The following is a 72,089-nucleotide window of genomic DNA, read 5'->3' as shown; positions in this document are numbered from 1 at the left end:
CTAGAGTACTCCCTCATCTCAGCTGCTTTCTCTGCATTGGCACGTTGCAATGAACTCAAACTCTTTCATATGCAAATCAGTAACCCTGGCTCCTACAGGAGCACAGGGAGGTTTTTTTAAAAGTGATTTTTAAATTAAGGAATATTATATAAAAAAGAGAATATAAATAATGTATATATTGAAAAGCACAATAACCGGGGCGCCTGGGTGGCTCAGTCAGTTAAGCGTCCGACTTCGACTCAGGTCATGATCTCGCAGTCCGTGAGTTTGAGCCCCGCATCGGGCTCTGGGCTGATGGCTCAGAGCCTGGAGCCTGCTTCCGATTCTGTGTCTCCCTCTCTCTCTGCCCCTCCCCCGTTCATGCTCTGTCTCTCTCTGTCTCAAAAATAAATAAATGTTTAAAAAAATTTAAAAAAAAAAGAAAAAAAAAAAAAGAAAAGCACAATAACCAAAGGAACACCTATGAGTTTGCTTAGTCCCAACCCAGGAACTAGATTATCGCCGGTACCTGGCCCACACTTGCCATCCCTCATCATCTCTGTGCTCTGCTGCCAGAGTCAGCAATATCCTCAGTATTGTTTGTAATTGTCTTCCCTTTTCAAAGGGAAAAAAAGGTTTGCTCAGGGCTTTATGGATTCCTAAATGATGCATTATTTGGGTTTGCTTATGTTTGAGCCGTGTTAGAGTGGTATCATGTTGTATGTAATCTTCTGTGACTTTTTTTTAAGTTTTTTTCCAGCTAAGGTTCATCTTTATGTCACCCAAGAGAAGTTCACTCATTTTCAGTGTTGGATAATATTCCATTCCATGTAACGATACACCATTTACTTACCCACATTACACTTAGGCGACATTTGTAGTGTTCCTACTTTTTGTTACTATAAACAATGCTGCAAACGTCGTCTTGCACGTCTCCTGCTATGGTACCCACTGGAGCAAGAGATTCTAAAGACCAGGGCTTCTCAAACTTTAAAAGGCATCTGGGTCATCTGAGAATCTTGTTAAAATGCAGATTCTGGTTCATTTACTCTGAGGGGAGGTCTCAAAGTAATAGCAGTGCTGTGAATCTAGGGACCACACTTCTAGTGACACAGCCCTGGTATGTGATTAGCTAACTTTATCGAAGGATGCCAGCCTTCTAAAGTGGTGGTGTCTGTTTACCTCCCCACGAGCAATGAATTTTGACACAGATCTTCTTCAGAATTTGCTATGGTTGGTCTTGAAGTCTGAATTTGCATTTCCTTGACTATTAAATAAATTGAGTGATCTTTTATATGTTTGTTGGCCATTCATGTATATCTCTTCTTCTGTGAAATGTCTACTTGTGTCTTTCACCCATTCATCTTTTCCATCTTTTGCCTTCATATTAATTTGTGGCTGCTCTTCTTACCCTTCTTATGCTCTGATTCAAATCCTTCATTGCTTAGATGTGTTGTGAATATTGACACCCTGTTTATATCTTCTCTTTTACCTTTCTTTCTTTGTGGTGTTCTTTGCTGAATGGAAAGTCTTAATTTTAATATGGTTGAATTTGTCAATCTATTATATTTAGAGTGTTTATGCCTTTTTAAAAAAATCCTTCTTTAATTCAAATAGTTTAGTTAGTCATATTGTACCAAGGTTATATAAGATGGTAACTTTAATTTTTTTTAATGTTTGTTTATTTTTTGAGAAAGAGAGAGAGACACAGAGCACAAGCGGGGTGGGGGGGGGGCGGGGTAGAGGTAGAGAGGGAGACACAGATCCAAAGCAGGCTCCAGGCTCTGAACTGTCAGCACAAAGCCTGACACAGGGCTTGAACTCACAAACCGGGAGATCATGACCTGAGCTGAAGTCGGACCCTTAACCCACTGAGCCACCCAGGCATGCTATAAGATGTTAACTTTAATAAAGAAGGCTGAGTGAAGAATATAATGGAACTTTTTGTACCATTTTGAAACTCCTCTATAAGTCTAAAATTATTTCAAAATCAAATTGTTTTTTCAAAGTCCATTGCTGTCCTAGGGTTATCAAGCTATTCTCCCGTATGTGATTCTAAAAGTTTAACCTTTTATAGTTAGGTCTTTGGTCCATCTAGAATTGATTTTGTGTTTAGCGTTGAGGTATGGATTTAATTCCATGATTCACCACATGGATCGGCAATTGTGCCCCATCATTTTTGAATAGCATCTTCTTTCCCCAGTGCTCGGCAACACCATCTTGGTCATATACCAACTGAGCACTGGAGAGTGGGTGTTTATAGACCTTTGAGCTACACAGAAAGCAAAGAACAACTTCTGTGCTCGTGGGAAGACTGTACCATACTCTCCCCAAACCCACACGTCCTTCTCCCCAGGGTGGTTTCTCTCTGTGCAGCGAGATCAAAGAGAACATCCACCCCTGGCTTGCAGCTCATGCCCTAATTAACTTCATGCTTTTGACTTTTAGACTTTGTCAGACCAAACTTGCTCATGTTCTATCTTTTAAATTGCACACTGTTCAAACTAGGAAGGAAGGTGGGGATGAAGTTTTCTAGCCTTTTCAGTTCATAGTTAAGAAAATTTAAGTGCATTAGCAATGTATCTAAAGTCAGATGCTGGGTTAATGGAAGAGATGAGATTAAACCCAATCTCACAACTCCTCGTGTTCATTCAGATTTTTTTTCCCTCCTGTGTTTCTCATCTCAATTCACAGCATGACTGTTTACTTCGACTTTCAAGCTAGGACACCGGAGTGCTCTTGGTTGGTCCCTCCTTGTCTCTCTGCATTTTCTGTCATGGCTACATTCTGGTAATTCTGCCTCTGAAATCTTTTTAAAATGTGTTCTCTCTCACTCATTCCACATCCATAGCCCTACTTCATGCCTTTCTCAGGGCTTGATTGGATTACAAGAGCCCCCTTCCTGGCCTTTTTCTTGTCATTTCACTCACTTGCTAGACTGCTCTTAAAATTCAAAAAAACCCACATACCTGGTTGTTTACCTGTCCTGCTGCTTTGTCCCTTGAAAAGGGATAAAATTATAACTTTTATCATCTGCTCCCAACTTATCTTCTCAAGTTATTTTTTATCCCCTATATTCTCCCCTTCAAGTACCAAGGTCCATATCCACAATGAACTATTGGATGCTCCTGAGAAATGCCACACATGTCTGGGCCTCTGATACTCAGCACATGCTCTCTCCACCCACAGTACCTTTACATCTTTTCTCTGCCTATTACAATTGCAATTCACCCTTCAAGACTCAAAAAAGGGCTATTTCCTCCATACAGCCGTCCTGAATGCCCTAGCTGCAGCTCATAACTCTTATAACATTTTTATTTATTTTTCATTGAAGTATAGTTGACAGAGAGTATTATATTAGTTTTAGAGGTACAACATAGTGATTTGACAATTGTAGATGTTATGAAATGCTTACCACAGTCAGTGTAGTTATCGTCTGTCACCATACGAAGTTACTACAATATTAACTATATTCCCTATGCTGTAATTTTCATCCCTGTGACTTATTTATTTTAGACCTGGAAGTTTTTACCTCTTAATTCCTTTCACCAATTTTGCCCACTCTACCCCTATGCTCTCTGGTAAGCACCCGTTTTTTTCCCTGTATTTAGATGTCAATGGCATTTTGTATGATCCTATTTATAACAATGGGCTTGCTCACATATCTGTATTCCTTACCAGTCCTTGAGCCACTTGAGATCTATAGCCATCTATATATGTATATTAAAATTTACTTATTTGTGAGAGAGAGACAGAGAGAGAGAGAGAGAATGAGCCAAGAAGGGGCAGACAGAGGGAGAGAGACTATCCCAACACCGGCCTTGATCTCACAAACCATGAGGTTGTGACTTGAGCTGAAATCAAGAGTGGGATGCTTAACCGACTGAGCCACCCAGGCTCAGGGTGAGCCATCCCACTCAGGCTGTAACCACATTTTAATCATCTTTGTACTTCAAGTGTCTGGCTCACAGTAGATACACAATATATCATTACTGATTGAATCAATAAATATTTAAGGAAAATACTTAGGAAATGTTCCTTAACATTATTAGATTCTTATTCTACTGACACATGCTTATATTTGTATCACTTATGTATTATTCAGGACTCTTGGGGTGGCAAGTGCAGAAATTCTATTTTCACAAACCTAAGTCAAAGAAGAAGCTAGTGTTGGGTCACATAATGGAAAGGGCAAGGTAAGAGCTGGCTTTCTGGGCAGCTGGAACCAGGGATTCAAATGTGTTCAGAGCCCTCTATGCTGGATTCTGGCCTGTGGGTTTCTCTGCATAATGGCTTTATTATCTCCCATGAGCTTTGTCTCAGGACCAATATTAATAGCAACACAACTGAGAGAAAATAGCTTCTCTCCTAAGTTTGGTACGAAGCATTCTGGAGAACTCTGACCAGCCAAGTTGTTTCTAGTACCTGCCCCTCAGCCATCTGGGGAAGTAGAGTCAGCTAAGGGAATGAATAAAATGGCTAAGGAAGAAGGAACAGGTCCTCCTGAAGATTGAAGGAATACCACTGACAGGTTATGATTGGCCAATCCCCTCCCCTTAAATTTCATCCAGTTAGTGGATAGAGACAGAAAATGACTTTGTTTTGTTCCATTGTAGCACTGGAACAAGAGCTAAGGATTTGCACACTCAGCTGAAATACTTGATGAAGTGAATATGTCTCCCCCTAATGAAGTTATTCCATCTTTTGGGCAATGTCTTCGTGTTTGACAAGTACCAGGGACTTTAATTGAAAATTACTTTGGGAATCTTGCCAGACATTACAAATTGAAAATATGAAAACCCTTCTCCTGGGTCAGGAGTATAACAAGCCCCATGTCAAATGTCATTACCCCACGTGCATTCTAAGACTGTGCAGGTGGGAAGCTAAGTGTTGATTGCATATTTTAGCCCAAGAATAATTTCCTGAATGGCAATTTGTTCCTTTATTTGATGAAACCGAGGTTTTCAACAGCAGTAAAATGCAATCTTTCCAGAGCGTATTTCCGTGGTTTATGAAGATTGATTATGCTGCTTAGTGAGAGATTCATTATTTGGTTATTTAGACCATGATTTATTAAAAAAAAAAAAAACAACTAAAAAGCTAATGATTTCCAGTTAGGAAGGTTTGCCCCGTGAGCAGTGGTATTTGGCTTAGTGTTGCTTCTAATTGATAGGGCTGGGGCGGGGGAAGGGGAGCCAAGGAGACAGGCCTGTTTTAAGCCCAGCCATTGGTACTTTTTTAGACCTCAAAGGGCCTCCTAATTTCTCTGGATCTCAGGACTGCATGGCCCCCACCTCCCTAAGGCTGCAGGGATTGGAATTTTCATTGTGCCCTACAATATGGGAATGGGGGGCAGGGCAAAGGCATGGATGGAAGCAAAACTGAGGCTCAGAGGAGACATAAGCCTAGGAAAGACCAAGGGAAAGTCAAAGGGGAAAGAGCTGTGAGCAAGAAAAGTGGGGCAAGAACCAAGCCAGTCAAGTGTGAGTGAATGAGTGTGAAGGATGGAAGAGGGAGCCAGGGAATCCTGTGGAAGATTCAGACCTGGATGGATGACTACAGACCTGGGGATAAAGGCAGAGGTAACAGAGAACGGTGTCTATCATCTGTAGTAGCCCTCAGCACCTGTCTGTCTATGCTCAGCTCTGCCTGCTCCCCAGGGCTTCCTGACTCCTTTAGAACTTTCCAGCCATGGCAACATCAACACTCTCTTTTCAGGAAAACAAATCTGTTCCCAGTTTTGAGGATCAAAAAAAAGCATAGTGTGGTAGGATGGCTCTGGTTCAGATCAAGGAGGAGACTCAGAGAAAGGAAGGAAACAAGGAAGAGTAGACAAATGAGTTCCCTAGCTACTCTTCTGTGCCCATAATTCTTGCCCTGTGCATGTTTCTCACACTCCAGACCCCTGTTTTCTACAAGCCTCCTCTTGGGAAGGAGTCCACAGTGATGAGACTGAAGTGGTAGACAGAAATTTTTTTGTTTCACGACAGGAACCAGCCCTAGATCCTAGAAAAACTGCCAGACAAATCCCAGAGCAAGAGCCAAGATGATGACAACCCTAACTACTCATTTTTGACTCCGATGTGGCCAAGACCTGACAGTCACAATCTCCTTCCAACCTTGTAAGGACCCCTCAGGGCAGGTTTTGTTACCGCCTCTCTCTGTTTTAAAGGCAGATGTTAAGATCTCTCTTCTGCAGAGAAGGAAACTGATGCTCCAGGGAGTTAGGTTCCCTGTCCAAGCCTTCCGCTCTGGGAGGCGATGAGCCAGGTTGGCTCTAAAGGCCCAGCTCCTTTCTTCACACCTGTCCATTCTCCAGCCAGTCCATGGGCCAATTGGAGACAATGACCAACCAAGTTGGTGCATGTGTGAACACAGCTTCTTTTATTAGTGCCAGACTTGATAGCCACCAAAGGCCATTTATATCCATCACTTCTGTTCACTCTATGGCCACACAAGAGACAGAACAGATCCCAGAGCAGACTAGTGAGAAGAGCTTTGGGTACAAAGAACTACCTAAACGGGGTCTCTGGAGTTTGGAAACCCAGCATAACTGGCCACTTTGTCTCACAGAGATGTAACTTTCACTTTAGAACTCAACCCCTATGCCTCTGACCCTGCCCCAGATCAAAGAAACAGGATACCATTTGAGGAGGGATGTCTTTCTTGCCAGGCTGGAGCAGGGCAAATAACCCTATCATTGTGTTCAGGGAGGGGGGAAAGTGGCACATTCAGTGGAGCCCTGCCAAGGACAACTTCCCAGTTTGAACCTCAAAGGAATCCAAATTGGGAGAAGCACAGTCATTGGGGGAACAGAACATCCTTTGTTGTTCCTTTGAGATGGTCCCAACCCAGTTTCCACAAAGTCATGCTTCAAATTCCTTCAGCATTCTTACATTTCCTTATTATTGTGTCCCTAGGGAAAATTCCAACCTCTCAACACCCAGGGATCTCATTTCTAAAGATACAACTGCAAAGTCCATTCAAGTGGTTCTTTAAGAAAATACTAATAATTTTTAAAAATTATTATACTGTGGTGACAAATTTCAAAATTAGCTGTTTTATCATAGGTCTTTCTTAAGATTTGCATTAACTAATTTCTTTTCAAGTTCACATGGGATGGGCAAAATTTTCCCGCTCTTTCTACCTGTCACAGTTTACCTTGGTGGAAAATAAATTTGATGAATGTTCCTTTGGATCTGAGAAATGTGGAAGGGATTTTTATGGTGCATTTCCAATGAGCAAAGGCAACTCTTGGCCCTGAATACCAAGAGGAGGCTGGGCAGTAGTCATGAGGCTTTGCTGTTTATTCACAGTCTAGTTGGGTTCCATTGATTGAACTGTCAATGAGAAACTCAAATCATGAGCCAGTAGGAAAAAAGGCACAGAGTGAAAGAGAGTACACTGGCCATGGTATCCAAAAATGTGTGGGTCTGTTCTTTATGACCTTTTTTTAGCTGAGGGACTAGAAACTTCTAAAGGCCAAGACTGTACCCTTTTTGGTGCATTGATGTGTCCCTAAGGCCTAGCACCAGGGTCTTCCTGTGTGGCTGTACAAGCTATGCCGTGCACAAAGCTGTCTGGCCAAGGGTGCGAGCGTGTCGAAAGTTAGCCTGCACTTGGCTTGCCAAACCAAGAAAATTGGGCCTTCCTTTTCTAACCTAGTCCACAAAGTCTGGCTCAGTAGGAGCTCTGCCTAGCACAGCACAGTGTCTGGCACTTCACTTATTAAAAAGAAAAGTCAATGGGCTGATCCTGTGTAAGCCACAAAATCTCTCTGTCTCTTCATCAGTGAAGTAGTGCTCCAAAAGCTTAGTTTATGGAACACTTACAAGGTTGGGATAAGAACAGAGAACACGTTCCAAAGTCCTATATTACAGTAGAATATTCTTCTTTTGGAGATGCAGACGTGCCAGGCATTTGTCACATCAATCAATGTCCCCCAAGTCAATCATCCACACATCCTCAAAATTTGCAGCACCATTTTTATCTGGCAGAATTTCTGGTTCTCAGCGAAAAAAGGATCATTCCCAGTGCACCTTTCAGTCTTGTTTACCAAATCTATGGGACATGGGTTATTATTTTCCTTCCTAAGTGGGAATCTTATGAGCAGCCTCTCTGAAAATAACTGCTCTTTTGCAATATTAGAAATATTTCAATAGTGACAGCTTGGAAATGCTTTAACTTTTAAATACTTAAACCAAATAATAAATAAACCCTTGTGATGAATGTTTCCAGAAGGGACGATTAACATTATCCTTACAGCTGTTCATGATATAATATCAAAATGAAAAACATGCACGAGAAAAACAGCAAGCCCATGCTGACTTCACATCGCTTTTTTTTTTTTTGTAAATAGCTCTAATGTGAAGACATCCTCAGTAAGACTTAACCAACGATATTTCATCTGATCATCATTTAGCCAGACCGCAACAATACTCCTGAGACCTCTTCAGTTTCACTGACAGCATCTGTCATTTCAGTTGCTGCAAAAGTGATCTCTTGTGATGGGGCTTTGTGGCCTGCAAGGAAAATGAAACTCTCTTTTTCCAATTTTTAATATTTTATTGTTAAGGTAGGACTCAATAGTAGCTCCGGAAGAGAGGTTGGTTGTCATCATTGCTGTTATTTTGTTTGTTTGGGGAGAGCTTTAAGAACAAGAAAAAAACATGGATCTGGACAAATGCATATGTTCCTGATTTAACTGTGTACCTGAGCTTCTAAATAGCAAGAATTCCTGTTTATATCAAAGGTGGTTTTAAAGAACAGAAGGTCACACTGTAACTTTAAAAATCTATAATCTTACTAGTCAATAATTTATTGGCAGAATTCCACAGCAACTTAATAATTTTATGTGAGTAATAATAATTACCATATGTGGTAGGCTTGCTATGTGCCAGAGGCTGGTCCAGGTGGCCTTGAATACCTTATCTGACTTAGTCTTCATGACAACACTCAGAGGTAGGTATGATCTCTCCCAGTTTGAAAGGGAGGAAACCGAGGCTCAGATTGGTTGCCAGCATGTTGGGCTCCAGCCCAGGCTTGCCTGACATATTGTTCTTGCCCACCCCAGAAATTCATCTCCACCTCTCGGCCATTGGAGGAACTGGTGAGGAGACTTGCAGGTCTGTCAAGAGCATTTGAGGTTGTAAATAAGAATTCCACTTCTCAGCTCCTTTTGCCCCTTTGTTTTCTTTTGAAATGGGTCCTTGTATGTGGTGGTGGGGGAGGGGAGATGCTCTCCTGAAAACCTGGCTGTAGTGTCTCAACTTCTGAGGTTCATCAAAATGGCATCTGTCCCCAGTTGACACATCCTCCCCCGGGAGTCTTCCCATTGCCTTGGTCTGACTGATTAACAAATCTGTGATAATCTGGGAATGCCCAAGCAGTGTTAAAGAAGGACGTTGGGGCTTTGATTTTGGACAAATGCCCCATGATGGATGGGTTCAGGCTGACACACTTTCCCTAATGGGGCTCAGAAGTGAGAAGGAAAGGCAAGTGAGAGGTGCCAGCTGCAGCCAGGTGGGAGACCTGGACTGTTAGTTTCTGCCCAGCACTTTCACATGGCATGGGCGGTCACCTCTGTCACACACCCTGACATACCCATCCATCAAGGGGCATGTGGAATCTCCCAGGAGACTTTCCTCATACCTAGGCAGGACGGCTCATTCTGGGGGGTGTGACAGGAACTGATCTTGGGTACCACCACCTGAGCTGCAAATTTTCTTGTTTATGTAAGAGAAAATGTTCCCACATTATTCTAGTCCACACTGATCTCAAAGGTGAGCCTGGGCTTAAGTCAACAGGGATCTGAAATGAAAGCAGTTGTGGTGAAAAACCCATGAAATATAGCACCATAGGGTAGCTGGGCTCTGTGGGCTATCATTTATGCAGGTTTTTGCTTCTAGGATTTATCCCAAACTTCTAGGTTTTAGGAAGCTTCCATTTGGATAGTGAAATACCTGATTTCTGGACCCTCTAGATTTTCTGCATTGTGTGGCTCAGTCTAACCTGTATTAAGGAGTTAGCTTAGATGCCACTGTCTCCAAGAAACCTTCCTTGACCCCTACTTCTGGTTTCATCCCCCCACAATGAGTTTCCACAGCAATCTGTTCTTATCATTTGATGTCTGTATCAAAACTGTCTGTTAATCTCTGCCTCCTCACTTGAGGGGAGCCACCAGTTGTATGTACATTTTTGTGCTCTATCACTATAATGCAATATAGAAAATAATGAGGGTCATAACAGAGACCCAGAAAACCATGCAAGTTGCCCTGAGGAGGTTAGTTCCTGTCAAAAAAGAATTCATATGACCTTCAGTAAGGAATAGATTGCTCTTGGGATAATTAAAGATTCATAATATCATGAAACTCATATTGATGATTCCCTTCCTTTACAGCACTTATAATTTCTATACATAAAGCTCACTAGTTGATATTATTGTAGCATTACAGTCTTTAGCATCTGGCTTGAGGGGCTTGCTTTTGGTGAAAAAAATCAGTATGTTGGGTCTTTTTGAGCAGAAGATCCATTAAATTACCATAATCAACATACCTAAGAGTCATACAATGTGATTTTTTGAAGCACAATGATAAGAATTGGTGTGGTCTTCATCATGATCTTGCTGGTTGAACGGACTTTATTAGCTGGTCATGAGCAACCGGGGTTCCCGGAGGTGAAGGTCACCACGGAGGACACAGACCACAGATAGCAACATGCATCTCCTAAATTCCAGTCAAGGCTCCTTTCCAAATGGTAACAAAAGGTTCCTTTTGGTTCAGAATCCACTCACATATTTGTCACCCCAAGCTGTGTGGGGTGACACACAGAAAAGTAGGAGCTGAGGGTGATCAGGGACGAAGTCAGAGCTTCTAGAAGTAAAGGTTGGAGGACCAGGACAGAGGACATAGCTAAGAGTGAGAAGAAGGGTCACAGGCTGGTGTGAGAACTCAGCACACCCCTCCAGCCCTCAGAAAACTAAATGTTACACAGCCTCTGCAGGACCTTCTCACTGATACATCTCACACTGTAAGAGGCTAGAGACTCACAGTCCTTACACACAAGGAAAATAATTGACCAAGGCTTAGAGTTTTTGTCATCCGGTTCTTTTGCTAGTATGCTATTAGTGTGACAAGCACAGCAGAACCCTGGAGGACAGAGTCTGTTTTCCCTCTGTATCTACTTATATGTCTACATTGGAGAGGGGGCCTCCCCATTTTTGTTTTTAACCTCATATGATGCATTTTTACCTCATAGATAGAATTATATATTTTCTTCTACTACAAAGAAAACTCTGAAACATAAATAATATGTACTTAAAATCCACAAAGCCATAAAATAAACAATTCAATCCATCTATAATACAACAGAAGAAACTACTATTAACTTCTTAAATTTTTATGCTTTCCCCATGCAAATACACATGCTAGTAAATATTTGTAATATATAAAACTAAAAATAAACTTCCTTGTTTTGCTTGTATAGTCTTGCAATTTACTATTTTCACTTAATTGTATGGCAAATGCATTTTCATTTCCATGATTGTAGATCTATTCTACATTCCAATGGCTGCACAGTGGCATGATTGATTTCTCCAGCCCCTGTGTCTCAATGTCCAACAGTATTTTGCTATAATAAACAGCAAGGTGATAAATATTCTCACTTACTCATCTAGAGGCATCAGCATCTGGGTTTGTAGAAATGGCTGTGGCTGATGAAGGCAGGAGCAGGCACCAGAAGCCAGGAGCTGTGGCATCCCAGTGATCTCAGATGCCATCTTGGGGCCTCGAGAAAACAGAGTTAGTTCTGAGATGAAACCATGACTTTCAGCCAGCACTGGAGAGGCCCTGACTCACTTTCAAACTATTCTTATCTCTGGGGATCCTGAGGAGTGGGATGGTTTAAAATGAGGGCATACTGGGGTGCCTGGGTGGCTCAGCTGGTTAAGCATCCAGCTTTGGCTCATGTCATGATCTCATGGCTCTTGAGTTTGAGCCCCATGTTGGGCTCTGTGCTGACAGCTTGGAGCCTGGATCCTGCTTTGGATTCTGTGTCTTCCTCTCTCTCTGCCCCTCCATCACGCACACTCTTTCTCTCCCTCTCAAAAATGAATGAACATTAAAAAAAATAAGTAAATAAAATGAGGGCTTACTTCCTGAAACTGTGTCTCTCCAGTGAGCTAAACCCCCAGCAGCTTCAAAATAACAGACATTTCATCCAAGAAACAAAATCATGGTAGTGGTACCTAGAGAATCCCTTGCACTGTAACACAATTGCTTGTTAATGTCCAGAGCAGTCAGGGAGCGTGAGGGGTGTGGAGGAGAGGAGAGACCAAGAGGCTACAGAGGCTCAGCCTCTAGAAGAGAAGCTGCTGTTGGTGGATGGTGTTTAGCCAAACAGACAAAAGTATGAAAACTGGTGTTCATGGAACGTTCTAGCAGTTTCATGCTCTCCTTTTATTGAATTCTCACCTCAACCCTTAGAATCATTCTCCTGTTTATAGATGAGGAAACAGAAATGAGAGAAATCAGGTCATTTTCCCAAGGTTGGCTCATGGTGACAGAGCTGAGATTTATTCAAACTCTTGTCTTTCTGGCACTTTCTATCAGATGAGATTGAGAAGTTTGAGAATTGCTCATAACCACATTGCAATGAAGATTAATTAATACTAATTTTGAGAGTGACAAGTTATTAATGACATGTTTAAAAAAGTAATTACAAAAGTAATGTAAAAATAATGACAAAAATGTGAGGTGCTGTGTCAAGCTCTAGCTCATGTATTTGGACCTTTACTTCCAAGCTGCCTCTCTGCCTTTAGATCAGAAACTTACCTGTTGTCTCCAGAGTGTGACAAATGAATGTAGCAGGGCTGAGATACAGCTCCCACAAAACTCTTACCCTCTTCTCTATGCTCAATGACGTCACAGCTATCAGATATGCTCTAGACTAGGGCTAGGGAAGCAGTGTAAGAGTAAAAAACAGCTAGAACATTCCTTGGGTTACCATGGGTCCACCTCCTGATGTGGCTAATGGCCACACTACAGCCAGCCATGAGCACTGCAAGGTCCCTGAGGGTGGGGCTGCCCTGCAGGCATAGGGCTTCTGCCATCATGCCATTCAACTGTCCCTTATTGCATAGTTCAGAGATCAGCAAACCTTTTGCTTTGTAGAGGCCCAGGCTGTAAATAATTTAGGTTTCACGGGTCATATGCCTCCATCACAATTACTCAGCTCTGTTGCTGAAGAATAAAACAGCCATAGACAACACATCAGCAAGTGAACATGGCTGTGTTCCAGTAAAGCTTTACTTAGCCTGGGGGCTGTGGTTTGCCAACGCCTGCCTTAGTCCAGGGTTTATCAAAGCCCCACATCTTCTTTTCCATCCTCAAGATAATGTTTCAAAGCACAGGTTTTTTCCAGTTTGCTGGCCACTAGGCACAAAGATTTATACATGGAAGGCCACTGGCATTTTTTTTTCTCTTCATATCCGTAACTAAAGGCTACATTCCACCAAATCACCATGTGGCCAAACACAGAGTCCGTTTCTTTTCAATATCTTTTCTTTGGCTGCTGTTCATGTGTGGTGGTCACAGGTGTCTTGAAGAATGACCCTCTTACTTAAGGGAAAACAAACCCATCACACGCTCTTGGCATAGTGATCTGGACTTGGGGCTGGCTAACCCCACCTAGAGCAAAACCCAACAGCCCCAATGTCCCATTTTGTTTCTCCAGTTGTTTCTGACATGACACACAGTAAAGCCCTGGGTCACCTACTCTCAGTGTGTCTATGTCCTAGAAGAGTAGAGAGAGTTTGGGGCTAAAACACAGGAGGCTTGGGCTTTAGCTTTGGCTCTGTCTCTATCCAGCCACCTTACCTTGGGCAGAATACTTTCCTGTTCTGTGCTCAGTTTTCTATTCTGTCAAAAATCATCTTTACCACAAGAATGAAGTTGGACCCCTACCCTTAGACCATGTACAAAAATTAACTTGATGTGGAAAAAGACTTAAATGTAAGAGCTGAAACTACAAAACTTTTGGAAAAGAACATAAGAGAAAACTTCATAACATTGGTTTTGGCAATTATTTCTTGGATATGACACTAAAAAACACAAGCAACAAAAGAGAAACAGATACATTGAACTTTATCAAAATTAAAAACTTCTGTGCATCAAAAGACACTCGAGCAGGAAAAGCAACCCATGGAAAGGGAGAAATACTTGTAAATTATATATCTGACAAGAGGAGAAGGCCTAGAATATATAAAGAACTTCTATAACTCAACAACAAAAAAGCTCCAAAAATTCCCATTAAAAAAATGGGCACACAGGGGAGGAGCCAAGATGGCGGAACAGCATGGAAGTTTTTTTTGCATCTCACGTCCATGAAATACAGCCAGATCAACACTAAACCATCCTGCACACCTAGAAAACTGATTTGAGGATTAACACAACAATCTGCCCAACGTGAACCATAGAACTCAGTGGGGACGCAGCACAGAGAGCTGAACTGGGGGAGAGAGAAGCCGCGGAGGGCAGGGACCTTTTTTGCTTACAGAGAGAGGACAGAGATGGTGGGGAGAATACGGGAAAAGCACCCCCCCCCCACCAAAAGCAGCTGGAGATAAAGTGGAAAAGTGGAAATAGCCACAGGGACTGAACAAAAAAGGGAGAAAGGAGGAAGGAGAGGGTTTAAATTCCATTAAGATTCTATAAACAGGGGGAGCACAGAGTCTGCAACTCCAAGGCTTGATACCTGGTGGTGCTCTGGTGGGAAGGGTGAATCCCCAGGAGCAGAGAGTGAGGTCCAAGGGCCACACAGAGACAGGCAGTTCCCCTGCTGGGAGGACTCCCCACAGGCAAAGGTGCCAGCAGACCCTAGAGAACAACCATGTTTGCTGGTACTGGAACAAGGACATTGAGGGTGAAGTCTGGAGCCAAATGTGTGTTGTAATTTTCCACAATCCCTGAAATGCTGCTGCTACACGATCACGTGAACTTTTTCTGGGGCGGGCTGGCACCCAGCTGCAGTCTCTGGGCATCGGCAACGGAACAGTCTTGTGAACGTTCCTGGGTGCAGCCAGCACCCCGCCATTGCTTGGTGAGACCCTCCTGCAGACAGGCAAAATGGGTCAAGCTGCAGTCCCTCAGAAGTAAGGGGTTGGGAAAAACAGCCATATCTGAGATAAAACTCAGGAAGGAGATGCCGCATGGCAACCTGATGGCTTGGTCACAGTGTAAAAGCGGAGAGTGGATAGAAGCTGGAGACAAAGGACAGGTGCAGGATTGCTGACCTAGGAGAACAGAGTTCCGATACTAGAGGCTAGGTAGCTGGGTGATGTCATTTTCACCCCTCCCACGCATGCACATACCCACCTACAAGTGCCACAACAATCCACCCCAGTAAGCTAAGCAGTGCCATCTAGTGGAGAATGGGGCCATTACACTAAGCCCCGTCAAATTGAGCCAAGCTTGGTCTTCAAGAACACCACACGTCTCTCCACCTGCTTAGTTTACAGACTATAAATTGATTCATAGTTTGACTTCTAGGGGAAAATGATGTAATTTAAATCGTAGTTCAGTCTATTTGCTAGTCCATCTATTCGATTTTCTTTTTTTTTCTCTTTTTCATTTCTTTTTCTTGAATACAGAAAGAGAAAAAATCTAGTTTTATTTTCAATTTTTATTAAAAATATTTTTATTTCTTATACTATATTTTTTACTTTTTTGTAATTTTTTTCAAATTCTATTTTACTTCCATCATTTCATTTTATTCTATTTCATTGTATTCATTTTTTTAAATTTTCAAACATTTTCCTTTTTTTCTTTTTCTTCTTTTTCCCCCTTTTCCCCTCCCTTTTTCCCCTTTTTTCTCTAATCTATCAAGTACCCTTCAACAACCAATCCAAAACACACTAAGGATCTGGCATCATTTATTTGATTTGTGTGCGTGTGTGGTTTTTAATTTTTAATTTTAATTTTTTTACCTTATTAATTTCTTTCTTCCTTCAAAATGATGAAACAAAGGAATGCACCCCAAAAGATAGAGCAGGAAGAAATGACAGCCAGGGACTTAATCAACACAGACACAAGCAAGATGTTTGAACCAGAATTTAGAATCATAATAAGAGTACTAGCTGGGGTAGAAAATATATTAGAATACCTTTCTGTGGAGATAAAGGAAGTAAAAGCTAGTCAGGGTGAAATAAAAACTGTTGTAACTGAGCTGCAATCTTGAATGGATGCCATGGAGGCAATGATAGATGAGGCAGAGCAGAGAATCAGCGATATAAAGGATAAACTTATGGAGAATAATGAAGCAGAAAAAAAGAGGGAGACTAAGGCAAAAGAGCATGACTGAAGAATGAGAGAAATCAGTGACTCATTAAAAAAAAGAACAACATCAGAATCATAGGCGTCCCAGAAGAGGAAGGGAGAGAAAAAGAAGTAGAAGTGTTATGTGAGCAAATCATAGTGGAAAACTTTCCTAACCTGGGGAAAGACACAGACATCAAAATCCAGGAAGCACAGAGGACTCCCAATAGATTCAACAAAAACTGACCATCGACAAGGCATATCATAGTCAAATTCACAAAATACTCAGGCAAGGAAACAATCAAGAAAGCAGCAAGGGAAAAACAGTCCTTAACCTACCAGGAAATACAGATCAGGTTTGCAGCAGACCTATCCACAGAACCTTGGCAGGCCAGAAAGGAGTGGCAGGATATATTCCATGTGCTGAATCAGAAAAACATGCAGCCAAGAATTCTTTATCCAGCAAGGCTGTCATTCAAAATAGAAGGAGAGATAAAAAGTTTCCCAGACAAACAAAAATTAAAGGAGTTTGTGACCACTAAACCAGCCCTGCAAGAAATTTTGAGGGGACCCTCTGAGGGGAGAAAAGATGGAAAAAAAAGAGACCAAAAGCAACAAAGACTAGAAAGGACCAGAGAACACCACCAGAAACTCCAACTTTACAAGAAACATAATGGCAATACACTCATATCTTTCAGTACTCACTCTAAACGTCAATGGACTAAATGCTCTAATCAAAAGACATAGGGTAACAGAATGGATAAGAAAACAAGATCCATCTATATGCTGTTTGCAAGAGACCCACTTTAGACCTAAAGTCACCTTCAGATTGAATGTAAGGGGATGGAGAACCAACTATCAAATGAATGGTCCACAAAAGAAAGCTGGAGTAGCCATAATTATATCAGATAATCTAGACATTAAAATAAAGACTGTAACAAGAGGTGAAGAAGGGCATTATATCATAATTAAGGGGTCTATCCACCAAGAAGACCTAACAATTGTTAACATTTAAGCTCCAAATGTGTGACACCCAAATATATAAACTAATCAAACATAAAGTAACTCATTGATAATAATACCATCATAGTAGGGGACTTCAACACCCCACTTACAGCAAAGGACAGATCATCTAATCAGAAAATCAACAAGGAAACAATGCATTTGAATGACACACTGTACCAGAAGGACTTAACAGATATATTCACATTTCTAAAGCAGCAGAATACACATTCCTCTGTAGGGCACAAGGGACATTCTCCAGAATAGATCACATACTGGGACACAAATCAGCCCTCAACAAGTACAAAAAGATCGAGATCATACCATGCATATTTTCAGACCACAACACTGTGAAATTCGAAATCAACCACAAGAAAAAATTTGAAAAGATAACAAATACCTGGAGACTAAAGAACATCCTACTGAAGAATGAATGGGCTAACCAAGAAGTTAAAGAGGAAATTAAAAAGTACATGGATGCCAATGAAAATGATAACACCACAGCCAAAAACCTCTGGGACACAGCGAAGGTGGTCATAAGAGGGAAGTATATAGCAATACAGGCCTTACTAAAGAAGGAAGAAAGGTCTCAGGTACACAACCTAACCTTACACCTTAAAGAACTGGAAAAATCGGGGCGCCTGGGTGGCGCAGTCGGTTAAGCGTCCGACTTCAGCCAGGTCACGATCTCGCGGTCCGTGAGTTCGAGCCCCGCGTCAGGCTCTGGGCTGATGGCTCGGAGCCTGGAGCCTGTTTCCGATTCTGTGTCTCCCTCTCTCTCTGCCCCTCCCCCATTCATGCTCTGTCTCTCTCTGTCCCAAAAAAAAAAAAAAAAAAGAACTGGAAAAAGAACAGCAAATAAAACCCCAAACCAGCAGAACACAGGAAATAATAAAGATTAGAGCAAAAATCAATGCTATAGAAACCAAAAAAACCCAGGAGAACAGATCAATGAAGCTGGTTCACTGGAAGAATTAACAAAATTGATTAACTACTAGTCAGTTTGATCAAAAAGAAAAAGGAAAGGACCCAAACAAATAAAATCAAGAACGGAAGAGGAGAGATCACAACCAACACAGCAGAAATAAAAACAACAATAAGAGAATATTGTGAGCAATTATATGCCACTAATATGTGCAATCTGGAAGAAATGGACAAATTCCTAGAAACATATACACTACCAAAACTGAAACAGGAAGAAATAGAAAATTTGAACAGACCATAACCAGTAAAGAAATCGAATTAGTAATCAAAATCTGCCAAAAAACAAGAGTCCGGGGCCAGATGGCTTTCCAGGGGAATTCTACCAAACATTTAAGGAAGAGTTAACACCTATTCTCTTGAAGCTGTTCCAAAAAGTAGAAATGTAAGGAAAACTTCCAAACTCTTTCTATGAAGCCAGCATTACCTTGATTCCAAAACCAGACAGAGACCCCACTAAAAAGGAGAACTACAGACCAATTTCCCTGATAAACATGGATGCCAAAATCCTCAACAAGATATTAGCCAACGGGATCCAACAATACATTAAAAAAAGTATCCACCACAACAAAGTGGGATTTACCTGGGATGCAGGGCTGGTTCAATATCCTCAAAATAGTCAATGTGATTCATCACATGAATAAAAGAAAGGACAAGAACCACACAATCCTCTCAACAGATGCAGAGAAAGCATTTGACAAAAACCCTCAAGAAAGTAGAAATAAAAGATTATACCTTGAGATCATAAAAGCTATATATGAATGACCCCATGCTAATATCATCCTTAATGGGGAAAAACTGAGAGCTTTTCCCCTAAGGTCAGGAACAAGACAGGGATGTCCATTCTCGCCACTGTTATTCAACGTAGTATTGGAAGCCTTAGCCTCTGCAGTCAGACAACACAAAGAAATAAAAGGCATCCAAATCAGCCAGGAGGAGGTCAAACTTTCACTCTTCACAGATGACATGATACTTAATATGAAAACCCTAAAGATTCCAGCAAAAAACTGCTAGAACTGATTCATGAATTCAGCAGTGGCAGGATATAAAATCAATGCGCAGAAATCAGTTGCATTCCTATTTACCAACAATGAAGCAACAGAAAAAGAAATTAAGGAAACGATCCCATTTACAATTGCACCAAAAACCATAAAATACTTAGGAATAAATCTACCCAAAGCGGTGAAAAATCTATACACTGAAAACTATAGAAAGCTTATGAAAGAAATTGAAGAAGACACAAATAAATGGAAAAAGAGTCCATGCTCCTGGATAGAAGGAACAAATGTTGTTAAAATGTCAATACTACCCAAAGCAATCTACATAGTCAGTGCAATCCCTATGAAAGTAACACCAGCATTCTTTACACAGCTAGAGCAAACAATCCTAAAATTTGTATGGAACCAGAAAAGACCCTGAATAGCCAAAGCAATCTTGAAAAAGAAAACAAAAGCAGGAGGCATCACAATCCCAGACTTCACTGTATTACAAAGCTGTAATCATGAAGACAGTATGGTACTGGCACAAAAACAGACACTCAGATCAATGGAACAGAATAGAGAACCCAGAAATGGACCCACAAACATATGGCCAACAAATCTTTGACAAAGTAGGAAAGAATATCCAATGGAATAAAGACAGTCTCTTCAGCAAGTGGTGCTGGGAAAACTGGACTGCGACATGCAGAAGAATGAACCTGGACCACTTTCTTACACCATACGCAAAAATAACCTCAAAATGGATGAAAGACCTAAATGTAAGACAGGAAATCATCTTCGAGGAGAAATCTTCGAGGAGAAAAGAGGCAAAAACCTCTTTGACCTTGGCCACAGCAACTTCTTATTCAACATGTCTCTGGAGGCAAGGGAAACAAAAGCAAATATGAACTACTGGGACCTCTTCAAAATAAAAAGCTTCTGCATAGCGAAGGAAACAATCAGCAAAACTAAAAGGCAACTGACAGAATGGGAGAAGATATTTGCAAATGACGTATCAGGTAAAGGGTTAGTATCCAAAATCTATAAAGAACTTATCAAACTCAACACCCCAAAACCAATTATCCAGTGAAGAAATGGGCAAAAGACATGAATAGACATTTCTCCAAAGAAGACATCTGGATGGCCAACCGACACATGAAAAAATGCTCAACATCACTCATCATCAGGGAAAATCACAATCAGATACCATCTCATACCTGTCAGAATGGCTAATATTAACAACTCAGGCAACAGCAGATGTTGGTGAGGATGAGGAGCAAGAGGAGCTCTTTTGCACTGCTGGTGGGAATGCAAACTGGTGCAGCCACTCTGGAAAACAGTATGAAGGTTCTTCAAGAAATTAAAAATAGAACTACCCTACGACCCAGTAATTGCACTAGTAGGTATTTAGGCAAGGGATACAGGTGTGCTGTTTCAAAGGGGCACGTGCACCCCAATGTTTATAGCAGCACTATCAACAATAGCCGAAGTATGGAAACAGCCCAAATGTCCATCGATTGATGAATGGATAAAGAAGATGTGGTATATATATACAATGGAGTATTACTCGGCAACCAGAAAGAATGAAATCTTGCCATTTCCAAGTATGTGGATGGAACTCGCGGGTATTTTGCTAAGCGAAATTAATCAGTCAGACAAAGACAAACATCCTAAGTCTTCACTCATATGAGGACTTAAAGATATAAAACAGGGGTGCCTGGGCGGCTCAGTCAGTTAAGCGTCCGACTTCAGCTCAGGTCACGATCTCACGGACAGTGAGTTTGAGCCCTGCATCAGGCTCTGGGCTGATGGCTCAGAGGCTGGAGCCTGCTTCCGGTTCTGTGTCTCCCTCTCTCTCTGCCCCTCCCCCGTTCATGCTCTGTCTCTCTCTGTCTCAAAAATAAATAAACATTAAAAAAAAATAAGATACAAAACAGATGAACATAAGGGAAGGGAAGAAAAATTATATAAAAACAAAGGAGGAGGACAAAACATAAGAGACTCTTACATATGGAGAACCAACAGGGTTACTGGTGGGGTTGTGGGAGGTGGGGATGGGCTAAATGGGTAAGGGGAATTAAGGAATCTACTCCTGAAATCATTGTTGCACTATATGCTAACTAACTTGGATGTAAATTAAAAATAAATAAATAAATAATGGGCAAAGACTTGGGTAGGTGTTTCTCCAAAGACAATTAACAAATGGCCAATAAACACATGAAAAGGGGCTCAACATCACTAGTCATTAGGTAAGTACAAATCAAGACCACCGTAAGATATCACCTCACACCCATTTGAATGGCTACTATTAAAACACACACACACACACACACACACACACACACAAAATAATCATTGGTAAGGATGTAGAGAAATTGGTCTTTCACTCTGTTGGTGGGAATGTAAGATGGTACAGCTGTGTTAGAAAACAGTATGGTGGTTCCTCAAAAAATTAAACATAGAATTACCATACGAACCAGCAACTGAACTCCTGGATATATACACAGAAGAACTGAAATCAGAGTCTTGAAGAGAGATTTGTACACCCATGTTCATAACAGCATTATTCACAATAGCCAAAAAGTGGAAGCAACCAAGTAGCCATCAACAGAACAATAGATAAATACAATGTAGTACATACATATAAGACAATATGATCAACCTTAAAAAAACAAGGAAATTCTGGGGTGCCTGGGTGGCTCAGTTGGTTGTCATACCGACTTCAGCTCAGTCATGATCTCGAGGTTTGTGGGTTCAAGCCCCGCATCGCGCTCTGTGCTGACAGCTCAGATCCTGGAGCCTGCTCCAGATTCTGTGTTTCCCTTTCTCTCTGCTCCTCCCCCATTCATGTTCTTTCTCTCTCTCTCAAAACTAAACATTAAAAATTTTAAAAAAAGGAAATTATGACACATGCTACAACACGGATGGATCTTAAGCATGTTATGCTAACTGAAATAAGCCAGTCACAAAAAGACAAATACTGTATGATTCTACTGTATGAGGTACCGAGACTGGTGAAATTCATAGAGACCGAAAGTAGAATGGTGGTTGCCAGGGCCTGGGAGGCAGGGGGTCGGGGGGTGGAGGGAATGGGGACTTATTGTTTATTGGGTCTAGAGTTTGAGTTTTGCAAGATGGAAAGAATTTTGGAGATGGGTGGCAGTGATGGTCACATGACATGTGAATGTACTCAATACCACTGAACACTTAAAAATGGTTAACCTAGCAAATTTTAAGCATGTGTATTTTACCACAATTAAATGTTTTTCCAGAAAGCTATAAAAGGTCACCTTTTACATGACTGTTAAAGTCCCTTCTGCTCTAGAGTTCTGTATTTCACGGTGCACATGGGAAGGCATTTTCAAGGATACAGGTGCTGGCATATAAAGCAGGGGTGGGCCCCGGGGTGGGCCCCTCCCTCCTGACCACAGCCCCTTACATCTGACAGCTCTTTACAAGGACAACTCATTTTCATTAATGTTTTATTTTTATTTTTTTATTTTTTTCAGAGAGAGAGAGCATGAGCAGAGAAGGGACAGAGAGGGGGGGTAGGACAGAAGATCTGAAGCAGGCTATGTGCCAAAAGCAGCAAGCCCTATGCGGGGCTCAAAACTCACGAACTGTGAGATCATGACCCGGGCCTAGGTCGAATGTTTAACGAACTAAGCCACCCAGGCGCCCCAGGACAAGTCATTTTCAGATGCTTAGTGTCATTTAAGCCATGTAACAATGCTACAAAATCGACAGGGTTATTTTATTGAGGCTGTCTTACAGAGGAAGAAACTGAGGCTCGGGGTTTCAGTGACTGGTCCAGTACATTGAGGTCTTACATGGATGTGCAGGGTTGAGTTAAGCTGTCCCTGTTACATCCCTTTGAAGCTTCAAGGGATGGATCTCGAAGCCGCTCTTGACATGGTGCTCACAGCATGCCAGGAGGTCACCCCTGTTGACAGCTACGGTTTTCTTGGTTTTCTCCACAGGCACTGTGACTCTCTCTTAAACAAGAGAGTGACTTCCTCTCCCTCCCTAAAGAGCTTGAAGTTTTCAGGCCTTCTCGCAAAGTGATTTGAGGAAAAGGAGGGAAATGAAAATTTACTGAGCACCCACAACAGGCCACTTTTCTATTAGAGAAGCAGTAAAATTTCCTTTTTGCGAGATGAGAAAAATGTGGGTCCTAGGGACGCAAGATCACACAGCCAGGGAGTGAGGTCATGACAGAGTGGAGGACCGGAAGTTAGTCCCCCCAGTCACTTTCTCCAGGCATGGGTGGCCCGGTGTTAAAACGCTCCATGCTCTGGTGCTAAAAAGCTGAGCAGAAGAGCCAAATGAACAGGATTTCTCCCTAGATGGACACGACGGCCCTCTTGCCTCCATAGGCTCTCCTGGTCAGGAAACGTCCCCTGAGCTGCTGGTAAGTGTCAGGAGAGGTGCAAAGCACTGAGCTGCAGCAGGAAACGGGCAGGGTGGGTGGCTGGTCCTGGCGCTCCCAGTTCTCCTGGGAATTAGGACCTCAGGATGAACTTGAGCGCACAGACAGGCTATTTTTATGTTGTGATAAGTCGACGGGAACAAACAGGGTGATGGTCCATAGAGACTAACAGGGAATGGCGTAGGTTTTTAAGGAGGTGATGTTTCAGCTGTGACCTACAAGGAGTGAAAGAGATGACAGATAAAGAGCGAAGAGGTCAGGCATGGGACGGCGACAGCAGGTGGCTGCCTGCGGCACAGAGTTTGGAGACGGGAAGGCGGCCAGTACGGCCCAGTGCACAAGCGAGCGGGGCAGTGGCCAGTTCAAGGGGAGCCTCAAAGACCATTGTCCAGAGTCTGGATTTCACTCTGAGAACAACGGGAATTTGTAAAGAATTTTAAGACCATGTGGGGGATCTCACAGAGGAAGCCGGGGACAGTTCTCCCATAGCTGCTCTGCATGCTGTCGCAGCCAGCCTGTCACCTTCACAAATAGTCCTACTGTCCATATGGAAAAAATCTAGTTAACGTATTTTAGGAGTTATAGGATACATACATTTTTCAATGTTTCTTTTAGGGACCATAAACCTTCAGTTTTATGATGACTTAATATTGATGCTGAGCCATAAACAGAGCTGGGCCAGTTTGATTAGAAAAGTAGCAACTTCGTGCCAAACAGGCAGTATTTTTTCTTTTATCTTCCCCCCCCCCCCCCAAGCATGCTTAAATCTAATGCCTGGAGCAAGGGAGTTGGCTCTCCCTTGGATAACAACAGCTTCCAAATGTCCTTTGGAGTCTGTGTCCTGAAATCGGAGACAGTGGCCTTGACCTCTAGAAAGGCACCTCATGTTGAAGGGGACACAGCCCCTTGTAGATACCTTGCAAAGTGCCCTGGATAGGAAAAAAAAATTGCAAAAACTGCCCAAGTTAAGTAATCCCCTCCCCCACCTCCCCAGCAGCTCTCCAGGAACGTAATATTTATAGGGCCAGAAACAGGAAGGCAGGAAGGCCCACGGTGAAAGAACTTGGGGAGAGAGAAGATGATGAAAAATAACTTCCAGAGCAAATGAACTCACATCTTGAATAGAAACGGCATTTAAAGAAAAAGCCCAAATCCCAAACATCCCATCCAACAGGAAATCATCACCCTTGTTAGGAAATTCCAGTGACAGCACCCTGGGACAGTGGAAGAACTGGCACAAGGACATCAGTTGAGTGGAGGAGGAACTGAAGGTAGGTCGACCAGTTCCCCAGACCCCTGAGGGTGTGCTTGGTGCACAGACACCCTCCCGACACCCTGGGAGGGCAGCGATGTCAGGGGTGGGTAGGAGGAGCCTGGTAAGGGGCTGTGACATGTGTCACATGTGACATGTGTCACTCTTCCTACGTGGCCTCCTGCAGTCAGTGGATATTAATCATGCATATGCGGGTGCCAGGCACCCTTCTAGGCACTGCGGATACACCGTGAGCAAGACAGAATGAGTGCCTGCTCCCGAGGAGGGCACACCCACAGCTTTGGGGATATTCTGTCTTCCAAATGGAGGGTTTCATGAGATTGCTGCCAAGAAGAACCTGCTCCCCTACCAGAGGAGTTGGAAAATGATGTAAGTGAGGTCAACAGCTTGGGGTGAAATTTGCATCATGCAAAGAGTAAAGAAAATACTGGGGGAAACAGCTGGAGCAGATCGGTCCATGTCCTCCCCCTTTCCTGCAGGGACTGCTGCCTGGAGCCTCAGAGCCACTGTGGCACCCATCCTTCCAAAACTGCCCCTGTGGCCTTCCCCTAGGTTCTGTGAGCTGCTGCATGGCCATTGAGAAAGGGCTGGTTCTGCTTAGGTTACCCGGTATTAGAAGGTGGCCTATTAGAAGGTGGCCGAGAAGGAGGAATTGGAAACAGATGATTACTCTTACAAGTTATATTAAAACCCAGAACTACCAGTTCTGATCTCTATGTATCACCAGCAAAACTTTGTTTTCCTACCTTAAATCCTCTTTCCAACATTATTGAAATAGACCTCTTCTGGTCTCCTTGTCTTCAATTTCTTTCAGTGCCTTCAGTGACTGTCACCAGAATGATTATTCTAAAATATTTTCCTACTTCTCCAGAACCAGGAGTCTCCTTAGCCTGAGAGGCAAGACCTGCCCAAATCTGATCCCAACCTGCCTTTGTAGCCTGCTTCCAACATCCTTACATATCCAGCATTAAGGCTATGTGGGATAACTAGTCATTCCCTAGTGCTCAATGCAATGGCCTGCCTCAGGGCCTTTGCCCATGCTCTTCCCTCAACTAGGAATGTTTCTCCATGTTTCTGTGCTTTTTGTAAATTTTACTTCAACCTGAAAAACTCTGTTGGAATGTTATTTCTGGTGAGACATCACAAAGGAATTAATCACATCTCCCTCTGTGTTCCCATCACTTCTAGCTTGCACGGCTACCATTTCCCTGTGTTGACCCTGAGGTTAGTTGTATATATCCATGTGCCTCTTGAGATTTGACATCATCCAGAAGGGCGGGTGTCTCTGGTCTCCCAAAGCTCACTCAGTACAGTGCTGGGATGAACAGACAACACAACTTTGTTGAATTAATTTAATTTAATTGCTGGCCATAGGCCTCTAAGTTCTTTATTAGGTAAAATTGATCTGAACATGAAGAGTCAGGTTCTGACCACTCACTCAAAAACCAGTCCTCCCCACTCCCATCTCCTTTACAGCACTGACTCAGCTGTCATTTCCTGGTTCTGCCACTTTCCTCACAGTGGCTGCCACCTCCCTTGCTAGCCAGACCATAGCCATCTTGTTCACCATGGTATGCCCAGCCCCTGGCACGAAGCTTAGCGTATGCCAGCAGTTAAGTGGGTTATGGCTGAATGAATGAGTAAATGCAAATACTTGATCTCGTCTACTCTGAGATGAATTCTGCCTCAGACCCATCCAAACATTTGTGAGGCCATGTGCAAGAGCAGAAAGAAATCCCACGTACCACGTGTCTGAGTATTTGAAGGTTACAAAGCAAGCTGAAAAACTATTGTGGAAAATATTTGTTATCTTCCTACCTTGACAAATATGCCTGTGGAACTTGGACTTCTCCACAGTCTGCACTAGGATGAGGTGGTGCAGGCAAGGTTGGCTCTCCCCTCCACTCCCGGCCCTGCCTCGTACCTTGAGAGGCTTCGCACGGGCAAGCAGTGTCCAAAAAGCCCACAAACTGCTGTCCTTGTGCACCCCTTGTCCACCCCACCTAGACTTTGGGGTGTATATGTTGTGATCATTGCCTGGCCTCAGAGGATAGACCCAGGGATGAGGTCCGCAAAGGGCTGGAAGCTAGCTCAGGGACTTTTAGGTGGGGAGCTCTGAGGCCCCAGTTGCCAGAGCATAGTCTAGACAGGCAGGTGTGGATTCCAGATAGATACAGACTCTTCACTTTATGGGGAGAAGAATGGCCAGGGAAGGACCCAGGGGAGGGACCCCCTCCTGTGTAGGTCTAAGGAAAGTACTGCTGTGGCTTTATTCTTAGGAGATTTACCTATCCAGGAATCAAGTAAGAAAGATGTCTACTTTATAGAGGCTGTATCTACACTGGCTTACCCTTGGGGTTTTTAAATGCATCATTAGCCCAGAAAAAGCCAGAGCAATGGGTCACTTGGACATCCCATGGATGAGAATGAAGCCTGGTGTTCCACACAGCAGTCTCCTCTCAGATCCCATGTCATGGAGGTCTAGACGCTTCTGTTCCTGAATGTGACTTCTGCCATTTAGCGGGGCCACGTGGACAGATCCAGGTAGGCAGGAAGCCCTAAGGGTGATGGCAACACTATAGCTCTCTGAGCTGAACAAAACCAGGGGCTGGCGCTTTAAAGGAAGGAGATTTTCTGCATGAAGACTCTCAAATGGGCTCCTGCGGACAGCTGTGGCCAAGCTTTTGAAATATTTCTAGCCTCTGTTTTCCTGCTGTGAAGTCTTTCGAGAAACAGCTTAGGAGCGATGAGCTGTTTGCTATTCTGGGGCAGTGGGTGTGCAGATGAAAGGGCCGATGGGTTGGGGGGGAATAATTCCCCAAGCGCCCATAAAATTTTTGATCTTTGGCCCCTGCTGTAAAGTGATTCTGGGAATGCCGGTCAGATACGAGAGCCAAACCCTGTGGCCCTGGGGCTTCCTGTGACCTCCGTCTGGGCACCTGGGACACAGTCCTTGTTACCGAGGGCACAGAGATGGGGACTCTCACGGCTCCTGGAGGCTTCAGGGGGCTGTTGGAACTCAGAAGAATCTCAGGCCAGATGACATTGAAGACTGGGGAGGTCTTATGTGATAGGTGCATCCAGGTCTAGGGAGTTGATTCAAAGAAGTAAATACTCCACCAAGAAAGTGAAATTTTGCCTGTGAATGTGTTTGGTTGATGATCTAATTCACTCAAGTTCAGGTGAATCATGACTGTGTGGTTTGTTGAGCAGAGCACTTCACGGAGGGTCTGGAGCCCGGGGGCTAGCCCTGGAATCCGTCGCCACCTGGCTGCGGGACTGGCCAAATCAGGTGCCCTTCCTGCTTTAGCATTCTCTCCAGCTCAAAGCTTTGAAGTGTCCTTTCAGGAGTGGTGACGTCCAAGCAGCAGCTTTGGGAATGTCCTACATTTAGGTGCTTTCCTGCTTTCCATCCTTCTTCAGATGACAGTGTCATTTAATTCGGGAGAGAAATTTGAGCTTTAGAGTCAGATCAGATCTAAATTCAGTCCCAGGTCAGCTATAGATAACTGTGTAACTTTGGGTGTGTGTTCGTCACCTCTTTGGAACCTCAATTTCTTTGTCTGTAAAATGGGATGATACCACTTACTTCCTCAGTTGCCAAAAGAACGAAATGAGATAATGGCCTTGCATGCTTGGGCATAATGTTCTCCACGTCTGCAGAGCTCCTGGGGTTGCTACATCTGGGCAGGCTCACCAAGGGCCCATAGGAGTGGGTTTATTCAGTTCTCACTGGGCCTTACGGGGGCCACTGCTGACGTGAGCATAGGCTTTGTCCAGAGTGTCACCCTTTTCTGGCGGGGACTCTGCGGTCAGCACTGCATGAAGTAAAGGCATATGGTCTATAGGCAGGTTTTCCTGTCACAGGCTCCCCTGTGATCCAAGTTCAGGCTTGGGTCCAGGAGGTGTGGTCTGAGGCAGAGTAATGGGGTTAAAAGGCTTACCCAGAATGGCTCAGTGGAAAATGTGCTGGAGGTGGAGTTCATTGAGCTGGAATTCTGTTTCATGTGACTATGTTTCTAGTACTTAGTAACATAACTGTCATTTAACTAAGGGTAAATAAGTACATGCTTAATGAATAGAGAAAGGAAGGAGGGAGAGAAGGGGAAGAGGGAGGGAAAGAAGGACGGAAGGAAGTAAGGAAGGAAGCAACGAAAGGAGGAAAGGGAAGGGCTAGGTTTGGTTCTTCCTTCTGTCACATGAGACCTGGAGACTGTTTTCATCATTCACAAAATATGAATAATATCTACCATGGGGGTTTGTTATGAGGATACACTATGACACATGCATTTTGATCTGTAGAGAGCTATCTATCTATGATAATTGCAATAACAACAGAACTAGAGCCAATACTAGTGGGAAACGATCAAAGAAAGTGAACATGGCCATGGAGAAGGCTATTGGTCAGGCTGAATGGGATTACCATTGTCTTGAAAGTAATGCCATTTTCAGGATGAGTAACCAGCCAGGAAAAGGGCTCCCAACCATATCTCACCATAACATCAACATCATTTGTGTGTGTGTGTGGGGGGGGGGAACAGTCATTTTCTTGCTCTCAATTTTTTTTGTAAATAAGAGGCGAATCCTAACACAATAAACTCACTTAGCAAGCATTTCTTTATCTGGGTTTTATCTAGAATATAGTAACTCCACACAATGATTCTCATTCTCATTCTGTACAATAAAGATGTCGAGATGCTCACGCATTAGCAACATCCTCAATCACGAAGGATATATTCAAGCTTAGTTCACATAATTTAGGTTCTGAGGCAAGACACTGAGCGGTTTGTTGCACAGAGTGAGATGTGTGCAAATCTCTGTCCCTCGCGGCACTCTGCCCTCCTTCCTTTTGTCGCCCCACTGGCCTACTTCACACCGTAGTTACAGTGTGCTGGTTGTAACTGGTCAGGGGCCAAGAGAACATCATGAACAAGCCCCAGCCCTTGCCTGCCCTCAGGAAGTTGACGGCCTAGTGAGGGAGGCAAATAGAAAGGCACTTACAGTAGTAATAATGCCTCACATACTGATTGCTTCATTGCTTTTCCAGAAATGCTTTTTCACTTACTTCATTGCTCTTCAATCATCATTAAAAGGAAATCAATGGAACTAGGCAGGCATCTTTTGGAAGTTCTAGGACCCTTGCAGGCCCTCCCTAGGTTTTCCTCGTTTGTGTTGCATCTCATCCCGCAGAACAGTAAGGTGGTGCTAGTAACCGAATGGTTAAGAGCCGGTGGCATTAATAAAGCACCTTACTGGAAGTGAAAGCCACGTCCCCTCCAATAGCACAGTTTATTAGCGGTTCCGTTTCGTCAGCATTTTATGACACGGCCAAAAAGGTGGTCTGGCCAGGTATCTGAGTGGCTGTCCCTTGCGTATGAATTGAGTTCTCTGTTTGCAGTAGGCTCTCACCCAGCAGAAGCCAACATCCTGACTCCAAAAGGATGCCTGCAGATGTTAACTTGCCTAATTCCTCCGGTCAGCTCTGGTCTCTTCCATCCAAGCTGAGCATGAACTGGGAAGGGACCTCTATCCACCTCATCAGTTCGGAGACATCTGGGGTGCCTCTAGGCAGCCAATTAATTAAAAGCATGCCTCACATACAAATACATCCAATCCGTTGTTCTGCGTTTGAAGAAGTAAACAAAGTAGGTTTTGCCGTTTTTTGGTAAAATCAGGTTTTCTGTGTTACTTTCCCTAATCTTTTTGTTCCTCCTCCACTGATATATATACTTTGTTGTGTTTAGAAGGTAGCATGCTGAAAGGAAAATTATCTTAGAGTGCTTTTGATAAATAGAGAGCTGTGATGTCCTACTGGCTTAAACAATTTGGAAATTTACTGTCTCACAGAACAAGAAGTTCCAAAGGAGGGTGGGCTCAGGGTTGATCCAGCAGCTCAGTGATGCCACTATGGAGCCCAGGGTTTAAGGCATCTTAGCTCCCCCTCATCTCCATGTCAGCTTTGCTCGCTGGCTGCCTTCCCTCAGCTAGACAACAGCAATGTCAGAGGAAGAAAAAGATGATGTCTCTCATGTGTCTATATTTTGAGACTTCAGCAGCTGGCAGGCTTCCCCTTACATTTTATTGGCCAGGATTTGGTCCTAAGCCCATTCCCAAACAAACCCCTAGCAAGGGCAATGGGATGGCCATGATTGGCCCAAATGAGTCCTTTGGGGTGGAAGGGTGTTGGGGCAGGAAGTCATAGGCTCTATCTTAAACCTGCAGTTTCAGCTTGCCCCCCCGCCCCAATGCCATAAATGCAATAGGCTCTTATTAGTGCACAGTTGCTGCTTTGAGGTTCCTAATAGGAGTCTAGCTAAGGATGAGCACAGACAAATTTCAAGGACTGCACACTGTCTGTAAACTCATGATGCCTATCAGCTCTGTAGCACACAGGCAGGAACTCACCAGTGGCCAAAGGCCCTGCTTCTGTGGTTTGGCAGGTCCACTGAGGCTCTTGTCCACATCCCTCCCTGAAGGCAGGACATGTGATCAGTGCAGAGCTGGCTTCCTCGATCCAGCTCCGGCAGAGGGAGGGGAATTCCCAAGATGCATTGCTACAAGCAGGCCCTTCTGGTTTCCGTGGCTTCACCTGCCCACTGATTAGCTGTGAGTTTCAGATGAGGCCTAGACCGCATCACCACGGTCATTTGAATAATAAAATCAAGTTATTCCATCATTTCACTTTTCCTTCGGTGGGGGAAACGTTTGGAACACAGGGCCCATCAAGACCTTTCCTGTTTCTGATGTCTCTATCACAGACTTGGCTCCAAAGGTTAAATGTTTTGGATTACAAAAATGTACATTATATGGGGGTCTTCCTATAAATCAACAAGGCAGGTATGTTAAACACAGAAAAATATCTACAGCTGTTCTCTTACTCATCCTGCTTGTTATTTAACTCAGCCTGGGCCCTAAGGAACATTTTTAGTTGTACTGTCAACAGTTTCAAAACAAAGAAGAAACTGCAACTGGCAAATGAGGAACCCAGCTGGCCCTCTGTTTAGGCTCCCACTGCATATACTTTAATCCTGACACCTGCAAGCTATTTAATCAGGATTTACAATTGAACATGAAGGATGAGGGGTCCGCAGGGCTGTGTTCTTAGTGTTTGGATTGCAAATGATGGAGAAAAACTTTGTTATCGGATGTTGTAGTTATTTGAAGTTGGGTGCCCTCTAACCCACAGGGAACTGAGCATCATTTATCACTCCCCAGAAAAAACTCAGCTCAGGCAGACGCTGCCCCTCACAGCCTAACATTCTATTTTTACTTCTCCTGTATTCTAGAGTAAACAAACTTGGAATTTATGAACAATGAGAAAAATAATTTCCAGAGAGCATATGGTAAGAGAAAGTTCTAAGTGAAATAATAAGAGCACAATCTTGATTTAGACACGAAGCAAAATGTAGATAAGAGCATTTGCCTGCAATCTGGCTGAGGCCTGTGTTACACAGAAGGGTCTCTACTTACAAACCTGTCGCCTTTCATGGAAAAGAGTGGAGCCTTGAGCCACAGTGAAACTTATGACCGTTTTGTCCAACACAACAGGTAGAATTTAATGTTGCTTAGAAATGTCCAAATTTCCCAAATGAATAAAGAAAATGCCCCAATTCTGGACTTGCAAAAATCACCTTAGAAATAGCCCTTTAGAAGGGAAACTTTCTGTAAGTTGAGGAGATTCTGTAATAAGGTGACTGAATGGAGCCTAGGGAAATGACGGTCAGTCGCTACTCATTGAGTCCCCATTGGGCTATGTGCTTTGGAAGAGATGAAGACGCAGAAAACAGGGTCCCTGCCTTTATCGGGCCTCCAGTCTGCGTAAGGGAAGAAAAGACCTTCATTGAGACAAAAAGAAAACAGAATAGAACCGTGTGCAACAAAGGGAATTTCAGGGAAGGCATGGCCGCTGTCAACTGGAGTAGTCAAAACTTTCTGAAGAACTTGGAGCTTGAGTTGGAAACACAAATGGTTGAGGCAGTGGTTCTTAATGTATTTTACCACAAAGAGTGTCGAATGATAGTCACTGGACATTTACAGTTAGAATCTATTAATTGAGAAATAATTAACAAAAAACTGCCACGAATTTATTACCATTGAAAAATGTGTTTTATATTTCACCATAACAATATTTATATGCATTGGAAAACAGTACAAATAGGTGGAAGATATAGTATTCATTAGTCAGTGTACAAGATAAAGTTTCCATGTGGCTTTCTATCTCTTCCTTGTAATGGCTGTGCTATTTCATTCCAGGGTTTGAAATCCACAGAAAGTAAACACAGGCTTAGAATAATATCTTGGGGTGCTTTATGAAACTGTCTTAATGGGTATTATGGAGAACACCAAATAAATTGGGCAAATGGTCCTGTTGATGCCTTCAGATATACTTACAGAGCTGTGGCCAAAGAGACAGGAGCCTGGTTGTGGCTTTAGTGGCAACCTTCAAGCAACATCTCTACCAGCAATTCAGCACCTTGAGTGGTTCATTTCTCCCCATTCACCTGTTTCAACGTGCCCAGGTTGGTGAGTGGTATACGTTTAAGGAAATTCAGTGTCACAGCTAAGAATGATGGACCATGTCATTTATTGCCTTCCATTGGACCTGGACCAGTTCACACAGAAATCCTTGACTGTCAAGAATGTATGTGACTTTTAAAGACCAACAGAAAAACTAGATTTAATGATTTATTTCAGAAATTCCCTATCCAAATGAATAAAGAAGAGGCACTATTTTTTTTCTTGAATTCTTTTTTTTAAGTTTATTTATTATTTTGAGAGAAAGAGAGAGAGAGAGAGAGAGCGTGTGCACAAGTGGGGGGAGGGGCAGAAAGAGAGGGAGAGAGAATCCTAAGCAGGCTCCACACTCAGGGACGAGCCTGACTCTGAGCTCCATCTCATGACTGTGAGATCATGATCTGAGCTGAAATCAAGAGTCAGACACTTAGCTGACTGAGCCACCCAGGCAGCCCTCTTGCTTTCTAAAGTAACACATGCTAAAGTAAAACACATGTAAACATTCAAAATATAGGAAAACACAGAGCTCATCTGGTATTTTGCCATGATCATTTTGGCATGTATATTTAGAGTATTTTTTGTATGCATGCATACATACATACACATAAGTATTTTTCACAAAACTAGAATTATTATGTATACCATTTGATGGCTGATTTTTTAATATATCAGGCTTAGTTCCTTTGTCCATACACATTTTTCTAAATCTTGATTTTTAGTGACTACATAATATTTGATCATACAGCTTTTCCATATATTTATTTAACCAGTCCTCTTTTTGTTACACGTTTAGGTTGTTTCAATCTTTTAAAAATCTTAATAAATAATGTAGTGATCTTGATATATAAATGTTCATGCTCATCTCTAAGAAAATGCAATTTCAGTTTGATCAAATGTCTTGAATTTTATAGTCTAGTACCAGATATTACTATTCCATTTTGGCTTTGTAATGGTTTCTGGTTCTGTTTGGAGTCTGCATTTAGCCATTGGCCAAAATCCACAGAATACAAGGCAGTGAGATGACTTCTTCCCAGATGAGCTGGGAGAGTCAGGGAAGTACAAACCTTCTCCTCTTCCTCTTGGAAGGTTGAAGAGATAAAGCACTTATACTTAAGTATTTTATGAGAGAGGAATTTAGATGTAGAAACTCTGCCTGGACAGCCAGGAAAGCTCAGGGCAGCTTAGACACTTGCTTGGAGAAGGATGGTCAGGCTGGGCTCCTTCTTAAAGCTGGCCAGTGGTAGCAGGATTGGGGCCAGAGGATGATGATGGTGATTTTCTCACTTCTTCCTTTCTTCTATAGCCTTGCACACTACAGAACTGACATTTTAGCATGGGGTTGTTCAAGAAGAAATTATTCAGGACACTTGTTAAAGACAGCAGGAAAGACGTTATTCAAGTGGGCTACTACAATGGGTTTTGCAGTTGGAGAGAGATGGGGCTCAACTCCTAACACAGTAAGGAGAAGTGGAGATTTACAGCCAAGAATCAAGGTGGGGGAGGTCGGTGGGTAGAAAATTACTGAGTCGGAGGGTACTCCGCTAAACTGACCTAATGGATTTTTGCTGAAGGCAAACCAGGGTGAGAAGACATGGAGGGTGGGGAAATAAGGCATTTGATCAGACCAAGAGCAGGGGATTTCCACAAGAAGACTCAGCAAGATTCTTGCTGACTCTGGAAGAAGCAGGCCAAGGATAGAGCATGAGGTTGGGCCTAGTGAGAAAGAGGACACGGAGGAGCCTGACTCTATTTTGGACACAGAGAGACTCTTTGTCAGTATCTCTGTCTCCTAAAGTGTCTAGTCTCTCATTGTGGTGTTTCTTGGTTTAGTTTAGGTTAGTTTTCCCCTCAGGGAAATAATAAATGTGAACCCAGCTCTTAGGGAGAAATTTCCATTTGGTGCTTTCACTTTACGTTTCTCTCTCTCTGGTTTCCTACTGTGCTTTCACTCGCTACCGCCCCAACCCTTCCACCTCCTAGTGCTGTGCCCTCCTTACCCACACTCCCAGCCCCTCACACCTATTTCCCATTCCTCACACATCTTGAAGCACAGACTCCGTGGACTCATTCGCTGTCTCTACCACAGTGCTTCTTTTTCCTCCGGCACCTCTGTGGTGAATGGAAGCGTTAGTTCCTGATTAATCACAGGTGTCAAAGAACCTGCTGTCCTTGTGGGCTCTTTCCTCTTCAGCTTACAGTTTACACACCTAACCTGGTAACTTAGTCTCAGTCTCCAATTTAGAAAAGGTCTGTTGTCTTACCACGTTGCCTTACCACATCTGACCATATAATTTATCCAAAAAAAAAAAAAAAAAAAAAGACACTTGGAGAGTAAAAGGAGGTATGACTATTAATCATGCCAAGCCAACAACATGAATAGGGACCCCCACTAAATCTGGATATATCGTCACCTTATTTTAATTTTTCCCTTGCTTTCATTCCCAGTCTCTCTCTGCAAGTTCTCTGTCAAATAGAATCAAGAACAGATGACAACCCTAAGAATTTGAAGTACGTAATTTTGGAATTTTTATAAATTAGTCAAAGGTTGGGCTCAATCAGGCTAGCATTATGCTATCAATGAAGAAAAGTTTGGTGAAACAAACAGTATAATACAGAGACTTGTAGGGAAAAAAAAATCCAGATGGCATTTTAATATTTCTTTCTTTCTTTCTTTCTTTCTTTCTTTCTTTCTTTCTTTAGAGAGTGAATGGGGGAGAGGAGCAGAGGGAGAGAGAGAAAGAATCGTAAGAAGACTCCACGCTCAGCGCAGAACATGACAGGGGTCAAAGGACTTCGAGACATAAACACTTTATTATTGTCTGTAAGTTTATTAATTTTGTTTCTTTTCTATTTCCATTCAAGATTTCTTTTTCTTTCTTTGGTTCATCTTTTTGCTCATCAAACAGTATAGTTTCATAATAATTCATCTCAACTACTATGGCTATTGAGGTTTATTTATGGAAATGGGCCATTGATGGATAGGAATTATTCAGGGCCATTTAAAACAAAAGGGACTACAATAGCCCTGATGTGAGACAAACAAAATTAAGGAAACAGAATTATTTTCAAGAAGATACTAGCCTCTTATATCTTGCATTCATAAAAATTTCCCCATATTTCAAGTGTCTTCTAAAATATTTGCTATTTTACTCTTTTTCCTTTTAGCTTGACATTTACATGCTAATAACTCTCTTCTAAAATATTCACCCAGCCTAGGAGTAGGAAACCTAAATGCATCAAAAACTATGGAAGAAATAGAAAAATATTGCTAAAGGATTACCACCCCAAACAAAGCATACTAGATTGACAATCTGTCAAATTTTTAAGGATCAAAATAATTCCTAGGTTATAACATTTTTCCAGAGAAAAAGAAATAGGAAAACATTTGAAAATTCACTTAAAAATCAGCATGACTGTAATACAAAAATTTGACAAAGATAATTTTTAAAAAATCTATAGTCCAATTTTGCATGTTAATAAACATGCAAAAGTTTTATCTAGCTGTATTAAAAGAGTAATATACAGAATGTTTATTATGGTACCTAAGAATTCATGGATGGTTTGCTAAAGGGAAATACAGGAATGAAAATTATACATGAATAGGTCAAAAAACAAGTCACATTATTATCTTACCATATGATCAGAAGGCATAAGACTCAATATCCTTCCTATTTTAAACTTTCAATAAACTTGGTACAGAATGATAGAGAATACAACCATAAAATCACACACACACACACACACACACACACACACACACACACACCTCTTTTTCCAATCAATAGCCATGCAACACCATTCTTAACCATGACACTGGAGGCAATCTCATTAAAGGAAGAAATACATAGGATACTATCACCACTGCTTTTATATTTATAACATAGTATAAAAGTTCTAGGTAATATTGTAAATCTTAAAACAGAAAAAAGCGTGTATTGTTATTTGCAAGTAATATGATTATTTATTTAGATGGCCTAAAAACCAAATCCATCCAGGGGACTGCTTTTGTAAATAAGGTTTCATTGCAACATACCCATGCCCTTTCATTTCCATACTGTCTAACGGCTGCTATTGAATATTTTTGGATACTCAGCAGAGTTGAATATTTGTGATAGAGGCTACACTTCATTTTAGCCAAAAGGCTGAGAAGTAACATAGTTTTGACAGAGGTTGTATTCTCACAAAGTCTAAAATATTTACTATTTGCCCTTTACTGAAAAAAAAATTGCCAGCCTTTGATCTAGAGTAGATCAAAAGATTCTACCAAAAAATCAATTAAGAAGTCATTAAGGTGGCCAGATATAAGATATACCAGAGAGAGTTCTATAACACACCAATAATAATCATTTGTATAATATAAAAGAAAAAATCCTACAAAAATAACATTTAAACGTATATAATAGGCAGGCTCTATATGAAGAAAATCACCCTATTAAATAAAGGATATAAAACAATATGTAAGTAAATGTAGAACATAGAATGTTTGTGAACTGGAAGACTCAATATCATATAAATGACAATTCTTCCCATATTATCTTATAAGTTTAATGCAATTTCAATAAAAATCACAATTTAGAAAGGGAATAACCAAAATGATTCTTTTTTTTTAAATATTTTTTTATAACGTTTTATTTATTTTTGAGACAGAGAGAGACAGAGCATGAACGGGGGAGGGGCAGAGAGAGAGGGAGACACAGAATCGGAAACAGGCTCCAGGCTCTGAGCCATCAGCTCAGAGCCCGACACGGGGCTCGAACTCACAGACCGCTAGATCGTGACCTGAGCCGAAGTCGGACATTTAACCGACTGAGCCACCCAGGCGCCCCCAAAATGATTCTTAAATTGTTCAAAAATCGTGAACAAGTAATGGCTAATAAATGGCCCCTCAAATATATAATGCTAGACAAAATAGAAGTTCATTTCTCATTCACAGGAAGTCCAAAATGGGCATTTCAAATGGGCAAGCAGCTCTTTTTCAGAGAGACTCAGGGGCCCAGGCTCCTTCCACCTTATAGATCCCCCATCTCAACACAGGGTTTCCAAAGTTGTCTTCGGGATCCTTTCAGTCTGAGATAGCTGAGAAGGGGAAAGATGGTGGAGAATTGCTTATGTGAGGTCTTATTTTTATTGGCAATTCTGGAGGTGTCACACATTGCTTTCCCTTTACATTCCTTTCCCAGGTCTGGATGGCATTGATCACGTGACTATAACTAACTGCAAGGGAGCCTGGGAAATGCAGTCTGGTCCTGTGCCTAGAAGGAAAAAAAAAATGGTTGGCAAAGAGTCTACACAGTTTGCCATAGCACCAGATGGGGAAGTCCAGAAACAGACCACAGCATATGTCAGAATTTATAATGTGATAAATACGGCATTTCAAATCAGTGAGGAAATTACAGTCAATTAACAGGGCTTGGACAATTATTGGTTATATCTTTACCCTCACATACAGAATAAAATAAATTCCAGATGTACTACATTTAAGTATATATATAAAAAAAGAAACCTTTCAAAAACTAGAGTAAATATAGCCTGTTTGATATTTTGGTGGAAAAGGCCCTTATTAAGCAGAGAAAGGGAAGAAATCATAAAGGAAAATTGATAGTTTGAGTATTTAAAAATGAAAAACTTCTGTATGCTGAAATTAAAAAAACAATTAAAAAGGCAAGTGACAAAAGGAAAAACTATTTGAGAGCAAAAAGATTAATATCTTAAATACAAGAAAGTTCCTAATAGCAATGAGAAAGAGATGAATTCCTCAGCTGAAAAATAGGAAATAAAATGAGATGTAGGTGGCTAACAAACATATAAAAAAATAAATCTCAGCACCAACAAGGATTCCTGAGAAAGACTATGACCTTACCAGCCCTCTCTGAGCTCTGGCTTTTCCATCTATGAAACCAGAATAAACTCAGAAACTGTTCTTGGGGTTCTGTTTAATTAAATGAGATAACCCAAGTACAGCATGCAGTAAACAACAAATACGAGTTATTGCCATTCTTATTCTAAGTGTTCATGGTGTATTTTTAGGTGAAAAGAGAAAGAGTTAAAATGTACACTCAGTCTGATGTCATTTATTATTCACATATACCCCCATCCACCAAGGAAAGGAACACAGCAGGATTTTAGCAGGATTGTTTCTTGCTTGTGGCCATAGGAACAACTGTAATTTTCTCCTTCATACACTGTGGCGATTTCCAAAATTTTCAAAATAAACATGTATTGTTATGTTTACAATTATAAAAAATTTAAGTGCTCATCTTTGAGTCATTGTTGAGTGACCCGAAATTATTTCTTAAATTCATCTGGGACTTATTAGTTTCTGAAACCAGACTCTGTCTTCAAAACCGCTGTCCAGAGGCCTGAGCAGGGGAAAATCACAAATAGGCTTTGCCTCAGTTTCAGCTCAGTGACAGAATCTCTTTTTTGCTTGTCCAAATGAGGTGTGAGATCATTACCCCTGAAGGACTCAGAATGTGAACTGAAACACTCTGAACAAAACTAGATTGTAACAGATAGAATTCCAAGGAGGGCAAAATGATACATATAGGGATAGGGCAGCACTTGGTGCCTGGCTTCTCTCAACCCTGGTTGGTGCTCCTTTGCTGCTGTTCTGTTCCTTCAGCGACTTCCTTCCTTATCTCCCACTTTCTTTTCTGGGCTTCCCCTTGCCCGCTGCGGTTGTTTCTTGGGAAAGTTAACCTGGGTCTCAGTTTCCTCATCTACAAAATGGGGTGATTAGTACCTTCCTGATCAGATTGTTTTATATAGGATAATGCCTGGCACACAGTAGGTAAAAGGACAGTAAAAGGACGCTGTTATTATTCTTCAAATGTCAACGTATAGAACTATATATTCACTTTTTTTGGTCTTGTTTCTAGGGTGGGAAGTGAAGTAGGGGCTCTGGGGTTTGGGTGAAGCTCACCTTTGCCTATACTGTACTTGGATAGGTAATTTCTGAATAGCTTCAACTAAACAAGTTTCATTACACATTCATTATAGCTTGTCCCTGAAATGAACAAATCAGGGGCATATCATGAAGAAGTCTGCTTGTGATACAGTCCCCACATGTAGTATCTTCTCAGTCACAGCTCTTCTAAGGGAAGGCGCCTCACCCAAAGCCCCTAGTATGGGCAGGGTGGTCATATATTATCTCTGGAGAGCCACTTCCTTCCTTGGCCACACCTGATTAGACCAGCATGTGCTCCTGACACAAGGGCCACCAAATGAACGAGGGCTGACTAATGGCCTGTGACCATGTTAAGGGGAAACTTTTTTTACTCCACCCGTTATTCTAGAAATACCCTCTTGGTTCTCCTCTGCCTGGGGAGTGACTGCTCTGATCCTCTTGAGGGTAGGCTACTTCTAAGGGGTCATGCATTCTGGTGCTCCTCTGGGGTTGGCCCCTGGGTGGCTGGGAAGACAGGTGTGAGGGGATCCTGCCCTGGTCCCAGCTGTCTGTGATGGGTGGCACTCTGCTTGAGAATGGGCTTTCCTTAGCAGGCCCATGTGGCTCTCCACTATTCCCTCCTCCAATGTGGCTCAATCAGCGACAATAGTGCCATATTGGCTTCTATTGGCTCTGTGTTTTATTTCCAGCTTATTCAAAACTTGAGTAGGGAAGAGGAGTGTTCTTTATTGGAGGCCTTCTCTATGATCCCAAAAGAAAAGGCAGCTGGGCTCATCAAAGCATCCCTCAGCCATACAAAGATTGAACTCGGCAGTCCTTTTAAATACCCAACAGAAAACTCTTCTAATGTGCAGAAGGGGGCATGCGTTAGCATATTCATGGCAGAGGTGAAAAACTGGAACCTGTCTACATCTTAATCAAGAGTGGATGGATAGGTGAGATGTGCTTTTATGTACTTTTACTTTTTTCACTTTATTTACTTGATGGAATATATACCATGCTTAAAAGGGATAAGCTAGGTTTATACGTTTCAATATGGATGTAGATCAAAATCATTATGTTGAATGAAAAAGGAAAGTCACAGCATGTGATAACATTTATGTAAATGAAAACACACACACAAAAGAGAATCCTATATTGTTTGTGGATGTGCGTGTATGAGAGAGAACCAAAAGACTAAATCAAAGCAGTGATAGTGAGTGATGGTGATTGGTTTAGGAGAAAGAGGGAAAAGGAAAGTAGACTTAGGTTGGCTCAGGAGAATTCTATCAGCAATATTTTACTTTTTATTTTTATCTTTTTATTATTTTTTAAAATTTATTTATTTTGAGAGAGAGTGTGCATGTGCGTACATGTGTGAGAGGGGTAGGGATGGAAAGAGAGAGAGAGAGACAGAGAGAGAGAGAGAGAGAGAGAGAATCCCAAGTAGGCTCCCTGCTATTATTGAAGAGCCTGATGTGGGACTTGATCTCCCCAACAGTGAGATTAGGACCTGAGCTGAAATCAAGAGCTGTACCGACTGAGCCACCCAAGTGCTCCTGTTTTTACACTTTTTAAAAGATTTTATTTGTAAGTAATCTCTATACCTGATGCAGGGTTCGAACTCACGAGCCTGAGACCAAGAGTCACATGCTCTACTGACTGAGCCTGCCAGGCACCCCAATATTTTACTTTTTAAGAAAGAATCTAAGCATATATTGTATAATTTTAAAAGGCGTACACATAGGAAAAATTCAGTAAGCAAAGATGATGAAATACCAACAGTTGTTCATCCCGTTTCATGGAAAAGCGGGTGTGCTAGATTATGCATCGTACTTTTCTGAAAAGAAACCTTTTCTAAAACAAAAGGAAATCACATAAAATGGGGGTTGCTCTAGAAGGAATCTTCCAGATCTAGGAAGCACAGGGGCCAGACAATTAGTGTCAGGGTGGCAGCTGGAAGACTGTGCTGTGGCTGAGGAGGAGAGGTCAAGGCAGGTGGGGGCCACCTTCAAATTGGACGGGAGAGACCAGGGCTGAACCAGCAGAGTAAGCCAGCACCCAAGATCCTGTCCCAGGATCCCACCCAACACCATGTCACATTTAGTTCTCATGTCTCCCCAGGCTCCTTCTGGCTGTGACAGTCTCTCAATTTCCTTGTCTTTGTTGACCTTAAGGTCAGTTTGGGAGAAGTATCTATCAGGTATTTTGCAGGATGCTCCTCTGCTGAGATTTGTCTGATGTTTTCCTTGTGATTACAGCAGGGTTATATGTTCTTGGGAGAAAGATCATGGAGGGCAAGCGCCTTCTCATCTCATCACATCCAGGGAAACTCCTATCAACGTGGCCCGTCACTGTTGACCTGGGATTTGATCTCCTGGAAGGTTACATTTTAAAAGTTGTTTTTCCAGTCACTCTGTTGACCCAAGTAGTGACTGTAATGGAAGAGAACAGTCATCTCCAGTGGGGGCAGCTCAGCCTCACAGAGCACCCCGGGGAAAGGTCGCCTTGATCCCACTTGTGGGAAGGCCTGGCTCAGCCTGTCCCCTCAGACAGGAGGTAGGCGGGGCAGGCCTTGAGCTCCAGCTGGAGGGCCCCGAGGCTCGGAGCAGAGAATAGGAAACTTCCCGGGCACACAGGAAAACCACCAGTGGAAACCAGATTCTCCTTTCCCAGGCAGTGGGGAGGGGTATCTCGAGAGTACTAGCATTTACATTTAATAAATATTTAGAGAAAAGACCAAACTTCACTTCCTGTAGCTGATAAAGGCCCTCAGAAATATTGGGGCCTTGCTACTTTGCAGCAAGCCTTTAATGCGTCCTAGTTGGCGCCCTGTCACAGACCCTGCAGCTGCTATTTCAACACTCCTCCTTTTATCCACCCTCCACCATCCCTGGAGGGATCCTCTTAACCCCAGGGAATTGTTTATTTCCTCTCCTGTAGGGAGGACGAGAGTCTGTCCTCAGCTGCCACACTGCACCTTGACCCACCCCCCCAACCCATGTCTGCCTCTCTCCCCTGCCCAGCCCTTCGTCTCCCCACAACCCCACGATGTGCTCTCCTTTAACCTGCCCATTTCCCTGGCCTCTTCTTGTTCAGTGAGCCACACTCCAGCCTAGTTCCATTACCTTCAAGCTATTCCCTTGTTCCTCTCCTTTCTTTAAATGGTCCTTCCTGACCCTACGCTTACAACTCACCCCTCCTCACCTCTGCATTTCCTAGCACCGAGCTCCAGCCAGGACCAGACTATGTGTAGTTCCCGGAAAGTGTCAGCTGCTCTCTTTCCGGCCTCTGCGCCTGTTGTAGTCCATGGCCTGGAACGCTGTCTCCGCCTGCTCCCCTCTGCCTGTGTCATTGGCTGACCAACCCCCACACTTCCTGGCTCACATGCTGACAGACCAGATTTTCAAAGCACTTCCTCCAGGAAGCCTTCCCTCACTCCCAGAAACCAGAACAGGCCCCTGTACGTACACTCAGAGCACCTTGTACAGCCCATCTTGGCACTTACCTGATGGTACTGAAACTGCCTGGTCTGTTCTCTGCCCCACGGATTACAAGCTCCTTGAGGCAGCAAGCACATCTTGCTCATCATTACATTCTTCAGATACCAGGCCTAACAAATAGTTGGAGCTCGAAACTACCTGTTGAGTTAAAGGAGCAGGCTAGCCAGCTGCTTCTGCCTTGAACATGAATTCCCGTGTTCCTATCATTCATGACACTTTCATCACCGATCATCATCTTTATTTGCCTTCTGTATCAGGCACCTTGTGAAATGACCTTCTGAAGAACTTCCTCAACGCAGCAGTCAACGGTCCCTTCTCAGTCCTTGGTCCATTGGCTGAGACCTCTCCACTGGCTGTGACACTCTTGTCCGCTTTTCCTTCCTTTTAATTCTCTCCTCCTTGGATTTCTGGAATGTTGTGCTGTCCTGCTTCTCTCCCCATTTCTGCGACCTCTCTTTCTCAGCATCTATCACCCTCTTCTCTCCCTTCTCCTGCTTTAACATGTCCCAACCTACTTTTGTCATGTTCCCTCCTACGCTTGTTACTTGTCCTTGCTTCCCTGTTTCTGGGAACAGCATCAGCAGAAGGGAGACTCAGCATCATCTTCAACTTCTTTCTCCCTTTGTGAGACCTTCTAATTAGGAGCCAGCAAGTCTATCAATTTCTGCTTCCCAAATGTTGCTCTAACCCTTGCTCTAGGTTAGGCCTTCATTCCTTCCAGGCTGGACTACTGATAGTTGTCATCACCTCCAAACTGGTCTCACCCCCGGCTCCACTCCGGTGTCACCCCTGCCCAAACTTTCCTTTGCACTCTTCTGGTTGTGATGCATCATGGCTTGCAATGTCCAGTTGCTGTCTGTTCCCTCTGGAATAAAGCTCACACTTCTGGGAAGAATGCGAGGCCTTCCTTAAATAGCACAACCAACCTTTCGAACCTGATCTCCCAACACAGGAACCCTTCCTTCTTGCACTTGAACTACTTCCAGCTCTGCCCTGTCTACCTCCTCTGGCTTCTGCCTGAACTGTCCTTGCCCACCATGCATGTGGAAATCTTACCCAGTTTTCATGCTTTGTATAAACGTTGCTTCTCCTATGAAGTCTTCCCTAATATCTTGCCTTTGCTCTTTATTTTATGTCAGGATGTCATCAAGCTCTCCTTGGCAAATCAGTCCTGATATCTCAGGTGCTTGACCCACTTATTTGCCTCTCACGCCACACAGTCTCATGTGAGTCAGGCAGCTCACCTTGGTAACTCTTCCCCAACAGTGACTCAGGGGTCCCAGCTGCTTCTGTCTGTCCACTCTGCCATCTCAGAAGTGTCTGCTTCTAGGGGTGAGGAGGTGAAAGGGGAGGTCTGGAGAATGCTTGCCCACTCTTAGCAGCCTCATCACTTGCGCTCACATTTCCAGTGGTGGGAGCTCAATCACAGGGCCTGGAATGACCTACACAGGAGGGTGAAGAAGGTAGGAAAGCACATGGACATTGGGTCAGCACTGCTGGGCCACAGGGTCCTGCAGCCAGGGTGACCACCCTGTTTGCCTGGGACTGTCTGGGTTCTAGCCCTGAGAAGCCTGGTATCCCAGAAAAGCCCCGGATCCTAGGCAAACTGAGAAGGCTGGTCGGTCACCCCACCTCCAGCTCTTGGCTCTTGTACTCCTGTACAACTATGTCATCCTCGTCTGTTTCCACTTCATCCAGATGTAGATTACAGACTTCCTGAGAGCAGGGACTGGATTGCACGGATCTTTTTCATCCCCGCAGGGTCAACAACATTGTCTGTAGTGAGTAGATAACCATAAATTTGCATAGAAATTTAAAATGTCTTTTTGGCTTTTGATTACGTGAATAATACATATTCAATGTAAACACACACACACACACAGACACACACACACACAACCACCCCAGGTGAACAAAAAGGGAGAAAACAATTTTTAAAATTACCTTAATTACTAGCCCTTCTTAGAAATGACCACTCAGCTTTCAGGTTCAGGCTCACACCCACACATTCGAGTCTGTAAGTGAATTGTAAAGAAAAACCGGGTCATATTTCACAGGCTGTTCTCTAAGTTCTTTTTCTCATTGAACAATAGATCTCATAAATGTCTATGGCATTAAATTGAAAATGATATAATTAAATGACTTGCATTTATTAGGCCCAAATTGTAACATAGCTGGGAATACTGGTATGATTAGCAGCTGGATCATGTTCTATAACTTGGCATGCTAACCATTTGGTATAATTGACTGGTGGTATTTCCTTTTTTTGAAGTAAATGTAAGTGATAGAAATTGTTCCAGAACATTGCAAAAGATGGGCAGCTACCCAGTTCATTTCATAAAGCTTACATAACCTTGATACTTCAAACTGATCAAGAGATCATTAAAAAAAAAAAAAAAAGACAGAAAACCTATAGGCCAAGCTCTCTTAGGAATACAGATCTTAAATGAAAAACAAGCAAATATACTGTAAGAAGATACCAAATAAATTAATAATAACGTTTAATAAGACAATAACCCAACCCTCATACAGACCTTCCAATATGTCAGCCAGTAGTCTGAGTGCTTTACATATACTAACTAGTTAATCCTCATGACATCCTGTGAGGAAACCTTTTATGGGTGAAGAAATAGGTCCAGAGTGTGAGTAACTTGTCCACGGTCCACGGTGACCACCCTCTAGGACTACATAGGTCTTTTACTCCAGCAATGCATGGATGGGTCATTACAAGGGCATGTCCTGATACAATGGAGTACAACAGTAGGTTTAACAAGGAAAACAAGGTCATCTTGATACTAAAAAAGGCATTTGAGAAACAGTGATATCTCTTTTAATGAAAGTATTACAAAAAATAGAAGCAGAAGGGTGTTTGTTTATACTAAAAAGTATATATTTCAACGTTTATTTATTTTTGGGACAGAGAGAGACAGAGCATGAACGGGGGAGGGGCAGAGAGAGAGGGAGACACAGAATCAGAAACAGGCTCCAGGCTCTGAGCCATTAGCCCAGAGCCCGATGCGGGGCTCGAACTCACGGACCACGAGATCGGGACCTGGCTGAAGTCGGACGCTTAACCGACTGTGCCACCCAGGCACCCCTAAAAAGTATATATTTCAAACAATGCATTTATTAAAATTTAGGTTCAAAGTTCAGATCCCTCAATTCTACCTATTAGCAACTGAAATATAAATCACCTGGGAATACTTTATAAGCCATAGGAAAGCTTTCTCTTTTCTACAGAGTATTTGTCTGTGTTTGAAAATGTTGAGAAAAAAATCTAAAACATCACAATGAAGAAAGGAAAACCTCCCATAAACTTCTGTTCTGAGAGAATGCCTCAACATTTTTATCCATATATGCTTTTTCCTTCCTGAATTAGGATCACAGTTATACCATTTTGAAACTTGTTTTCTTTCTTTCACTATTTACTGTGAATAATCTCCTTTGTCATGAAGTTCTCTCATATATGAACTTTAATGGCTGCATAATATTCCATTAAAAGGATGTACCATAATTTAACCATTTAACCTCTATGTTGGACACTTAAGAGGTTTCCTTTTCCCTTTTTCTTCCTTCCTTCCATGCCTCCTTCCTTCCTTCCTTCCTTCCTTGCCTCCTTCCTTCCTTCTTTCCTTCCTTCCTCGCCTCCCTCCCTTGTTCCTTCTTTTCTCTCTCTTTCCTTCTCTTTCTTTTTTCTTTCTTTCTTTCTTTCTTTCTTTCTTTCTTTCTTTCTTTCTTTCTTTCTTTCTTTCTTTCCTTCCTTCCTTCTTTTTTCCTGGATATTATAAATAGTAACACAATTCATATCCTTGCCCCTAAACCCTCTTTCACAGCCCTGATGGTTAATTTAGGTCAAATTCCTAGAAAAGAGCTCCACGTTTTTTATGTTTCCTGCCAAATTACCTTCCTGGAATATTTGCACTAATATGCTTCTTCCAATAATATAGGAGAGTGCCATTTCTGCCACACTCACATCTTCCAATAATTCAAATGAGACCTGTATGTGGTTACATACAGAAGACGTTGCAAAAACTGATCGCTGAGATGCATCATCCTTCTCAATAAGAGGGAACATACTCCACAAAGCTGTCTATGCCTCCCAAAATAATTTACAAATTTAATCCAATGCCAATAGGAATTTTCTTAGAATTTGCCTCAAGGATTCTAAAAGCTATCTGGAAGAAGGAACAAGGGAGAGTATCAGCAACTGTTGTAAAAGAGAAGAGTGAGGACAGGGACCAATTCTCATTGAAAAAAAATGTTTTAAATTATTTTTTTATGTTTATTTTTGGGAGAGAGAGCATGACCAGGGGATGGGCAGAGAGAGGACCCGAAGCAGGTTCTGCACTGACAGCAGCAACCCCAACATGGGGCTCAGACTCACGAACCATGAGATCATGACCTGAGCTGAAGTCAGATGCTCAACCGACTAAGCCATCCAGGCGCCCCTTCTCATCAAACTTCTGAAAAGCAGTAGTAGTTAAAGCACTAGCTATGTGAATCCAAGCCCATTTCCTTGTCCTTTGTGCCAAGCTATTCTTCCACACAGATTAGCTGTTGGCAAAAGAGGTCTTCTCACCAGCTGATAAAGCCTTGTGGAACTCAAGGTCGTAGCTGCCACTTCAATCCCACGTTTTAATTAATTAAGAGCAGAGAGAAATCCAAATGCAAGCTTGTTATTTTTCACAAGGCCTTGCTTTCCATGGGGAGGGGCTCCCAACAGAAACTAGATACACTATCAGTGGGCCTAACTGCCTCTCTTCTATCTTACTGCTTATTGAATATGATAAAAACAGCTATATTTACACCATGCTATTAACTTTTTCAAGAACTTTCTAGGGCCCAAGTTGAGTGCACAGGCAGGACGAGGAGGCACAACTATAGCTCCAGATGAAATTCAGAATTCCTGTGATTATACAGGAGTGGGGGACGTGCTGGCACTTTGGCTGGTGTCGGCTGTGTTAGAGCCCCTGACGTAAAGACAGGAAAATGGAGCTGTTTGTGCCCCAAGACTCAACATTTTTTTAATACCAGGGATTAGACTCCTTCCCTGACTGCTGTAGTTTAAAACATGATCCTCAGAAAACACGAGGTCCCTCTCTATAAAAGCACAAGTTCATTTGCTGAAACCCATCTGTGGGAAACTTTCCCATAGAATGTTGTTCCACAGGACTTCCCATTTAAATTATTTGAAAGAAGGACACCATCAACACAGAAGGAATTTGAGAGAGAGAGGCACCCACTCACCCACCCACACAGATGCTCACATACAGCAAAATCAAACCAGTTGGCATTGACACCCAAGCCCTCTGAGTTCAAAAGCAAGAGCCACCTCAGAGTTCCCACCATCTGAAGAGGACCTTGGCTTTTTCCTTTGAAGTGTTTCCTTTGAAGGTCAAGGTAAAGGGGCCATGTTGACTCAAGAAATTGCTAATCTATAGAAGGATGTGGCCTCTGCTCCATCACACATTTGTAATGTTCACATGAGGTTAACAAAACAAATGGTTTTGACTGTAATGCGTGAGCTGGGGCCAGCCTTTCTTCTCAACTTGTCTTCATCACAAGAACATTCCTTTGGGATAAGGTGAGACCCAGGCTAAGAAAGAACTCACAGGGTTCGAAAACCGGTTGCAGGGTTCATTTTGAGCCTCTTGAACCTCTGTAGTCATGCAATCAGAACCGGTGTCCTGAGGTTGGCTGCTGTGTGCCACAGAATGAAGACTGTGCTTGGAGACAGAAGATCTGGATCAAATCCCAACTCCTTTGTCCCTTATTACACACTGCCATTCCTGATGGGTTTCTTCACAGTTCTTGACCTGCCTAATTCCTGTTGAAGAATTTCTTAAAACAAGCTGAAAATGTTAAAAAACAAACAAACCCAAATAAGACTTTTTCAGCATAGAACCCAGAAATTAAGTAGGACTTAATAAGATGGTTTCTAAGAAGTAGATACCTTGGCATACAAGAGAAACACCATCACCGAGATAGTCTGAGCCCAGGCAGAATTTTGGCAGGGTAGCAATTTGTAGAGTGTTTAGCAGGCTCAGTTATACTAAAAAACAAAAACAAAACAAAACAAAACAAAACAAAAAAAACAAAAAACCAAACCCTCCCAACAATACAAGAAGCATCACTAGAATGTTTGCACCAGATATATCATTTATCTTGGTATCTCCAGTACCCAGCACAGGCGCTGGCATACATTAGTCGAATTCAATTCATTAGGAGATGCAGCATGTTCTCTCCACACTCATCCCTACCCTCATTCACACAAATATTTGGTCTCAATTGTGGGCATACTAAAAATGATATGTGTCACAATCTAAAAGTGTTTCTCCATCTGGAGAGAGTAGGTTATCTGGCAGAGTCAAAAGACTGGAAATAACAGATCATTACAAAAGACTTTGATCAAATATTTTGTTTTGAGGTTGATACTGGTTACATACCTCCCCCAACCCCACCCCCTTGCTAATAAGGTCACCCATGGGATTTGGAATGGATGTTGCATATGCCAGTCACCAAATGGCCTGCTTCAGAGCCCCAAAGGGTCATATGTTTGGATAAAGTCCCTCCAGCCTCTTTGTTGTTGTTTATCTCGAGTCCTAATTCAAGGGGATTCTTCCATCACTTTTTTTTCCCCAATGGAAATGCCACCCAGAGAGCTAGGAGATCAACAACAGAGTGTGTAAGGTAGGTGGGGATGGAGCCTATTAGTTTAGGTAAAAGAACAGGCATGCTTGGGGTTTAAAAGAGTGATTTTGCCTACCCTAAGTTAGAATTTTACATATAAATATGAATATAAAAATATATACATAAAGCCATATATAAACCTACCTTTCAATCTATCTATCTATCTATCTATCCATCTATCTATCTTATCATGTATCCATGCAGGTGCCTCTATATCTGGAGCTACTTGTACAGGGTATAAATGACATTTCAACACCTACATGAGCAGTGGGGCAAAAAGGAGCCAGTTTTCTCCATATTCACAGCATTTTGTATTGTTCCAAAACACTAAGTTCACTCAATCTTCACTACAACTCTGCAAGGTAGGGAGAGTGAAAATCATTTTCCCCATGTGAAGGTAAGATGTATGCCCACATCACTGTGGAAGACTGAGTCTCTCCTCACCCAGGAACTGGACTGGCCTCAAGCCACGCTGGACACTCTCCCTAGCCCCTTGGTGGTCTTTATCGTCGAGAAGTGTCAAGAATGCCCTTTATCCCATTCCTCCAGATGTTCTCCTAAGTGGGTGGTGGGAATGTCACCCTGCAGCCCTTCAGGCCGTCATGTGAATGAAGGCCCCTATGTGGATATTCTGAAGAAATCTGTCAGGAGAAGGTTGCTGAAATCCAAATGTGGACACTGGATGTGCCGGTGATGTCTCCACCATTTGGTCGCCTCAAAAGATGTTGGTTCAGCTGCTTTGGGAGGGATGGGAATGATATCTGGAGATGCAGGGCCAGAGGCCCACATTGTTTCTGAGGCATGGCTTGATGGTTGTGATTAATTGGGGAGATTGAGGCGGAACGGTCCATAGGAGTTAAAGGGGCTGATCTCTTAGATACCTTGGAAGTCCTACTTGTGAGTTCTGTAGATAATATGCAGTTGCTCAAACTTCCAGCACACAAAAAAAGAAGTGTTAGCAACAACTGCTTTATGTTCAGTTCCCCTTTGGTCTCTTATCTACATTGCCACCAGAAGAAAACCAGACACTGACTCTTTCAACAGCGTAGAACCTTAACAGGAGTTTTCTTTATGTAGTAGAACACTAAATGATTTCCCCCTCCTTTTTTACCTCTCTATTTTTTTCATATTGTCTACAAAAAAAAAATCCCAAGTATTCCTTTAGAACACTTTAAATGTGTTTTTTAAAATCCTTACATATGTTCTTTTGCCCTTAGGATAAACCATATATTTGTCCCTGATGACAAGACCTTCCATCTCAGTCTCCTGCTGTCCCCCTGTGTGTCCACCATGGAGCCATATATGCACCCCACCCCTCCCTGAGGAATCGCTCCCCATCTTGCTCTCCCCAACCACCCTCTGCTTTGTCCCCCTACCCGTGTGGTTCTGCATGGAAACCTGCTTGGGTCCTTAGTCTCCCTGGCTAACACCAAAGCATTATCTCCTATATGGCACCTATTCTGAGCCCAGCCTCATTCCTGGCAGGTGCCCCATAGTCAACAAACTCACAGTTCTGAGCAGTTGCTAGAAGTCACTCATACCTAGAGCAAAAAGGAAAATGTGAACATTTGAAAAAGCTCAGAATGTCTTTGGGAAAATACAGTGATGATCTAAGTTTGATTTCTTGCTTAAGTCTGGGATCAGCTTACAATATAACTTCCTGATGGGAAAGACAGAAGTAAATTTAGTGTTGACAGAATAGATATTATAATCCTCTATACTTATGTAGGGATGAGAGTTTACAAAATGCATTTGAACTATGTTTTCTCTTCAACTTTTTAAGTTTATTTATTCATTTTTGAGAGAGAGAGAGAGAGAGCACAAGCAGGAGAGGGGCAGAGAGAGAGAGGGAGACAGAGAATCCGGAGCAGGCTCCAGGCTCTGAGCTGTCAGCACAGAGCCCAAGGCCAGGCTTGAACTCACGAGCCATGAGATCATGACCTGAATTGAAGTCGGACACTTAACTGACTGAGCCACACAGATGTCCTGGAAAAGTTCATTTTAAATTTGCCCCTCCTTGTGGCCTGTCAAGATCTCTTTGTCTTTGTCTTGATCTCAGTTCAGGTCTTGAGCTCATGGTCATGAGCTCAAGCCCAGAGCTGGACTCCACAATGGACATGAAGCCTACATAAAAAAAAAAAAAAAAAAAAAAAAAAAAAAAAAAAAAGGTGGACCAAAGACAGTAACAGACACCTCAGACACCTCATTAAAGGGGATAGACAGATGGCAAATAAGCATATGAAAAGATGCTTCACATCATATGTTACTAGGGAAAAGATATGCCACCTGAGGAAGCTAATCAGTTAACAGTAAATAGTACTGTACATGCTTCCCATCATGCTATCTGCTTATCTTGGGACTGTTTGAAGGGAAGTTCTGAACACGCATCAATCCCCTCTCCACTCCTCCCCATTCTCCAGGGATGCTCTCCCAAATTTTCTGCTACTTTTTTCCTTTTCTTTTTTTTTTTTTTAAGATTTTATTTTTAAGTAATCTCTACATCCAATGCAGGGCTCGAACTCACAACTCCAAGATCAAGAGTCATATGCTCTACCAAGTGAGCCAGCCAGCTGTCCCCTGTCCACTACTTTTCTTTCTCTCTCTCTTTTCTTTTCCTTTTTCTTTTCTTTTCTTTTCTTTTTTTTTTGTTTGTTTGTTTGTTTGTGCACCACTTCTCAATTTTAGCTTTGGACTTTACTCTGGTTAACAATAGATAAAACTGTACTATTTCATTCTATTCCTTTTGGAGAAATATAGGAATGAAGTTGATATTTAAGACATTAAGAAAATGCATTCAACTTCGGGAAAAAATAAGCATTCTGAAGGAAAAAAAAGAGGAGGCCCTGGTGTGATGTTAAATGTAAAAATAAACTAGACACACAGAAAAACAAGATAATTAAGAGCTAAATATTAGATTTGCTTTTTGGCAAACTCTAGCAAAATGAACTCCTTTAGGAAATCTAAGAAACACACACACACAATACAATATTAGAAAGGGAACAACCAACCTGAGCAATATAAACTAATTTCTTAAATGATATATTAATAAGTATAAATACCTCCATGAAATTATTTTTCAAAAAAAAATAGCATTAACTTAAAGTAGAAATCCTGAAAAAACTAACAATTGTGGAAGTAACTGAGGATGTTAAAGACCCATACAAGGAGTTCACTGTTGAATACTTCCAGACTGCTCCTCCAGACATTATACAATTGATAGTTCCTGCGTTGTGTAAAACCTTCCAGAGTATAGAAGTATGAGGAACTGCCTGATTTCTAGGCCTTCATTCCAAAGCTGATAAAGATAGTGAAAAGAATTAAAAATTGGAGACCAGTGAGGACAAAGAAAAAGACTAACCTCTTTTGAATTAACATAATAGCATATGGAATTTACTAACACATTAAAATATGAATATACCACAATCTAGTTGAATTATCCCCCAAATATAAGAAGGTTCCACATAAGAAAATGTATTAATATTGCAGGTTAATTTAATGTTTTGATAGTTTATTTATTTATTTTGAGGGAGAGAGAGAGCATGAGCAGGGGAAGGGCAGAGAGAGACAAGAGAGGGATGCTGAGCACGGAGCCCAATGCGGGGCTGGATCCCACGACTGCAGGATCATGACCTGAGCTGAAATCAAGAGTCAGATGCTCAACTGATTGAGCTACCCAGATGCGCCTAGAGCAGGTTAATTTTTAAACATACCTCTCAACTGGTTAAAATCAGAAGTTTAAATAGGGCTAGAAATCTATTTCCCTAAAATGGTGAAGGGTATCTATTCCAAAGACCTAATCAACATTATATTAGATATATGGAAAATGTCTTTGAAAAATATTAAACTAATAAATTTTACTTCCCTTTTAAATCGCAGTCCCCTGACAGGCTTCCATCTCTCAAACCAGCAGGCAGATATTTGATTTCTATGGCTGGGTGCAGAAATGTTTTGAAGTCTTTTTTTCCCTTTCCTTTTGGAAACTAGCCTGGATGAATGTTCCCCAAGCTTTCCCACAGAACTGGGCCTTGAAGCTGATGCTCTTTAGCAGGAGGCTTTGGTGGGGGGGGTGGGGGGCGGTTTGGGGCAAGGATCTGACAGAGAGGAAGTAAAAGCCTACCATTTCCAACTCAAGGGTGTGGAAGGGAGAGGGAAGTGGGAAGAGGGGAGACAGTTTGAAAGAGTGCAAGGTAAGAGATACTGCTCCAACCTCTCCTCCTTGGGGGCCTTTGATGGCTGGGATAAGTAAGCAGGGATCTGTTAACATGAGTGAACTTCAAGGACACTCGTGTAGACCTCTGGGGGCAGCTACACAAGGCAGGTGGTGCCTTCATCAACATAAAGGAGGGTACCCTGGCCTAGCATCATTCCAGAGCAGGGAGGGTCTCTCTTGCAGGCTCCTGAAGGGGGTGGAATCGGAAAGCCAGGAATCCTGCTAGGGACTCCTTGTGGGGAGGAGCCTGGTGACTGCAGCCGAGCTGAAAGCCCAGCTGAAAGAGGCACATGGTGGAATTCAGAGGGTCTATAAGTTCAGAGACTGAGGGCTGTTGGGTCACCAGGCTCTGACCGAGCCACCAAAGAGATCAGCCACAGCCCTCACCTGCCAATGCCTGCAAAGGTTGGCAGTCACCAGGCAGACGAGGGGCACCTCGGGAGAGATTAGTGAGGATCTGAAGATACCACACACATCGGAGGACTTCTCTTTCACTGGCATGAGACACAGGCAGCTGCCTACAAGATCGGTGATGGTATGGTCCGGTGGGTTAACAGTGTATCTCATTAGTGCAGTGATGCAAATCATAGCATAGGTAGAAGCATGTCCTCAGGTTTATGATCTGAATATTTATCTTGCTGTCATTGATTGGTTAGAGAGCTAAACTTCAAAATAAAAGGCTGAAGATAAAAGAGAATATTTGATCACTGGAAGGACACCAACTTTAAGTTTTGGAAACATGAAATAAATTGGAGAGGAAACAATTGAAAACCCCCATAGGCAGTCTCAGAGCTTCTGCCTAATAACATAAAAGTGAAAGTGGAGCTTTAGGGGCCCCTGAGTGGTCCAGTCAGTTAAGCATCCAACTTTGGCTCAGGTCATGATCTCACAATTGGTGAGTTCAAGCCCCTGGAGCCTGCTTCAGATTCTGTGTCTCCCTCTCTCTGTCCCTCCCCAGCTTGTTCTGTCTCTCTCTCTCTCTGTCTCTCTCTCTCTCTCTCTCTCTCAAAAATAAATAATAAAAAAAAAGTAAAAGTGGAACTTTAAAAAGTAGTCTTAAGCGTGTAATACATACATGATCCCTCCTTGACAAAATAAAGTTTGTCTTTAACATTTGCACGTTCATAACATTGTGACTAGAGGTAAGATATTATTTATTCCCATTAAAATAAAAGATGCTTGTGGCTGCTTGCTTTTATCATTATTTGACATTGCTTTTAAATTGTGGGTAACACAATAAAACATGAAATTAAAAGATGTAATGATTAGAAATGAAAAGATAAAACCATTGTTATTTGCAAGTGGTATGATACTCCTCAAAAACCCAAGAGAATCAGTTGAAAATCCTTTAGAGTGATGGCTCTCAGATTTATCTGCAAATTAGAATCACTGGCAAATGCCAAAAACTCCTGGTGTTCAAGCCTCACCACAGAGTCTGGGATTTAACTGGTTGGGGATGGGCTTAGGCTTTGGAAATTTAAAGATCAGCAGGTGATTCTTTTTTTTTCCCCCCTAATGTGCAAACAAGTTTGGTAATGGCTGCTTTATAATTAATAAGTGCGTCCAGTAAATTGGTTGCAATGAAGAGAAGTATACAAAAAACAACTAGCTTTCCGATCCTAGAAATAATCAGTTAGACAATAGCACAGAAAAAGGGATCCCATTTATAATAGCAACAAACACGTAGGATGCCTGATAATCGTTTTAGCAAGAAAAGTATGCTATTTCTGCAAAGTAAATTATAGCATTTTATTGGGAGACATAAATGCAGTCTTGAATGAATGGAGAGACGTAGTGTGCTCTCAGATGAATTTATAGATAGAATGAAGTTTCTAGGAGGATTAAGGGGAGAGGGGTTAATACATACAATCCTAAGAGAGTTTAAATTTGGATAAACCAACTTTTTAAAAGTTTTTAAAAAATTGAAAACTAACAATGGACAAAATTTGCCTTCCTAGGTGTTGAAGTGGGTCTATATCTGGTGCAATTCTGGTCTAAGAATAAGAAGATTCATAGAACAGAATAAATAGTTCAGAAAAAGACCCTGGAATATTTGGGAGTTTATATATGCTAAAGACAACAGTGGAGAAAGGAAGTACAATTCAAGAGTGGTACCTTAAAAATTGATGAACTATTTGAAAAATTCGTTAAATGTTGAATTTTCACTCTCACTCAAAATAAATGCTTAATAAACTAAAGAGTTGAATAAAAAATAAAGTAAAAAAGAACAGACGAAAATATAGGTAACTTTTGATATATGGTTGGGAGAAAATAGTTAAGCCAAAAGGTAATAGGGAAAAAAAACTCATCCAAAAAATCAGAAATAATTTATTACATAAAACTTCAAAAATCAATATGTAGAAAGAAATAAAACTAAAAGGCAAACAAACTGGAAGAAAACTGTTGCAACAAATGATAAGGGATTAATATCCTTAATTCGTAAAGTGTTCTCAAAAGAAAAAATTGAAGTCGCAAAATGAAAATGATCAAAAGACATAAACAAACAACACTCTTAAAAAATATACAAATCATGAAGATATTTTCAGCCTCACTAACAACCAAGAAATATCAATTTAAACAATAAGACACCATTTTTAATTTATTATACTGGCAACATCAGGAAAAAAAATGTACTCACCACAGGTTTTGTGGGACAGCCAGACAAACCCTAAAGAGACTGTAGATTGATTCTTATCTTTCTGGAAAGCAAATTGGCAATATATACCCAGAATCTTAAAAATTTTTTTTTTCCCTCTGACACATAATTCTACTTGTAAGACTCTATCTTTTGCAAATAGGAAAGGATTTTCTTCAGAGGAATAGTCTGCAAGGCATTATTAGTAACAGTAAAAAACTGTGATCAGCCTAAATTTCCTGCACCAGAGAAACAACCATGATACATCCCTATAGTGTAATAGCACCCAACATATACATTATTTTCACAATCAGAGAAAAATGCTTTCTAACACATATATCAACACATATATCAAACTTAAGTTTTACAGCTAGTGGATTTCACTCCTACTTTTGCATTATCTTCAATACAAATACTTTTTTTTTACAAGTGTTTGTTTTATAATCAGAAATAAGAAGAAAAGGACGAAAATAAAAAAGACCAGTGACGACTATTGTAGAAAACTCATATTTATCAAAGCATCAGAATCAATAGATAAATAGGAAAAGGACAAAATAATTTACATAAGAGGAAGTTAGCCCTGTACATATACAATGTTGTTCATATTTGACTTCTCTGGTAATAAATGCAAATTAAGCCAAGTTAAGGCATGAGTTCATGACTGAGGTTAAATTAAAAGCATAAAATAATTTCCAATGATGAACAGGTTTGAGTGAAATTAATTCCACCCTGAAAAGCATGGGGCAGTGTCAATTAACCCAATGGATCTGTAAAGGCAATTTGGTTCCACGCATGAAGAACAGTAGTAACGTTCATATCTTTTGAAAACTCAACTTCCTTATTGGGATATACTACTAAGGAAATTATTCAAAATGAAAAAGAAAGATAAAGCTATCCACATCCATCTTACTTAAACTATTAAGGTAGAATATAAAGAACAAGATACATCATGGCATATCAACCCAACAGACTGTTGAAATGCTATGAAAATAAAGAAAAATGTATTTTTACTATCCTTGAGTAGAGAATAATGCACAAGGAAAACCTGTATGCAGACTGACTATGACATTTAAAAATAGGCAGGAAAAAAGAGTCAGAAACTAGGAAGGACAACAAGAGTGTCTTAAGGTGGTAAAATCATAAGTAAACGTTTTTTATAATTTAATTGAATCTCAACATGACTTTGTTTTTTGACAATGCACAAAAATCAGAGGGGAAAAGTATTAGGGGGTGGATGAAGGGACAAACAATATTTGTATACTAATTACCTGTACATTTAAACATCAATGGTGACAGGGACCTACTTGTATATACACTTATAAAGTAGGCATTACCCTCATTTCCTTAAATGAGTAACACAGCAGCCTTAAGAGGCAAATAACTTGTTTGAAATTACAAACTCTGGAATGAAGATTTAATCTCCCTTCTGACTCTACTGTGCCACCTGACTTTTAATGTGTAGACTCTACTGACAATTAACTTCTATTTGTTCAGACCTCTTTGGGTATGGTGAAAATTATGGACCATCTTCCTCAGAAAAACTCACATGCACACACACGAATTTGCATATTCAATACCTTCCAAGGATAGGGTCATCAAACACCATGGCTTCTGGCAAAATTGTTAAGAATATCACCTTTTATTCTCAAAATTGTTCTGGTTTGGGTTACAAATTATATATAGCTATTTTTAATTATAAGCCATAATTATATTCCTTCCTTTTTTTCCCCTTTCCCCAATCTCACTGGTTTGTCCTTAATGTCACCACTGGTGTAACCTCTTCAAGTAAAGCAACCAAAATAGGGAGTTTTCTCCACCTATACTGTGTGGGCAGGGAATTGGGACCTCTGTGACTAACCATCTACATTTCATTTTGTACCATGTAAGTAGCCTTCACCTGGGGAAGTTGAAAGCAGAGGTCTGAAAAAAATTGGACAGTAGGCATTGAGTAGGTTTTGGCTGGGTAAGAGGAAGAACTGGGCATATACACAGCCTCTGGTCAGGACTCACTAGCTGCCCACAGTGGACACCCTGAATACCTCGGAGGGGGTTAGGAGATGATGAGTTCTAGATAGTTCAGGGTGAGCAATATGGTGCTGGGACAAGGTCAGCCGCCAGAAGACAACATTTTTGCAGATATTCCAGTCATGCTCCATGGCCACAATTGGTCTGCCTTTAAAGTGGCCTCTTTAAGATAAAGATATTTAAACAAACACTGAAGCTGTGGCCACAGTCCACTGAAGTGGGAAGGAGTCTGTAGCATCACATGGAGAGAGCTGGTTCCCAGAGAGCCAGCACCAAGCATCCTCAGGCTTGCTGGGTGGGAGGCAGACGGGCCCAACACGTCCCCTCAGCAAGGAGTCCCTCAGGACGTGTGGCCGCTGAGATTCCCACAAACAAACAAGGCAGATAAGCATCATGTTCCCCACAACTCTCTTCTCAGATGCAGGGATATGCTAAATACTAGCATCAGCGGCAGAGAAAAAGGGCTTCAGGAGACCTGTTGGACCAGACCAATACCATTTGTCCACATCAGACAAAGCTGGAGAAACAGATTAGATACTGGCTCCGGAGGAATTGCGCTGGTTGCTGGGAAGCTGGCCTCAGAAAGATGCTGCTGAGAAGGCCTTGTCCTCAGAGCCCAAAGGAAATTGGGGGAAATCATGAAGGCTATTACTGAGAAGCATTGTCCACAGCGAGGGTGGAGGAGATCGTAATGGACAAGAATGTGGCGAGGAAAGGCTCCTACTTTTCTCTGACTCAATTTGTCCAAAGCAAGGGTTCTTAACCTGCGGACCTTGGACTCAGAAGAAAAAAAAATTCTATTTTCCTTAACTTCTCTTAAAAGTTATCTTTTTATTGAGAAGTTGACAGTAAGGACTTTCTCAGAGAAAAAAAAAATGTTATCCTTTTCTTTCATTATGAATATGAACAACCAGCCACAGAGGTGGGAGCAGTACCTGTGACACCAACTGACATCATACATATTTTCATACCACATTCCAGTTGTAAATATTTCTTAATATCATTTATGTTCATTAATTTTTGAAGATTACAGTAGTTATTAGGTCTGCCACTAGGTCTTGCTTATTTTTGCATTAAGAAAGCACATACATAGAGAGATATAGATATAGATATATGACATACGATATATATATATAATACTATATCACAAATATGGTTTTTTGTATTATTTTAATAGTTGTATCTCAATATAATGGATTTCCTTTGTCATGCTATGTATTTTATGTATTTAAGAATGTTATTCTGGATGGAGTCTACAGACTTCACCATACTGCCAAAGAGGTTCATGGCATAAAACAATAGAAACCCCTGGAAAGCAAAATCAGCTACTTAGTTTTCATTATAGGTTGCTCTTGTAGCAACCTATTTCTGTTGTGAATTGGTAAATAATTGTGGAAAATATAACTGAGCCGTTTCCTGTTAGGCAGTTTTCAATAGATGCCTCCAGAGAACCCACTTGGCAATATTCTATCTTCATTTAGTTATTCTTGTTTTGGGAACTCCTTTCCTTGCTGCAATGTGAATTCTTCTACTTTTCAACATATAGCTCATGTTTCATATCTGGGCAATGGCTGTAGGTCTTGTAGGCCCAAGAAATATGACCCTCCCACTTCCACCATGGGCTTGATCAACACCTTAGATTTTGGGGTGATTTTTCCCCAGTCTGCTCCCTCTACACCACCTCTCCAGAGGAAATGGATACTGCATGAGCACTGCTTATATTTTGGAAATGGTTGCTCAAGATTATAAGCAAATACACTAGAATCAGACTTTCCGAGTTATAAAGAATATGGAGGGAATGAGGAGACATAGATGGTACCATCAATGGAAATAATAATGGATGGCATGTTGAAGGCTATTGTACTTTATAGAAATTCTTATTTAACTCTCTATATAGAGTAGCTGACATATTATCTTCTGATTTAATTTATAGAACAATCCTCTATGGCAGATATTTTTTTAATGTAGTCACATTTATTAGCCTTTGACTTTATAGTGTTTTCTTTTGTATCTTGTTCTTTTTTAATTTATTTAAATTCAAGTTAGTTAACATACAGTATAGTCTTGCCTTCAGGAATAGAACCCAATGATTCATCTTTTACAAATGACGCCCAGTGCTCACCCAAAAAGTGCCCTCCTTAATGCCCATCACCCATCTAGCCCATCCTCCTACCCACCTCCCCCCCATCAACCCTCAGTTTATTCTCTGTATTTAAGAGTCTCTTATGGTTTGCCTCCCTCTCTTTCTTTATCTTATTTTTCCTTCCCTTCCCCTATTTTCATCTGTTGAGTTTCTCAAATTCCACATGAGTGAAATCATAAGATATCTGTTTTCCCTGAGTTATTTCACTTAGCATAATACCCTCTAGTTCCATCCACGTTGTTGCAAATGGCAAAATTTCATTCTTTTTCATCACTGAGTAGTATTCCATTGTGTGTGTGTGTGTGTGTGTGTGTGTGTGTGTGTGTACCATACCACATCTTCTTTATCCATTCATCAGTCAATGGATAATTGGGCTCTTTCCATAATTTGGCTATTGTTGGTAGCATTTAAGGCAGATATTAATGTACACATTGTTTCTAGTAAGGAAACTGAGGCACAAAGAAGTTAAGTAAGGACATTCAGCTAAATGGCAAAGCCAAAGTCTGAATCCATGCCATTTTCACACCTCATACCCTTAACCATTATGCTAATTTGCCTCTGTAGGAGGCAAATTCTTTCTATATATAGAAAGGCAAATTCTTTCTATATATAGAAAACCCTAAAGACTCCACCAAAAAAACTACTAGAATTGATAAAATCAATAAAGATGCAGGATATAAAATCAATGTACAGAAATCTGTTACATTTCTATACACTAATAATGAAGCAGCAGAAAGAGAAATTAAGAAAACAATCCCATTTACAATTGCACCAAAAAGAATAAAATATCTAGGAATAAACTTAACCAAAGAGGTAAAGGATCTGTAGCCAGAACCTATAAAACTTTGATGAAAGAAATTGAAGATGATACAAAGAAATGGAAAGACATTCCATGCTCACGGATTAGGAGAACAAATATCGTTAAAATATCTATACTAACCAGGGGTGTCTGGGTGGCTCAGTTGGTTGAGCATCCAACTCTTGATTTCTGCTCAGGCTGTGACCCCAGAGTCATAGGATCAAGCCCTTGCATCAGGCTTTGTCCTGAGTGTGGAGCCTGCTTAAGATTCCCTCTCTCTCTCTCTCTCTCTCTCTCTCTCTCACTCTCTTTCTCTCTCTCTCTCTGTCTCCCTCTCTGTCCCTCTCCCTCACTTGTTCACTCTCTCTCTCTCAAATAATTTTTAAAAATGTCTATACTTAACCAAAGCAATCTACACATTTAATTCAATCCCTATCAAGATACTAACAGCATTTTTTACAGAGCTAGAACAAGCACCTAATATGTGTATGAAACCACAAAAGACCCCGAAGAGCCAAAGCAATCCTGAAAAAGAAAAACAAAACTGGAGGCATCACCATTCTGGACTTCAAGTTATATAACAAAGTCATAGTAATCAAAACACTATGGTACTGGCACAAAAATAGACACATAGATCAATGGAACAGAATAGAAAACCCAGAAATAAACCCACAATTATACGGTCAATTAATCTTCGACAAAGCAGGAAAGAATATCTAGTGGGAAAAAGAATCTCTTCAACAAATGGTGGTGGGAAAACTGGACAGCCACATGCAGAAGAATGATCCTGGACCACTTTCTTACACCATACACAAAAATAAACTCAAAATGGGTGAAAGACCTAAGTGTGAGACCTGAAACCATAAAAATCCTAGAAGAGAGCACAAGCAGTAATGTCTCTGACATCAACTGTAGCAACATTTTTCTAGATAAGTATCCTGAGGCAAGGGAAATAAAAGCAAAAATAAACTACTGGGACTGCATCAAAGTAAAAAGCTTCTGCACAGTGAAGGAAACAATCAAAAAAACTAACAGGCTACCTACAGAATGGTAGAAGATATTTGCAAGAGACATATCTGATAAAGGGTTAAATTTTGGACTCCTTCCAAATCTCTAAAATGCATAAAGCAATGTAGAAATGAAAGATATTGTCTATGTGATATTAAGGTTAAAAAGATTACTAAAAGTAAGAGCTGAAAACCCAAACTTAATAGAATTATAATGTGATTATTATCCAACTCAAAAGACTTCCCTACAGGTGGACCTTAAATGCTGAACCCTCTGCTCAAATAAACTTGGCAAAGGAAAGGAGAGTCTTAGGGATAGAAATTAGATTAAGATCAAAGTTAGAAGTATCTGTTATCTTAAGGAGCTTCCAAAAAAAAATAGATAGATCTCTTAACATAATGCAGGTCTCACCAGTTCAACAAAAAGTAACGATTACATTTACCTCCTTCCCACTCCACCTCAGGCAAACATCTGCTGAATAAAACAGTAGTTTAGAACATTCCTGTTCCATTAAAGATCACACTTACCAAACAAATTTAATCCAATTGCAGGGCATATAAACATGATTCAATTTAAAATAGATGAAGATTTTGTCGTTTCAAAGAGTGGAATCTTTGTTGTTTCTTCCCAAATCTATGGTGATATTCAAATTTGAGAAAATGTGTATGGTGGGTCAGCTGTCACATGTGGTTTGGAATTAACTTTTCCAGAGGTTTTTAAAATTGGTTGGGTTGTTTTTCTCTGGGCCTGGACTATGCTACAGAGATGAGGCCCGGTGCCCATCTGCATCTCTTTCCCCAAGACCTTGACTTGCATTTGGCTGATTCTCAGCATGTGTATGTCTTAATTGAACTGTGACAGGTGGATATGAATAGTCCATGCGTGAAGGTCCCTGTAGCAGTATACCCCACATTGGGCATCAAATGGAAATAACCTCACTGAGTGTGCCGATACCCCCTCTTTCCATTCTGTTTCCCCTCCCTTTGCTTCAGGGCAAGTGCATTCTGGAGCTCCCTGTGGTGCACACTGGAAGGAATAAGCCCGTGAAACAATTTGCATTTGGCCTTCATCCAGGGTCCAGAGTCAAGATTATAGTGAGAAGCTACGGCTGCCTGGAGCATGACACGTTTTAAAAAAAATACCCTAGTGGGTCTTTTATGTTTGGACTTAATAAGTTAAAAATGAAAGATGAAATGAGAATGTATAAAGTCATGTGACTCAAAATGTACAATTTACTCATTAGTCACTTAAGCATCAGGTAGAGCAGTGAATACAGGCCTGATTACAGCGTGATTCTGGTGTTTCTTTGGCCCACTCCTGTTGGGGTATTGCTGGAAATGTATCAAGGAGCAACGGGGAGGATGTTTCTCCTCATTCTGTCTCCAACTTCTTTCTTGGTTGCTGATCTGTATCCCGCCTTGGGTTGCATGTCACTTGCCCCTAGTATCAGAGTTACTTAATTATAGAGAAGTTATGACCTTGGCCTTCACACCCAGGGTCCTCCTCACCTGGATTTCCTTCCATGGCTCTGACTCAGAGGTGTGTGTGTTCAAAGTGCAGGTTCAGGAGCCCAACTTCCCGAAATCTAGTATGTAGTTTAGATTTAATATGTTTGTATAGGCAACCAATGAATTACACTTTGGGAAATACTGCTTTAGCTATGGCTATTTCTAATTGACAACTTTCAGTTTTCTCTACAATGACAAAATGTAAAGTCTCCTCTCCTCCCACATGTCTCCTGAGGAAATTTCTTGCTGTAGCTGCTTTCACCTGGAAAATGCTTTTCCATGTCAATCAGCTTCTATTATAATCAGTGGGAAGAATCGTAGAGGGTATGGGTCTGCATGGCAGCCAGACAAAATTCCACAGGGCTTCAACATAAGAAACTTATTTCACACCATTCTGGAGGCTAGAAAGTCCAAGATGAAGGTGCCAGCTGATTTGGTTCCTGGGAAGAATTCTATTGGCAGCTTGCAGACATCTGCTTTCTTGGTATGTTTTCTCTGGTGTCTCTTATAAGGACACTAATCCTTTTGGGTCAGGTCTCCACACTTATGACCCCATTTAACTTAACTACATCCCTTAAGCACATGGAGAGTTAGAGCTTCAACGTATGAATGGGGAGGAGGTGGGCAATTCAGTTTGTAACAAACAGTAGACCACTTTGAATCTGGGTGGAAGTAGAACTTTCATGTCTTGGAGTTACGTGACAAAGGTTTCTCCTAAAAACAGATATTGTTGAAGGAACCTGAGAGTTGAAGGATAGCCACCAGTTGTAGCGGGGGGGGGGGGGGCAGTAAATTGAGATAACCCTCTGGTCCCACCTTGTTTCTATGCACATGAGTTGTGGGCAGCAAAAGCAGCCTGGACCATGTGACTGCACTCTCAGCTCAGACACTTGGTGAGGGCCATTAAGGACAAGCCGTGCAAAGAGCTGTAGAGAAGCAAAGAGGAATCTGACCATCACTGCCCCCAAGAAAGCTCAACTGGCACCTATTAGGGGTAAGGGGATACATACCAAGTTGCTCTGCTATGTAACTTCATGGTTTCTCAATGCTATGAAGCAATACTTTCTGGAGGGATCAGGGACAGCTTTAGAAGATGAGGCATTTGAGTAGTTTTTTTAAATTTTTCTAATGTTTATTTTTGAGAGAGAGACAGAGCAAGAGTGGGGGAGGGACATAGAGAGAGGGAGACACAGAATCCAAACCAGGCTCCAGGCTCCAAGCTGACAGCACAGAGCCCCACGCGTGGCTCCAACCCACAAACATGAGATCATGACTTGAGCCGAAGTCGCATGCTTAATGGGCTGAGCCACCCAGGTGCCCTAGAAAATGACACATTTGAATAGTTTTGAATAATAAGGTTTGGGTTTTGACAGGCAGAGATTGAGGAGTGGCAGAGAGGAAAGGAAAAAGGAGGGTGGTTTCTAAAGAAGAGGTAAGTTTGAGAGCAGAGGCCGAGGCTGGCTATTAAATGTGTGGGGTCCAGTGCAAAATGAAAACGCGGGACCTCTTATTGAAAAAAAAAACAGGGAAAAAAGAGCCACTGAAGATACCAAAATACAAAACTTCTTCCTTTCTTCCAGTTTCCCAACTTGTCATGGTGGGTTTTTTTTGTTTGCTATTTAGTGTTGTTTTAAGTAAAAAAAAAAAAAAAAGAAAGAAATTACAGTTTTAATTTATTAGCATGGATTTTATGGTTCCTTTTTATATCGTGCAGTGCCAATTTAAAATGCCAATGTAAGAGTATTTTAATCCTCTGCCAGAAGTATCACAATTTCGGAATTTTTATTTCACGGTCTGCACATGCATGTGCATTTCTTCCCCGAAACAATGGAAACACGGCACAAAACTGACTCAGCTGCTTTGATTTCACTCCTTGGCAAGCGCATATTCTACAGACAAAAGTCTGCATTCAGCTCTCCGATGAGTAAGGAGAGACTGGAAGGACCAGGAATTGTGGGCTCCTTTTCCGTCCATGTCCTCCTTCTCCACATGCTAGTACATGGAAAAAACAGGGACAAGAGAAGATATGAGAGGCTTCCTCAATCATCTGTGTTCCTTAGAACACTATTGTCTTCTTTCCATGTTGAAAGCCAACTTCTCATTCAAACAAAAGGCATGGCCATCGGGGCTGCCAGCACACCCTCTTTCTCAGTCATAAAGGTAACACGCTTCTTCTACACTGGCTTTGGGTCTCTGTGAGGTTCCACTCCCCACTCATTGAGAGGCCATCAGAATTTTGTGCTCAAGGGTGCATCACAACGACTCCGTGCAGATGGGTAGGAAATCAACAGCGGAGACACCCACATTTGATATATCTCCTCGGCTCCTGTGCATGTTCCATTGACACACTGGATTTCACTTAATAAACACAACTCAGAGGTAAAATATTTAAGAATTTAAACATGGCAACAGTAGGGGCATTAAAGCAAGTTGAAGTTCCTTCTGAGCATGGGGTCCTGTGTGATTGCATAGGCCACACACCCAGGAAGCTGGCCCTGGAAAAGGCATAGAAATAGAAAGGTTTCTGGCTTAGGGCAAGTTGATGAAGGATGTTTATCTTGAATGTAAAGCATAAGACACAAAAACTTAGAAAAATAATTTGGACCAGATCCAAGAGAGCCTTGAATGCCATAGCCCCAAGTCTGGGCTTCATTTAAATGCAGTGGTGGGGCTGGAGGTTTTGAATAAAAGACTGGCATTGTCTGAAGAGGGCTTTAGGAGGAGGACAGCACCAGTTGATAAAGTACATCAGAGAGGGTAACATAGCTAAGTGGGAAGGAACCGGCTGTGAAGTCATTACAGCAGTGTAAATGAGGTCCAGAATTAGGGCCGTGGTCAGAAGTAAGGAGAGGGGTTCCAGACACAAAGAGTCACACTTTGAAATTCAATTTAGAACAGTCTTTTCTGCACTGCTTGTCTGGTTTTGTTTTCAAACTTAAAAGTTTATTTTAAAAATAAAACTTTCTTTTCCCTTTGGAATTCTGAAGTTTCACATGTCTATGAAAAAATTACTTGGGTTTTAGAAATTTACTTTGGAAGCTTAAGGCTGTCAATCAACTTATAAGCTATGCCCTGAGTACTTGCAACCCTCGATGCCACTCCCCACCCCCCAACCTCCACTTCGCCCCCATAGAGCAGTGCTAGCAATGTCCCAGTGTCTCAGTGTCGGGGGATATGTTAGAAAACCATACCCCATGCAAGTAAGGTTTAAATGTTTCCCATCCTAAATAAATTTCTCTTCTCTATTTTGGACCATACGAAAATGATGTACTAAGAGTAACAGAAAAATCTAAGTGAAAACATCCTTTTTGGGAATTAGAGGATTAAGCTCTACCTTCAACTAGTCTTATCAAACCTTTGGAGGTAAGCGTGTGAAAAGGGATTCCTGGAAGTCCACAGGGGCAAAGTTATGTCCTGGCGAGCTGTGTGTAAAGTAGTTAGATGAAATTTAGCCTGGCTCTGATCGAACTCCCAGTTCTAGATTGGGTCAGGCCACATCTGTGTTTGTTTAATGCGTCAAAAGGCACATTTTACAAAGGAGGAGGTAGGCAGGGTTTTCTAGTTCACACCTTGTTAGGAATATTCCTTGACAATGAATGGGTATAAACACATGTTGTGCGCAGTCATCAAATGCTTTGTTTGCTTTTGTCCTATAGATTCAAAATGTTTGCTGAGGTCCATGAACCAGATACCTTTTTTTTTTTAATTTTTTTTTTAAACGTTTATTTATTTTTGAGACAGGGAGAGACAGAGCATGAACGGGGGAGGGACAGAGAGAGAGGGAGACACAGAATCGGAAGCAGGCTCCAGGCTCTAAGCCATCAGCCCAGAGCCCGACGCGGGGCTCGAACCCACGGACCGCGAGATGGTGACCTGAGCTGAAGTCGGACGCTTAACCGACTGAGCCACCCAGGCGCCCCCGCCAGATATTTTTCAAAATAAAAAGGATTCATTGTTTTCGCAGAAGCACAATTTTGCCGTGGCTCTGAGAAGATGTTTCTAAATACTCCATCCACAACTTCAAGCAAGGGCAACAGGCCTTGCAGGGCTCTAAAACACTTCTCACAGCAAATCCTTACTTTAAAGATACCATAAATGTCTCAGTCACATTTGGTGTTCTGCGGTCCTTGGTTACATCGTGTCATTTCTTTTCTTTTGTGTTCAAGGATGATCCAAGTGGTTCTGAACCATCTGAAGCTTAGATAAGGCATGTTGATGCCTAGGAATGAGGACGATCTAGAGGGAAATTATGTGGCACCTTAAGCAGTCATCTGGCAGTCCTCAGGGCTGGCAATGTGTGACAGTACATTCATCTTGGTGAAACAGTAATTCTCAAGGAGAGACAATTGTGTCTCCAGGGGACATTTGACAACGCCTAGAGGTATCCTGGATTGGGGAGGGGGTGTTACTGGCTTCTTGTGGGTAGAAGCTGGGAATTCTACTAACCATCCCACAAGACGTAAGACAGCCAGGTATCTAGTTCAAAATGTTAATAGTGCACCCTTGTTGAGAAACCCTGGTATAAATTAACTACTGATTAAAGGAAGGGTGCCATTATTCCTGGGGATACCCTGACCCCTGCATCAAAACCTGAAGGATTCCCTGTCTGAAGTGATGGTCCAGCTGGTAAGGTGGAAGCTGGCATCCACAGGAGTGATGAGTCTTCCAGGAATTCCCCTTCCCTCGCAGGGGAGGAATGCATCTTTAACTGACAACATCCATCTCTAAAGCAGACATCTGTTATTCTCACTGTCCAATGCCCATTCCCTTCTCCACCTGGGGAGAGCACCATGCTTTTCCTCTGAGGAACTACCCTTCCCAGAGCCACAGGGTGACTGACCATGGAGCAGAGGCTAGGATGGCAAACACTGAGCCAATTCATTCCCGAAGAAACTGTCTGTATGAAGCAGTACCTAGATTCCCAGAGCAGCTTTTTTTTTTTTTTTTCCTTTCCAAAGTCTGGTAGCTCAATCTTATTTTTTCCTCTCTTTCCACCACACTCTTTTGATGATGCCTGTGTGTGTGTGTTTCAGCTCACAAGAACAGGCTGTAAACAAAGAACCAAAATGCCTCCAGGCCATTGTTCTGAGAGACTGGGTGGTGTCACGGATTAAGATAATACCAGATCTGCAAGCTGCTCCATTTCAGGTGCCTGGGTTCTGGAGATTTATACAGACCAACTGCACAGCTCCAGCCCAGAGGTCCACCCCTGCTGCTGAGCACTTTTGTACACCGGGAAGAGTGGTCAGCACTCCATGCAAGCTTCAGCTGGTCCTGGAGCCCCAGCCCTGTGAGCACAGATATCCTCAGCTCAGAAAAACAAAGCCGGAAAAGTGTGAAAGGAACCGGGAAATACAGTCCGAAATACCTCTGATTTCCTTCTACTTGTTTGCTGGGCAACTCTTTTAACTGAACACATGGTGACACCACCGATGGTGGGGACACTGTCATAAGTTGTGTGTTTGATACTTAGGGATAATTCATAAAGAGTCCCTCAAAACTGAATGAAAATATCATAAAATATTTTCTAATAATTTTGTATTCCATTCTATTTTTTTTAATTTTAACTACAAAAAGAATACTTCTTAGTGTACAAAGTGCAGACGTAGACCCCCTCACTCCTTCCTCTCCTGTCTTATTCATTCCCTAAAAGAATAACCACAGTGAAGAGGTTCGTGTATGATCTGTAGGTCATTCCAGATATCTTTTCCTGCCTACCCGAGCACACATAGTTTGTTGTTTCCCTTGGAAATCATAAAATCAGGATCACACTCTCCATATTCTTCAGCACTTTCTTTTTTCCCCCCACAACATACCTCCTTCTGTGTCAATACATAGACATCTTATTTCATTACTTTTTAAATTTGTATTTTATACACTACATCAGCACATTACTGGTTAATTTCTGAATCACTCATACAAGCTGATTAAACAATAATGGTGATTCTAGGACCACCTCTGGCTAATCTGGGTTTCTCTGCTAAGTGAGGATCTCCTGGCCTGCTGCCCATGATGTATTATTGTCCTTGTTACAAAGAGCAGAAATGTGCCTCGAGTTATTTCCTCCAACCATCAAGCCTTCAGGGCCAGGGGAAGGACCTGAAAGAACTGCTCAGCAGAGAAAGGTAGAAGGTCCTGGAAGCACATTCCTCTACCAAATGAGACCCAACGAAATAGAGCAGCCAATTTCTCCCACACATCCCCTCCCCCAACCTGCAATCAGCAATAATTTTGGAGAAATAAAGCAAATGGATCGCTGCATTCCTACACGTCTATTGCACTTGACTATTCTTTGCAAGAGCTACTCAGGAACAAATGTTTGGAAAGGAAGTTGGCCGGCCACAGTGTCTTTTTTTTTTTTCCTTTTTTTTTTCCCTTTTAACTTATTCTGCTGCAGCTGCAAAATAGAAAAAGAAGAAGACAAGAAGAAAAATCCAACCTTCCTCAACCAAAGAGCTTTCTGGGAAAATTCTTCCAACTCCATTTTTTTTTTTTTTAAACACTTGCATAGTATACATTTGTGTTCACACAGGCTGAATCTTGATAATCTGCTGAGACCTTTTAATTTTTTTTTTTTTTTAGGTTAAGGATTTAGAGATGTATTTTCTCACAAATCCTCTGAGTCAGGATTAACCGTTGAATTCCTTGGCTCCTATGTAGTTTTAAATGAGCTCTAAAGACAGCTTGTTTTCTTAGCGGTTATTCCCAGGTGGGCTAACAGGCAACATTAATATTGACTATGACTAAGTTCTTTCCACAGTCTGCCTCAGTGTTTGTGTTTAGCATATGAAACCTTGGCCTTCCCTTCATTGTCTGTATCATTGCTGGCCTGTGTTCTAACAAAGAGTAGCAAGCATCATATTACAGAGTAATTGATTCTGGTATCTTAGCATGGCACAGGAAAACCCTTGGGTCCTTCCAAATCTGCCCTCCAGCCTCATCTACCTCACTGGGAGAACACCAGACCCACACGAAATCCCTTCCATTGTCCAACATTGGGCCTCCTCATTCTACAATGCCCTGACCTTCTCCCCTGCCACCTGCCAAAGTTCTCCCCATCCTCCCAGGCCCAGATCAAGGGCCACCTTCTTTCTGACATTATTCTTACCCACGTCTCCCTCTTGCCCTCTGTAGGCAGAATTAAGCCTCCACATTAGGTGGCATTTTGTTTATGCTCTTACATGTTGTGTCATGTTAGTTTTCAATAATCCTACCAT

At 41.8% G+C, this 72,089-nt stretch overlaps 1 long non-coding RNA gene across 2 annotated transcripts; it reads right to left on the bottom strand.

Annotated features, from left to right (window-relative positions):
• Window positions 1–39,138: 39,138 nt before the first annotated feature.
• LOC113602029 (uncharacterized) lies at window positions 39,139–51,789 on the bottom strand. Of its 2 annotated transcripts, XR_008299152.1 has the most exons (7): window positions 49,808–51,789; window positions 49,467–49,706; window positions 46,389–46,593; window positions 45,799–45,869; window positions 45,487–45,630; window positions 43,559–45,296; window positions 39,139–42,728 (listed from the first exon to the last, which is right to left on the bottom strand). It is a non-coding gene; the product is annotated as an uncharacterized LOC113602029 (long non-coding RNA). The 2 variants fall into 2 exon arrangements; XR_003423410.2 differs by having other exon boundaries at window positions 45,099–45,630.
• Window positions 51,790–72,089: the final 20,300 nt, after the last annotated feature.

Source organism: Acinonyx jubatus, chromosome B3, assembly GCF_027475565.1.
Source record: "Acinonyx jubatus isolate Ajub_Pintada_27869175 chromosome B3, VMU_Ajub_asm_v1.0, whole genome shotgun sequence".
Taxonomy (NCBI): Eukaryota; Metazoa; Chordata; class Mammalia; order Carnivora; family Felidae; genus Acinonyx; species Acinonyx jubatus.
This window is presented reverse-complemented; position numbering and strand designations above follow the sequence as displayed.